We start from the raw sequence: 72,089 nt of genomic DNA on the forward strand, positions 1-72,089 counted from the left end.
CTATCCCACTAACAGTTTAAGACAAACTTAACTGGAACAACAATGCATCTTCTAGCAGATTTTGCCAACACTAGCCTTAGAATTTCTGCTAAGCAAACATAACTTCACTACTGCTCGGCTTCAATTTTGCAATTCCAATATGTGTCCTAAAGTGAATAAAAAGTAAGTGAAATCTGTAACCTTTTTAATTAGATTGTTAGAATTAATTAGAATTAATTTTAATTAAATTTGTCATGTAATTAATGCCTGCCTATTCAAGTAATCTGCCTAAGCATGACGAATGGCACTATATACTCACGTTTTTAAGAAGCTTGAACTAAAAAAAAAAATAAAGCACTATAGTACTAAACAGTGGGAACAACCACATGCTGACTGTCAGAATGTACTGATCCCGCATTAAAAAGTAATACTTTATATAAAAATTAATTGCTTTTTCTATGAATAAACAGAGACATCAAGAGTTTTGCCCCTGGCAATAAATTACACACTTGAAATACATTGTTTGCTATGATCGTTATAATGATAACAAAGTAAATAGAGATGGAATATAAGCCAGTGCCAATACAATGTGGCTCTGCAATTTATAGATACTGTCACGTAGTAGTGAGGCTGAAGTAAACAGTTGTAAAACTGTGTATGACGAAACTGATTCTTTATTGGGCGAACCTGTGCCCACAAAAGCAAGCTACACTCGAAGCAGAACGATAGCGGCGAACACAGTCGGTGATCGTCGAAAATCTGATCAGCGGCGAAACGCGTCGGCTTTTATACATGAGTCATCGAATGTTCCAGATTATTCCCTGGTGCCCGCGTCTTCAAGAAAGTTCTAGACTATTCGCGTTGGTCATACAATCAGATTACGTACGCGTCGGTGACAACAGACAACGGATAGAAGCAGCGATAACGTTTAACATTTGCTAGTCCGTGAAAAGCGGTCACCGGTGAAAGATAAACATGTACACGTGTCAACATAGGAGAAAAAAAAATTGCTGGCTCTCCCATAATAGAGAGTAGATGTAAGCATGAAATGGCTACCAGCAAAGCAGATTGATTGGAGATGATACTAACCACAATCTTAAAATGGGTGTAGTGCACGTTTGCAACAGCACACCCCACCAAACCATGCCATACTGTGCACAGGTCCATATGGACATGGCCCAGCTAGAAGAAAATCAGCTGAAGGCAGTACGACAGGCAGCGAAAGATGCCAGGGAGACAGAGCACACTGCCCAGCTAGAAGAAGAAAAGCACCTGAAGGAGACGCCATCACTTGAGGCGACGCAAAACCAGCGCAGCGGAACTCGCGGACCATTGGCGTTCAAGAGAGCAGAGGCAACCCTGTCTCGCCGCCAAGAGATGACAATCAAGTGTATGGTTCCCTGTATCTGCCTTTTGAACGTCGCTATTGGAAATGACAAATAAAACGTCAGCGTACTAGAAGTTACAGCTTGAGTGACATTGTGAACAAACATTAGGAGGAACTCGGAAGCAATATTTTTTGTTACCTGTCTGGGCAGTAACTAGTGTATTTAATGCAGTCCTGTACAAATGGGTGGGGGCCAGAGACCGTATTTTTTTTACTTTTTACTGGTTGCCCAGATGATCTCGTTTTGTTCTCACAACAATACGCGGATTTTCTCATTTCAGAGCTCGGATAATGGCTCTGGCTTTGGGCTCAAGGCCACTTGAAGGTCACCGACAACGGGAGCTAAAAGCATTTCATGCTTAAAAAGACAGATGCTCCCATATGATAAGGAATGCCCATCCCTAGGAAGAGCTCTGCAGCCCCAGTGAAGTGACATATACGTAAAAGCACTAAGACGCACCTTGGAAGAGTCAAAGTTTGCAAATCCCATCAATTTAATCATCTCTTTCTCCTCTTCAGTTTTTCCTTCCAGGTCTTTCGCTGCAAAACAATGAAAATAAAATGGATTCAAGAATGTGCCTCCATGCTGAAAGCAGTTAACAGCCTGAAATAAAGCTGTGTTACCTGTGATGGGTGGCCGTTCCAACAGGAATTTCGGAATTGCTCCAGGAGTTTCCTTTTCTTTGCGCTCCCTAAATGGATAAAAGACAAGAACCTACAATTATTCACTATCCATTCGGGGCAACAAATGACACAACAGTAAACCATAAGCACACCTTCTGCACATTGTCCACAGTTCACCAGTTCTTCCTGGATTGTAAACTCTTTCCTTGCCGCTAGAAATGTGCTCATTTTCGGTGCCTTTATGTTCAAACGTTTTATTTCAAGACATATTAGTTGCAACATATACTGCGATACATTAAATTGTATCCTGATCATTGGTGTTTCAAATGGAAGCAAAAATAATTGCTAAGAGAGCTATTAAGAATTATTATGTGAGGAAATATACGGAATATGCACCTTGCTTAGTTCCCAACATCTGAAAGTTGTACCACAGAAAAAGAAATATACACATTTGGTGGCTTGAATATGAGCCATCAAATATGCTATGCAACAAAGCCATGGCTTCACTAATGTGAGAACAGGTAAGCGCCTATGGTGCAGGGAACATTTGATTTTACTGATTGCAGCAAGGACCTGCTTCCTTTTTTACTGCATCTTTTAGGCTCTTGGAGCAATGGTTGTCAGATTGGGGAGCATGCACAAGCCTCCTCATACATACTTGATTAGTGTGCTCGATGAGCTATTCTGTGTAAGCAAGCTGGTCTACTCGTGTGCCTTGAACTTGCGCTGGAGCTTTCATGTGCTTTGTACAGCACTTGTACAGTCATCATCATCATCAGCCTATATTTCTGTCCACTGCAGGACGAAGGTCTACCCTGCGAACTCCAATTACCCCTGTCTTGTGCTAGCCGATTCCAACTTGCACCTGCAAATTTCCTAACTTCATCACCCCACCTAGTTTTCTGCCATCCTCTACTGCACTTCCCTTCTCTTGGTATCCATTCTGTAACTCTAATGGTCCACGGGTTATCCACCCTACGCATTACATGGCCTGCCCAGCTCCATTTTGTTTCTCTTAATGTCAACTAGAATATCAGCTATCTCCATTTGCTCTCTCATCCACACTGCTCTCTTCCCGTCTCTTAACGTTAGGCCTAAGATGTTTCGTTCCATAGCTCTTTGTACAGTCCTTAACTTGTTCTCTAGCTTCTTTGTTAACCTCCAAGTTTCTGCCCCATATGTTAGCACCGGTAGAATGTGATGATTGTAGACTTTTCTTTTCAACGACAGTGGTAAGCTCCCAGTCTGGATTTGGCGATGCCTGCCGTATGCACTCCAACCCAATTTTATTCTTCTGTAAATTCCCTTCTCATGATCAGAGCGCCCTGTGAGTAATTGAACAAAATAAACGTACTCCTTTACAGACTCTAGAGGCTGACTGACGATCCTGAATTCTTGTTCCCTTGCCAGGCTATTGAACATTACCTTTGTCTTCTGCATATTAGTCCTTCAACCCCACTCTTGCACTTCCTCGGTTAAGGTCCTCAATCATTTGTTGCAATTCATCCCCATTGTTGCTGAATAGGACAATGTCATCTGCAAACCGAAGGTTGCCGAGACATTCGTTGTTGATCCTCACTCCTATGCCTTCCCAGTCTAAGAGCTTGAATACTTCTAAGCATGCAGTGAATAGCATTGGAGAGATTGTCTCCTTGCCTGACCCCGTTCTTCATTGGTAACTTTCCACTTTTCTTGTGGAGAACCAAGGTAGCTGTCGATCTTTGTAGATATTTGCCAAGATATTCACATGTGCCTCCTGTACTCCTTAATTACGCAATGCCTCTATGACTGCTAGTATCCCTACTGAATCAAATGCCTTTTCATAATCTATAAAAGCGATATAGAGAGGTTGATTGTACTCCGCAGATTTCTTGATTACCTGATTGATGACATGGATATGATCCATCGTGGAATATCCCTTCCTGAAGCCAGCTTGTTTTCTTGGTTGACTGAATTCAAGTGGTGCCCTCATTCTATTGGAAATTGTGTTGGTGAATATTTTATATAATACTGAAAGCAAGCTAATGGGCCAACACTTTTCCATTCTCTAACGTCTCCCTTCTTATGGGTTAGTATAATGCTGGCATTCTTTCAGTTCTCTGGTAGAAGTCGTGAGGCATTGCGTATAAAGGGCCGCAAGCTTTTCAAGCATGATATCGCCTCCGTCTTTTATTAAATTGACTGTTATTCCATCTTCTCCAGCAGCTTTACCCTGGGTCATGTCTTGCAAGGACCTTCTAACTTCATCACTAGTTATAGAAGGAGCTTCTGTATCCTGGTCATCACTACTTCAAATGAAAGTAGCTTGGTAGCTCCGGGGACTGTACAGGTAAGTATAGAATTCGTCTGCTGCTTTTACTATGTCATCGAAATTGATGATATTACCCTGCTTATCTTTCAGTGCATACATCTTGCCTTGTCCTATACCAAGTTTTCTTCTTACTGATTTCATATGCATCCATATCTTACGGCTTCCTCAATCTTTCCCATATTATAATCTCGAATATTCCTCACTTTCTTCTTGATCAGTTTTGACAGTTCAGCGAATTCTATCTGATCTCTTGAGTTGGACACTTTCATGCTTTGTCGTTTCTTTATTAGTTCCTTTGTTTCTTGGGAGAGCTTACCTACTGGTTGCCTTGGTGCCCTACCTCCCACTTCAATTGCTGCTTCTGAAATCAGCATTAGTTACAGTTTCATTCATTACCTCTATGTTTTCTTCATCTTTCTGTTCTAAAGCTGCATATTTTGTTTGCAAGCACCAGCCTGAATTGATCTGTTTTTGCCCTTACTGTGTCTAGGTTGGCCTGTTTCTTCTTGACTAATTTTACTCTTTCTCTCTTCAAATTGAGACAAATCCTAGACTTCACTAACCTATGGTCACTGCACTTTACCCTACCTAACACTTCTACATCTTCTACATCCTGCATTATGCTGGGATCGGCAGAGACTATGAAACCTATTTCATTTCTTGTTTCTCCATTAGAGCCAGGTCATTAGAGTCAGGTCCCCATTAGTGCCACACCAGGTCCACTTTCTGTTGCTACACTTCCTGAAGAAGGCATTCATTATTCCGAGCCGATTCCTTTCCACGAATTCTACCAACATCTCTCCTCTAGTGTTCCTAGAACCGATGACGTAGTTGCCAATTGCTTGCTCACCGGCCTGCTTTTTCCCCACTTTTGTAATGAAGTATCCCATAACTACAGTATACTGAGTTTGCACCTTTCTTGTACAGTACTGTACCCTAATCCACAGTACTACAGAATATTATACAGTAATAAATAAAGCATTTGCACAGGCGGTATTCAAAAAAGTAAGATTAGAGCGCTAGTCGAGCTTCTGCCGAAGGCTGGTCTCAAATCAACTGCGTGCTCTTGTGCGAGTGAAAACTCCACATGACAAGAATTGGTCATAATAAATTGTACATACACTGTTAAAACATTGATGTTAGCAACCCACGGCGGGAAAAAATTAAGTTGCATTTGATATGAGCTGAATACAATCGTCAGTACAACACACACTCCTGAGCATGTACCAATGTATGAGGCATTGTTAAAACAGCGTAGTTGTTGGATAAGAAAATTAGACACCTAGATAAAGGCTGTTGCGTTGTCACTGCTGCCGTCATTTAAAATTCGTGGCCGAGTTGACCAAAGCGCAAATTTTGCACAGCTTGATTAGGGAAGTGCTAGGAGCACTGAAGGCTAGTTCTGATAACACCGCCCGTCATTTTTATTTTTCCAGACTCCTCAATGTGCCAAAAATTGCCAAACCTGACTAACAGTTAAAGTGCAGCCATCATCTTATACGGTGCGGGGCATTGCTCGTGGAATAATTCCAAGGGCAATGCTTAAAAACGCCTGGAAAAACTGTAAATCAAATTTATAGATTTCTTTGGGCCCAGTAAGGAAGGAGTTAAATATGCACTAGAGCACACATACAGATTCACTAGAAAATAAGTGTGTTCCACAAGTGGCGAATAAAGCTGGTCAATGTGCTGCTGCACATACGTTTGTATGTGGCCTGTTCACAGTTACTTCCACCACTGTCATGCTGTAACTACAAATACAAGACAAAAGTATGGTCAATGCGTGCAGCAAATCTCTATACCCAGGTCGACCATGCGCCGACAGCTGAATGATTGTGGCTTTCTATGCAACAATGACTGTCTGGCACTTCCTCAACTTTATCACCACCGTCGTTGGCGCGGACATTGTCGGTGGAGATAGCGGCATTTGAAGCTACTTCACGATTCCAAGCAACAAAAATTTGTAACAGCAAACAAGGTATTCCCCCCAGGCCATGTTGCTATTTTACAATAAAGTAACTAATTCTGAATGCACGGGACACACATGACAAACATGTAAATGCAGCCTTGACAAGTATTGTGGTTGAGAGTTTCAGAATGCATGTCGGAATGTAAATAAAGAAATTAACTGTTGGATAACAACATAAAAAAATACAGAGTGCACATTTAAAGTAGCAGTAACTATGGTTTTCATCACAAAAGCAACATCCCAATCTTTTTTTCTCAGCATCTGCAACCAGCGCCTTTTTGCACACCAGTGCTTATTCCGATGCTTGTTGAGTGTCTAAAAATGTCATGCAGTCAGTCAATACTCTCAAGTCATTGTGGTAACTACATTACTTATTACCTCATGATCAATCAAAGCCCAAAGAATGGGCTTAGAGAAAAGTGACGAATTACTGAAGCTCACAGTTTGGTTCCGGAAGAGGTAAAAAACAATGATGTCTCACCTGCTCCTAGACCTCCGCCTTGGGGAGCGAGAACGCCTTCTGGGAGATCTACCGTAAAGGTAACAACAGACACGATTAATGTCTGCCACAGACAATATTACAGACTGCCTATTGCCGTGGCAGAGAGCACACAACAATGCAGTCAAGCGCACTGCCATAACTCCCCATGCAGAAATATCCCAACAATACTATTTTTACATAAACTCCTTATCAAAATGGGGCCAGTTGTTTCCAAAGCACATGTGAACATGAAATGGGCAAAATACTGTGGCAATTTTATGTATGAAAACTAAAACTGCCATTCCAAAAGCTGAATACTATAACTTGTCACTATGGCCAATGAAATGTGCCGATAGATGGGAAAAGCACTGCACAAACAATGGCATGGGGTGACTGCAGTCTCACTGTAGAACTATCATCCCTGAGAATATATTGCTCTCAAAGAGTGCCTATAGCTCAAGGAGCACAAGCAATTATGGTGCTGGGCAGGCACACTCCACCAGTATTGACTCCCCATCAGTTTGATGGAGCACAGCAGCAGAAACTTGCTGACACCGACAACTACCCTTCTTAAAGGGCAACTCCGGCGATTTTTCGATGTCAACGGATGTCGATGAAATTCGCTGGGTCTGTTCCTCTGAATACCTCTGTCATGTCCTAAAAAAAGCAGGCTTGAGAGTTGCACAGTTTTTTTGCAAATGAATTTAATCTATTGCCTCGAGCACCCTACCTTACCCCCTCCTCAGTTATAGGCCACATTGTGTATGACGTCAGGAATGGACCACGCAGAGCATGCCGGGATCATGCAGACGACAGCGACGAGAGCGTGCAGGAGTCGACGATCGTGAGCGAGCGCTTGGCGTGAGATGTTGCTGTCGCAAGAAGTTGCATTCCCTGTGGACGGGCAAGTGATGCGGGGTGGCAAGCGGTGTTGCGTTGTTCGCTGCACTAACTTCAGCCCTCGCCTTCCGCAAACACAGTTTGAGCCAATGCCGATCGTGTTCAGCCGAGGTTAAGCCTATCACAGTAGCCGAGTTCGTGCGTCTGCTGCTGGCGGACCAGACCCACTGATATGAAGCTAATTAAGCTATTAGGATGAGGAAAGCTGCTTCTGTAGTTCAGTTTTGACCCATACGGATTTGAAATAAACCATTCCTCTCAAAAAGCTAAAGCGACAACACGTCGCGCAATCAACATCCGTATACGTTGCCGTTCTCGAATGCGGCCAGTCACACTCGCCGGCGCTTCCCTAAATGAAATGTGACTACGCAAATCCATGGGTGTATTATTACCTATTGTTATGCTGACTCATTATTTAGCTTACGAAGTGCACTATTTGCCCTGTATCCCAAATGGGCAGCAAGCGGAGGCCCCTTCGATACAGCATGCGTAAACAACCGTCTCGTTCAGCTGTCAACGATGTCATACTTCATAACATCGGCGTTTCCGCGAGAAAACTATACATTCTCTAAATAAACGATCATACGCGCAATGTCCCAATCTATGTCTACTTTACGGAACACTAATTGTGTGCATGAAGAGAATACGATCGAAGAATGATAAGTAGGCTGCACAACGCTTCCCTACTACGGTCTCCCGCTCGCTGTTTCCGAAGGTGTGTGGTCGCACGTATCAGCTCAACCCAGAGTGATGTAACGGTGCCTAGATGCACAAAATCTACGTGTTTTGATATGTTCTGACATTAACTGATGTCACCGATGAGCGGCTATCTCAAGCGAACGACGTACGAGTGGTCGCTGTACCTGCCGATGTAAACAAATGCACCGGTCGGTGCTTTGGACTGTTAGCGGCGTTCTTGTGGGATACAAATGCGGAAAGTCGTGCTCCACATCTTACAGTGAGCATGCGAAGCGGTTCCATGAGAGGGGTAAAACACCTAAAATACCAAGCAGCACGTATATCAGTGGTTAGGGCTACCCTTGGTCTTCATGTCGCAGCACGATATGTTGCGCATGGGTGCTGGCTCTAGTGATGGAGAACGGCGATTCGTGGCTATTGAATTCTTCTGAATCATAACTGTCACTGTTTGACAGATACGAATAGGTGGTGCAGCTTACATGCAATGTCACCCGAAGGTCCGGCACGGTCTCGAATAAGCTGAGCGTCTGCTCTTCGCCGGTTTCGTTCACCCCGCAGGCGTGACCGGCATGCGTTGCTGCGCGCCTTCCCCGCCGGTGATACATTCGTGACGTCACACGCAGAGGTTCGCTCGGCTGCTTGCTCAGGTTTCGGTTTCGTTTTTGCGCTTTTTTGGTTATTTAAAATTATTTTCGAATTTGCGGAACAATTCTCCTATCAGGTGAGTCACAGGAGGGTCTCGGGAACATAAATATTTTATTAGCTCGACATGGTCAAAAAATCGCCGGAGTTGCCCTTTAAGCTGACATCGAAAACTACCCTTCACTGAAGTGAGGCACCATTGTAGATTTTGCATCACATGAGAATGAGAAAGACATTGTTGCAGGTGATCTTTACAGAACATGGCATCTGGTCAGCATTGTCACCTGGCCTGTTTTCTCCTAACTTTCCACCATAGAGTGCTATGCCTGTTCTTACACAGCATCTAGTGGCAGTTTTAGCAATAGGTAAGTGCTCTTTCACCACAACAAATGCCATGCTTGACCTCACAACAATCAAATGCAAGTCGTGCAATTGTGCACATGCCCTGCAACTTGGGAAACAGGCAATATAGAGGGAAAGAAAGCCATGTATGGTTTCAACGAGGAGGGAAAAATTTGATTTTCTTGCAACTTGTTTCTCCTTGATGATTCTCCTTTTTATTACTTGCAATTGGAAGACATTTCTTACAAAAGTTAATTTAGAATAGTTGGAAAATGCATCTACATTAAGACTCATTTGTTTTTAATTTATAAACACACGTCAAGGACACCTGAGAGTGTGTGTGCATTTAAATATTGTTTTCATGCCTTTGTCACTATTAAAGGCCCTGGAAGAATTCTTGCATTTGCATCAAGGTGAAACTGCAGATGACAAATTTGCAAGTTTGCTCAACGCAGGTTTAACTATATCAACAGTCTTGATATATTTAATGAATCCTCATAAGTTTACAGTACTTTTGCAAATGAATTTGGCTTCAGTGAAAAGCAAAACACATTACCGGCTTCGTCGGCGCCTCGGTGAACGATTGCGGAGTCTAGGAGACAAAGAGCGGGACCGGCTCCTATGCCGTTCTAAAAAGTAAAAAAACATTTTACACTTGACACAAGCACATAATTATGTTGCCAAGGCCAGCCAAATATGGGGAGGTTTCTACTTACAAGTACACGTTCACTTAAAATATGATCTAGCAAGAAAAACACACAATGAACCTACCCTAGCTTCCACTAACTGCTCATTCGGTCTACTCCAACACAATGTCAAACATGTCGCCTCTCACCTGCACAAGCTAGCTTACGTAACACTAATTTGGCCATGGTCAAATATGCATCTGCCATTTGTCGCTGACCACGTGCATTTAACTAACAACATTTGAAGCACCGCAGAAGTATGCTGCTTGATTAATCTTTTCCGATTACTCCAGCACAACAGCACTGAAAGGACGTCCCAAAATCGAGGACCTGTCGCCTTGCCACCACATAGCCTACCACTATTTCAAACATTTTATTATAACTCTTCACGTCATGACGATTTCTTTAAAACCCTGACAGTACAGTGGAATCTCAGTAAACAGAAATCGCTTAAACAGAACTGCTGCTTAAACGGAACACCAGTGTCATGGTTGGTTGGTTTTGCATTCATGTAATGCTCAAGCTGTGTCTCTCAGTAAACTGAACTCCTGATAAAGGAATTCCCCTGGTCGCTTACGGTTCCGCTTAAGGAGAGTCCACTGTAATTTTTTCTTAAGGCAATCACACATGCAAACTCAGGCTTTTCATGTGTCACTCACGCCATTTCGCCTGGTCTTTCATTCCATGAACAACATAAAGATTGGAATAACCTGACATAAGACATGGTCACTGAAACTGCTACTGCTCTGGATAAATTCCATACCCTTTTGCACAGCATCTGCAAACCACAACACATTTTTCTTCTTCTTTTACGTGTTTTTTTTTATTTTTTTCAAGAGAGCTGCCATTTGAATTGTTTGTCAATGCTGCAGCTGTTTTTGCGATTACTGAATTTGTTTTTTGTGGAAATGTGCTTTATTACGATTTTCTTCACTGACGTGTTATGTATATTTGTTTGTATTTATTCTGACTGTCTGCACTTTGCTTGTGTTGTTTTAACTATTTGTTGCTTTAATTGTAATTTATTTACTATTTCTGCCCCCCCCTTCCCACGTGATACACTCTGTACTTTTAAATAGATAAATAAATAAATAAATATTGCACACACCAGCAAGCAATAAAAATCTGTATGCACAGTGACTCAGCAGACAAATATAATATACCCACAAATACAAAGAGTGATAAACACACAACACAGAGCATGCTTATTCCTGCTCTATGTTCCACGTTGTGACACCTATACATTGCTCCAAAAATGCAGCTAACCTAGCATAGATGGAAAGTACCATGTTATACCCCTGTCACACGGCACATGTAATGCCATTTGTAGTAAATGACATTCATACCGAATGTCATTGCAGTCTTGGGTTCCCGGTCTACACGAGTAAACAAAATGGCATTCGCAATTGATGGCAATGTTAATCGGCAGGCTGCTATGATAACGAAACCCTACAAATCGTGCTTCTTGTTTACATCCTTTTCACTATATTGTTAACAATACAATGGTAAACATTGGATGGTTATCTGAAAATATATTACATTTCGTTTTAACTTATCTATTTTGTAATTTTTTGCCAAGCCCCTGTCGTCGAGAGTACACAAGTCGCGCGTGAATGAGTTCGGAAAACTCATTCAACGGGCGAATGCCATTAGCAGTGAATGTCATTCACTATGCCCGTGTAGAAGCAACAAAAATGGCATTAACACGTAATCTCATTCGCTGCGAATGCCATTACACGTGCCGTGTGACAGGGGTATTACTAGTGTGTCTACAGCCCTGTACAACTTACAGGAATTACCTTGAGACATGGAAGTTGTGAATAGTGTACACATAGTATGGGACCAAATTTCTATGGGGCCCCATCACATGACTGCAGACATGAAGCTATCAAGCAAAGCATTGACGATTTTAAACATGCACTGATCTGTCTTGATAAGAACTGATAAAGCAAGCTGAAAAGCAAGACAGAAAATGTGGAGTGACACATCACATTTATCAAGTAGAAATTCAACAGCTTCAAATATCAGCAGGTGACTAATTGTGCAGCATTTCACATGCCATAAAATGATAATGACATAAAAATCAGATGTAAAAGCTTGTAATGGGTACATGCATGTGGCAGAAAAAAGAATCACTTAAATGAATGCAGTTAGCTGCTGCCAAAATCAAGTTAACAGCAACTTCTACTTAAAAATGTGCTATGCACCTGGCTTCATCAAAGCCTAAAAGTGAATAAGTATGAGAATCTTTCCTTTCCTTGTGTGCATGCAGAATACAGAAATAAATCACTGAAACAACTCATTAGCACATGTCCTAGCATAGGAGTATTTACTGAGCTAGTTGGTGAAAAATAGCCATTAGAAGAGCACAAAATGACACAGATGCATAGAGGAGTGCTTGTCTTGCCTGGCCTCCTCTGTGTATTTGTGTTAATTTATGCCCCTCTTCTGATAGTTGTCTTAGAATGTTTGCCCTCTTGTTTGAACAGCCTGCTATGAAACAAGACAAGCAAAAAGAAGAAATCAATCAACACTTCCAGACGCAAATTGTACCAGAATATGAGAAGGAATGCTTGTGGTGAAGGCAATGCAACACATACCTCTTGGTAGCCTGCGCTCTCGATCAAGATCTCGCTCGCGCGGCGGGTCCCGAAGGCCATCCCTCTCACGGGATCGAGATCTACCCCTATCTCGCTCTGTTGAACAGAGAAATGGATCATAGAAAGAGACAGATGTGAAAAAGTATGTCAAGCACTGATGAGGTGTTTGTAGACTGAAAATGCAACCACAATGATTTAATCTCGTAACATAATACCAATGCTTTATGAAAGCATAAAGCCACCCCCTGAATTCCACAACCTTAGCTCTGTACACGTGAATGCATGTTCATTTAGCGGATTTAGAGCAAGGTAACACATTTTATTTGCTGGCTCTAATAGATATTTTCAGGTTGTCTTAACAGCTAAACATGTGATCACACAGTGAAGCATTGAAATGAACATGTTTCCCTATTCAGAGCAATAGAAAAGCCCCAAATGGATCAGCGTTATTCAACACATTTAACAGTAGCCGAAACGGTCATAGCTGGTACCTGCAACCAGTCGGACAACATTCGTCACACGGACGTTCAATTAACAACTGGTTGGTCACAACACTTAAGAGAGTATCAGCACAGAGGCGAGGTCTGGTATGGACGTGAACCCCAATATTGTTTTGTGCTAAAACTGTGGTAAATAGTGCGTTTTCTCTGATGCCCGCAGCCATGTAAATAACAAGAGGCCCTTGTGAAAATGCCTGCGTGCTTTGACAAGTGTCACGGTTAATCTACCGCAACCCTCCACCCCAACACACAATTCGACAGTGCTGGCTTTTTATAGTACAAAAGAGCTAGAAAGGTTCAATGGCATTTAAACGAGGTATGTTAGGTTGCTTACCTCTTCTCTGCGGCGAACGAGAACGGCTTCGGCCCATGGAGAAGCACAAATAATGCTATGCTGAAAAACTTCCGCAATTCACGCTTCGACGTCTTCACGCAAATGATACCAATTCACGCCATAAATGGACGACGCAAAAAGACCAAGCAGCCACAAGCTGTACACTTACACCTCAAGTAGAAACATGTAAAACGTGTAAGATGAATTACTGCAGGTAAACAATATTTTTATATATTTTTTTTCGTTAAACTAAATAGTTTAGGTGCCCTGTCCAGCCTTGTACAGCGGTGAGCACTGTTAGGGTGAACACGCGAGCGCGTGGCCGACGGCACTATCAGCGCCGCGTAACAGCCATCGTTGGAAACATTGCACATGCGCAGCATGTGCTTTGCGAAACACTCTTTCCACCGCGCGCATCACGTCATCGATACGCTTGTTCGTCGTCTGCTAGCCGCATTTTTTGTTCGCTGAGCTGATATCTTCTGCATTTCAAGGTCCATCTGGATTGAAGATTGGCGCGTGAAGGAAAAAAGTGAGTGTAAGAGGGATAATTATTAAACTTTTTATTCAAGAAAATTGCACTTTTGCAATTCAAGTTAAACAAGACCATGAGAACAAATATAAAAACATGAGCAAATCTAATAGCGAGTTATGTGACCACTTACAGCAACGACTGCAGCTATTCTGGACGGTAACGAGTCGTAAAGTGATCGAACATATTCCCGATCGGCTTTCAGCCTTTCCCACTCGTTGCTGACTTGCGCCCACAACTGGTCCGAAGTCGCGGAATAAAGGGGCTTCCTTGCCAAAGAAGCTTTCAGACGGCCCCACACGTTTTCTATCACATTCAGGTCCGCTTTTTTCGGAGGCCATTCCAGTAGCTGCATGTGCTGCTCCGCCTGGAACTCCTTGACAGCCCGCGCCGTGTGTATCGGTGACCGGTCCTGTTGGAACAGGTAATCACCGTCTGGGAATAAACTGCTCGCATATGGCAACAGCACATTGTTCAAAATGTTGCAGTATTGTTCCGACGATAAGTGTCCACGTATACGTTGCAGGGGCCCTAAACCATATCTTGAAACAGCACCCCACACGTTCACACTCGATCTCCCACTGGCAGAAACACCTTGCACGTTGTCCGGGTCGTTCCTGCGTGGCATTGTGACGTTAACTAAAACAATTGCTTTTCAAAGCAGGAAGTTTGCCTCACCGTGTGCCTGGTAGTCTCCAAACACGCAATCTTTGGTCTTGTCGCGTCGAAAACGTCAACTCATCCGAAAAGATGACGCGACCCCACTCTTCTGATGTCCATGCTTCGTGCAGCTCAGCGAACTGCCATCGTGCGGCCTTGTTTGCCGCCGTTAGTAGTGGCTTCTGCGCTGCGACGCGACTGCGAAGGCCCGCAGTACGCAGGCGACGTCGAACAGCGGTGTCCGAAACGTCCAAATCCAAGTCCTCGCGTATTGCTGGGGCTGGCAAGAAAGGGTTACGAACAGCAGCTGCAACTATGAGGGCGTCTTCATCGTCTGTGGTAGCTTTAGGGCGGGGCGCGCGGGGTGCATCCTGAATGCGACCTTCATACTTGTAGGCTTGAATTATCCTGTTCACAGTCTTCAGGGACCTATTAACTAAAGCGCCAATATACCGCTGGGAATAACCTTTCAGGGAAAGATCGACAATTGAGCGCCGTTCATCATCGGGAACCCTAGCCATAATACGATCTGGCGACAGAATGAACGGCTGCGAAAGATGTTTCCTTGTTTTATATACGGCGTTGCATGCACAACAACTTTGAAGGGAACGAATAGACACGCCCCCATAGATATACAAGTTTTTTTGTCTTGTTCTGTTCAAGCACAGATGTTTAAAGAAATCTTAAAATGCAGGATGCATGGGCTTAGAAAACAAAAATGCGGCTAGCAGACGACGAACAAGTGCATTCATGACGTCATGCGCGCGGTGGAACAATTATTTCGCGGAAGGCGTGATGCGCATGCGCAATGTTTCCAGTGATGACCGTAACGGGGCGCTGACAGTGCCGTCGGCCACGCGCTCGCGTGTTCACCCTAACAGTGCTCACCGCTGTACGTACACAAGACCGACAAGACGAATGACAACAAACGCATTCAATCCGTTTTCCAGTGTTGGCCGTTCGCGAACACTAATTCCGCTGTGATTCCATACTATTCAAATACACAAAATGCTGCAGGCCGCATGTTAGTGCACCTGAAATACTACTAGAAATAGTTTTAGGCGAAAAAAATAAGACACGGACTGGCCCACACTCGCAACTGATTTTTATTTTTCTAACAACAATGAGTTCACATAAAATAGTAACAAGCCTAATCACCGATGTTGTTTAATCTGGCTCTGATTGGATTACCAACAAAACTACAGGAAATCGATGGCCTCAATCATACCATTTACGCTGACGTACAGTGTACTAGTACAATCGTTGCCATCGCTCACCCAGAGGGTGATGTCGTCAGCGTACAGTACACTGTACGTTGACGACATCACCCTCTACACTGTACTTACTGCTTCTATTGCACGTTGTAATGTGTTTTCAACCTGTCCATCGTTGCCATCGCTCACCCAGAGGGTGATGTCGTCAGCGTACAGTACACTGTACGTTGACGACATCACCCTCTACACTGTACGTTGACGACATCACCCTCTGGGTGAGCGATGGCAACGATGGACAGGTTGAAAACACATTACAACGTGCAATAGAAGCAGTTGAACAATACCTAGCAGGAACCGGACTGGCGTGTTCGGCTGAGAAATCTGAGCTCCTCATTTATATACCATCGCGACGTGGCCGAAAACCACGCAACTACGAGGAACGAGACAATCCGGAAATTCGCCTAACTAACGCCCATACCCAAGGTTGACAAGACCATACGTAAATTAGACAATATAACATCTCAAATCATGCGACTACTGAAGCGAATAGTCAACAAACACAGTGGAATGAAAGAAGGCAATCTGCTTAGGCTAGTCCAAGCGTTTGTAATATGCAGAATAGTATACGTCGCATCGTACCAACGATGGTACTATGACTGCTTAATCAGAAAAATCTACAAGCAAGCAATCGGACTCTCCATCACTACCAGCAACGATAAACTACTGCAGCTAAGTCTACACAATACACTGGATGAGCTAATCGAGACACAACTCATGAACGCCTGTCCAAAACTAAAACAGGTAGGCAAATATTGGATCGAACTAACATATGGTATCAAAGTAGATATGGCCAGACACATCAGAGGCATGATAACCGTCCCTCTAATACCCAAGAATATGCATCCCACCCACCATCAGGGTAGGCGGGAAAGCTGAGCACGCGATATACAAAAAAAAAAATCGGTAACAGCAAGGACACCATATTTGTAGACGCAGCTATAGATACAGACATGCACAAGCGCGCCTACACAGCAGTGGGGATAAATTACGAGGGAAAATGCACGAGCGCTACAGTCAACACGCTACACGTAGAAACCGCAGAGGAAATAGCTGTCGCGTTAGCCATAGCACAAACACAAGCAGATATAATCATCAGTGATTCCCAGACGGCAATACGAAACTTCGATCGCCAATGGTCGAATCTCCCCAGAGGCACTACGACTCCTAAAATTAGGTAAGAACCACGACAGAAGTGTCCATCTCATCTGGACACCCGCTCACACACTACCAGACGGTAGCAATTTAATGAGGTGGCGCACCGCATGGCTCGAGAGCTTACGCATAGAGAAAGAAATTCAACTGAATTTCTTTCTCTATGGCTTACGGACCGAGCCTCGGTTAGTCCCGCTTCAGCGACTACCGACGGGTGGGAGTGGGAAGATCGAATGACCAGATTTCATGAAATTACACAACACCATAGATTGCAGAGGCGCACATTCCGCCGCCTCACCCCCCCCCCCCCCCCCCAAAAAAAAAAAAAAAAAAAATCTGTCGATCGGCGGCAGTTACAAACCAGATCCTATCCGAGTCCAGCGATCATGCACATAATACATCCAGATTTATACACGACTGACAAGTGCAGACGTTGCGACTCTAGAGCCACCCTAGAGCATATCCTATGGGAAATGTGCGGTATAACACACGATAAAGGGATGCAGCCACAGAACACCCATACAAACTTATGCAGCCTCAAACAGCGACAGCCTCCGCGCGCGCTGGGAGTCTGCGTTGCTCAGCTCGGACCTGCAGCACCAACTCTGGGCCGTCCAGCGAGCCGAGGAAGCCGCCAAGGGCCAACAACCCTTGGCCGAAGCCTAGGCGGGGTCTAGGCCCACCACACCAAATCGCAGGACACTCAATAAAGTTATTTGAATGAATGATACCTAATCCCATCTATATATATCAGCAAGGAAACTAAACTCTTTCTCGTAAAGAGACGCGACGACAACTCTGCTAGTTCCCGTATTTTCCGTAATATGCATGCGTTTTCCAGCAAAGGTTCACACGTGCACACTCTTTGGCACACTTTGCAGTGATAAGGCCAAATGCGAACCTGTCCCATTCTTGATCGATTGATAGCGCACACACTCGGCAACATTTTCCTTGCCAACATTGACCACCACTTGGGAACCGCTTTGTTAAAGGACAATGTTTGCAGGTGTTCAGGTATGCAGATGACTTTTTGGTTGTTTTGAACAAACAACAGGACAGTGCATTGCCTACATAGTGTGTTATGGACGTATTTGACATTTTTAAAGTGGCTGGACAAGAGCTCAAGTTTACCCATGAGCTTCCTAGTTTAGACGAGCTGCAATTTTTAGACCTTGTTTGTTGGCTGTACCGCCCCCGTGCAGAGAAAGAATGTTTGCCGTTTCATTCCGCCCATTCGAAAACAGTCAAACGAGCTATTGCCAATTCTAGCTTACAGTTATTGGCACAAACTATATGTATTGTCCCGGCCCATATTCAGGAAACTTAAGCTTTAATTTGCAGATTTCTAGGCTTGGCTCGGCGGGCTTACCTACTTCTTTGTTCGCTTCGGTGAGCGAAGCTTTGTTGAAGAAATTTCGGCGTGAGCCTACAATGCTTCGGAAGAATGCGAAAAGAAACGGAAAGCGCGTCCTGTTGTCATTCCGTGTTTACACAGGGTGGCTCATTCCTTAAAGAATGTGGTTTCTAGTAGAGTGTACTAGAATATGGTCTACTACACTCTAGTTTCTAGGTACGATGTACCGATACCGATATATAGTGTTTTCGGCTCCCCGATACTTTCTCGTATTTGTGCTCGGCTGACTTCTGTAAAAAATGCCGTGTGTAAAGAACCACACATACTGTTTTTTGAATAAATGTTCCGTCGGTGTTGTGTATATAAGATTCCTTTAAATCACCACCATAGGATAAAGTGTGCACGTGTGAACTTTTGTTGGAAAACACATCCATATTACGGAAAAGTAAAGATACAGTGGCACGGGAACTAGCAGAGGCGATGTACATATTTGGTGACTAGTGTGTAAGCGTTCCGTCGTTACTTCTCTCCGAGTCCAGTTTCATAAGATGTGATTAGGCTTGGTTTCTATATCAGGTTAACTCATGTTCTTGTATGCAAGCCTGAGGGTATATAAGTGAAGCATCGGGAAAAATAAAAAGAAAAATCAGTTGCGAATGTGCGCCTGTCCGTGTCTTTTATTCTGTTGTCCGTGATCATTTTTTTTTGTTACATTTATCAGACATTTTGATACTGATTTGTGGTTTTCTCGCGCTGTTGCGTTTTCCCACCCGCGCCCATCTCTATGCCAATGTCTATGCCAATCTCTCCATCTTTCAGCTATTTCTTTCTCCTGCAGAATTTCCCGCTAGGGAATCACGTTGACGTCAAGATGGCGCTCTTCTTCGAGCAAGCTGTCAAAACTGCTCTTCAAAATTACCCAAAGTCCGTTGCAAAACCTCTTCACTATGGGACTGCCGGAATTCGAGACAAGTAAGTTAAAGCTCGGGGCGTGATAATTTGGCAGCTTGCCGGAAGGAGCGTTTCATGTTCTAGAGGTTGCTGTGGATCTCGAGAACCGGTCCCTCAAATAGACGTGGCAGAGCGTTGTCGTCGATGGGCGAATTCGCTGTAATAAATGTGCCAAACGACTACAGCACATGTCGAATGACGTTTTGTTATACAGTAGCGCCATAAGTTTTTGGAACCATTTCGAGAATATATGTCGTTTCTAGCTCGTCGTATGTGCGTGTTGGTATCCCCAGGATGACTGTGCCTAGGGAAGTGATTTGCTCTCATTAGTATTCTCGCATCTCTCAGCTTTTTATACCTTATTTGAGCCACACCTCTAAAGGTTTGGTTGTCATCCCACAGAGGCCGAGATCGTTACGCCGTTTTTAGCTGGCTAAAGGGGAGAGCGGGCTGATTTGTGGGCGACTCTGCATTTTTTTTCTCCTTCCACGCTGGGTTTACGCAAACTAATGCCGGAGTTTCGCCCAGTTTATAGTCAGAGTAGATCAGCGTTTTGTAATCTGCTGCTTGACTCAGCGGTGATCAGCTTGCATTGCACGACCTATCTTGACCACTCGGGCCGATGCCCCAGGCCGCATATTATCTGTTCGCTCTCCTGCATTTTTTCCCTGTGTTTGGGCCCAGCTAAACCATATGACATATCCGCAAACCTCGCTTTGTCGCCGGTTACATAGTGTTCTTGTAATTTTACTGCTCTCTTGATTTTTTTTTTTTTTTTTGTGTGGGTCGAGTGCAAACCTCACCTTGTGAGTGTACTTTGATGAGTGGCAATGTTATTGAAATGTAACGCTGGAATGTAAAATTGGGGTCAGGCGTAGTGCTTTCATTTTAACACCGGCAGGGAATGTTAACTTGACTATGATCATATTTTTTCTACTTCCTTCATTGAATGTTTTTTTACTTTGAAGCAAATGGGTACTCTGCTACTAAACGCCTCATTATTTTTACAGAGGAGAAATCTTGGGCTCATGCATGTTTCGCATGGGTATTCTTGCTGCATTGCGCTCGAAATACAAAAAAGGTACGAAGCCATTCTTCACCATTCTGTACCCACAGAACGTCTCATTGTTGGTACAGTGCAACCCTGTGGCAGCAACTTCACATAGAAATGTGCTTATAGCAAACCTAAACATCAGTCTTGACTAAATTGTGACGAAAAGTTAAAAAAAATTAACATGGAAGAATAAAGAGCTGTTGCAAACAGCTGAGCACAACACGTACAGTAGTACATTATTGTAAGCATCAGCGATCTGGTTTTACAACCAGAAGCACTCTCTAGGGTGGTTAATTTTTCATTATCGAGCTCTTGGCAGTAGTAGAAAATGCAGTGTTATGTGGCAGTGCTTTCACTTCAGCTACTTTCAACATATGAAGTATATAATGTACTATTCAATCAATAAGTAAATTTTTGATTTGCATGCTTCCATTGTGCCCTATTGCATAAATCTAGTGTCATTGCATCAAAGTTGCCATATTCAGGTCATTTGTTAATGCAGTAGCAGACCTTTCATTTGGTGCTGATGACAGAATCACAGTTTTGCTGTGATAGCACTCTCGTGGTAAACCTTCCTACAGAGCTAACATTTAGCCTATTACTGACAGATTCACTATGATGGAGTTCTGCTGTATCAGCATTCCTTAACCCTTTGTTTCCCACGGGCATTGAACATAGTGCACGTAACCAAAACTCATATTTTTTGGCTGTTTTTGTTCCAAGTATCAACCAGAAAAAACGCACAAAAATACATATACATGTTATAGAAGTTTTATTACTGCCACATATGTGGCAGCCAGGAATGAGCAGATGAAAATATGACAACAGCTCTTGATACCTAGCAACTCTTAGGAGGTGTAGAAAACTTCAAAACAGTTGCTCTTTTCATTATGTACGCACAACTAAACTGAACATTTTTTTGCTGAAAAATCAGGTGTGTCTTGTGCATGAGCACCCTTGCACATGTTTTTTTTTTTTTTTGAGCCACTTTCACATGCCAGTGGCCAACTTGTCATACTTCACAGACAGCTCTATCTGGTTTTATAGCATTGGCATCTCTTTGACATTATACGGCGTTACCCGAGACTGGCACCTCTGGTGAATATTCCGCTGAAGGAACCATGGGGGTGAAAGATCAATACATTCTGTGTTCGATTCTGGCATGCCGTCTTGCGAACGCGTGAAATCAAGCGCAACTGTATGACTCAAAAATGAGGATCCCAATCATATGTCAGGATCAACAAGCTTCACAAACATCTTCAAAGGGCTTCTCAGTTTCTCCAAGCCATCTGTTGGCCTTAGAATTCTGTTCTTTACCGCAGTTGATGTTGATGTCCTTTCTTACCAAGTGCTATATTTTTTGCATGGTCATGGTCTGTAGAGCTTTGCTGTCACTGCGCGACTGTCTTTGCGGCAGAGTGTACTCTTCGTCGCAATCAGTTCCCTCCAAATTTTCGTTGTCACTTCCAACTTGGATATTCAGACTCAAAGAGAATTGCTTGGATTTGCTCCTCTTTTAGGCGCTACCTGCATAATCAAAAAGTTTTTTTCAGACGTCAATGTAAACTAAAATGGCAGCTAACAACAAGCGCGAAAGTTACTTTGCGGCAGACGAATGAAAAAACATAATTACACAGCACTAGAAACAGCGTTACACTTATCATTGTTTATCTACAAAACGGAACCTCATGGTCCTGAGTGCCACAAACGTGTATGCACGCCTATACTTTACGAAAAGTAAGCAACGACCAATGTTACAATAATAAAGCTACCTAAGCGTGTTCCGCAGGCTTCATAGAAGATGTCGGTGTTTTCTACTTTATATTAGAAGAAATAAACACACAGAAGCAAGAAAAAGCTGCACACTCAGCATATCAGCCTGCTGCAAGTGGAATCCATGTTTGCAAGACAAGAAACGCCCTTGTGTTGTACCCGTAGCGACATTTAGAAATTGCAAGTGGAAGCATCGACTTCCACTGCAAGTGGAAGCATCGACTTCCACGTTTGTGGCAACTAGGAACTAGGGGTTATGCGATTTAATTTTCGAGATAAGAAAACAATTAACAAAACTACCACAAACGTGGCACCTGGGATACAAAGGGTTAAAGTGATTTTAGTATCTTGACCAATTTAGCAAGGTTGTTATAAAGCCCGTTATGGTGCGATGTTGTAGTGCGTTTTTCGCAGCTACGATTTCCGCAAATGCGAAATTCGCAATTACGTTTCACATGAATCCATGGCAGCTGTGTTTTTTGCGTACTTGTAGCACAGGGTTTGCCAACTCCTATATTGTTCGGTGTATGTTTTACCAACTTTTTTTGCTGAAATAACGACTCTGCAATGTTTCTAAACTGTATATATAAACCTGAAAGTTGTATTAACGTAGTTAATGAAAAAAAAAAACCAAAACGAGCTGCCTCCTATTGGTCGTCTGTTTCCACTGCATCTGCGTCTTTGCAGAGAATTTCAGAACGCCAAAAATCCCAAAATTGCATGCACGAAGGGTCCGGCGGCCTATTTCCCACAGCTGCGAATTCGCAAGTGCGAATTCGCAGACAAAATCGCACCGTGTGAAACGGGCTTAATAGCAGCTATGCTATGAAAAGCCAACAGAATAAGCATGTAAAATCCCATACAGTGACCTATTCCACAGCGTATCTTTAATCTAGTGTTTCTCCACAAATTTGCATTTGGAAAAATAATGCTGCTGTCATCTAATTGCCAAGTACTTGAATGTGCTTCATTCAAGTTGATATAAGCCAGATGCTTGTGTGATATGCTTAAAAATTAGTGTTGTGCATGTTTAACTGCCATAGTGTCTGTATTTTGTTGGCTTTACGTGCTTTATAATGCAGTATACTGCTTTATACAATTTCTAAATCCTTGTGTAGTTCTGTATTTTTCTTATATCTCTTGCACAGAGCCTGCTTTTGCATCTGACTGCTTGACTTCATTTTCTCCTCTTTGAAGTCCAACTTTTCTAGCTAGTCTAAATGAATAGAAGAGTGCAAGTTTCTGACAAGTTGATGTTGATTGATATCTGGCTACCATAGGAACAAACTGTGCAAAGAAGAAAAACAGGGACGGAGCGTGGCTAGCAACTGTTTATTGCACTTAGTCGCAAATTTATACTGGGTGTTCTCGTGAAGACTGCCATCTTTTTTTCTTTTTTTTAGATCTGGGACAGATAGCACAATTTTAGCACTTGAGCTGGATTGTTCGATTAATTAAATTCGGGGTCCTGCGTGCCAAAATCATGATCTGATTATGAGGCATGCATTGTTGAATAATTTTGACCACCTGGTGTTCTTTATTGTGCACCCAATGCATGGTACATGAGTGTTTTTGATTCCGGTCCTATTGGAATACAGCCGCGGTGGCTGGCATTGAACCTGCAGCTTCATGCTCAGCAGCACATCACTATAGCCATGGAGCTACTGCAGTGGATTATGAATTATTCAGAGGTGAACATTACGTGCAGGAGAAATCAAAATGCATAATTGAGTAATCAACAAAATTTCACCAATTAGAATTTTATTAATTCTTGGCACATATTGCTGTTTGCAAATCGTAGCCATGAGTTCGCAGGTGTAGCCATTTAGAACGAATCTGAGGGATGACCCGAGCTTCAAGATATTTATCCCCAATGTGTGCAACAATATACATCAGAATTCGAGTAACTTTTGTGCTTCAATGCGTAGAATGGTGTTTCATCGAAATAGTAAGTGGAACAACAGTGCATTTTGCTACAAGTTTGACAGAGCATATCGAAATTGGTGTCATCCTCGGAATTTGTTTCATGCGCATACACCTTGCAAACTCGCCTGCTACAATTGGCAAATTTCATTACCTGCCGTAAAATATTAGGTCAAACTTAATTAGTACAATTCTGTTAATTAGTTTACTATGCATTTTGATTTCTTACACAAGTAATGTTGGCCTCTGAGTAATCCAGCTCAAGGACTTGAATTGTGCTAACTGCCACAAGGGATTTCAAGTACCTTTGGCAGTCTTTGCAAAAATACCCGGAATATATGTACTGATACCAGCATCAAGAAACGGAAAGCAGCTAAAGCATGAGAAAAAGCACAGCAGCAAGTAAAGCCTGCACTTCATTGTCACTCGCCTTTGGTTAATGTGCTAAGAAACATCACATTCCATTGCAACTGATACACCTGTTTTGCATCATAGTTCATTTGAAAGGTAAAACAAAAGGAAATCACTAATGTAATCATCATTATGGAAATTGGTATGAATGTGTGTTTAGACATTGTGCTTTTTATGCTTGTTTTTTTTTCCCCCTTCCCTGCTTCCTTTCATTCGATCAGAAATATAGTTTAGACTTGGACATTTGTTTCATTTTGTGATGCACAGCACCTTGCTTGTGTTGTACACGACTTAATATGTTTACTTACTAGTGATCTTTGAAAAGCAAAGTGATAGGTGTAACAGTAAGAGAACAGTAATATGGACTATTGATCATACAGAAGTACATGACATTAAAATGGATTTGAGTTGGGCAGATCTAGCAATATTTAGGGCAGATAATTAGGGGATCCAACAGTGAAAGGAAACCCAATTGAGGGCAACAGAGAAATATGTATAGTAATGAGATAAAAAGTTTGTGAGTTCAGGCTTGTTTTTGCTGATGCAAGACAAGAGTAATTGGAGACATGAAAGAAGCTTTTGACTTAACCCTTTTCTTTTCGTGCCAACTTTTTTTAGAAAACCATCAAAATTTAAAATTTTTTAAATGACCGATTCATTCAGAACAGCTTTCAGTATTGCAATATCCACAGTTCATTTGCTATTTTCTGGTGCCTTTTACTGGCCACTATATTTTCACGGTTTTGAGTTGGAGATAGGCAAGGCCAAGAAAACAGTCTATATGAAGCGTTATATTTCATAAAACAGAATTCAAGTGTGCTTTTCTTATCCTCCATGTGACATATTCTTGCTGCCACGGCGTGGAAAGGAAATCGCAGAGTAGCCGTTGGGCAAAGCGTTTTTTGTCAAGCTGAAGCCACGTGAGAGTGGTCGGCAGAGGCTCTAAAATGTTGGCAATTGTTAGTACTAAGTTCAGGCGATAAATACAACTCTGGTGAGCTTTCCAGGTGAAATTAGGGGAATAAATGCCTGAAAACACCGATGCCAGCAATGAAAAAGTTTTTTTTTTTTTATTGGGTTTGCCTTACGGCATCAAAAGGAAGTGTTACAAATGATTGTGAAGCTTTGTGTGTTGCACTTTCATTTCTAAAATTCGGGGGGAAGCATACTTCCACTTCGTTTGTGCCAACTGCTCCCTAAAAAAATTTTTCTAAAAATTGGTGCCATTTAATAGTGCAGCATTCGCACCAAAATGAAGTGGTTACCACTCGTCTGTGGCACTCAGTAGACGAACAGATATCCCTGGACAAGTGAGGCTCGTCCTTGGCGTGTGAAGGGTTAATCAGGCTGGTCATGATGATGGTGAACTTTGCAAATGTAATACATAAAAGAAAAGGAGCCAGCTGTTTGAGATGAAGTTTTCAGTTGTATGACAATCTGCCCTTTGTTATCTTGCACTTAAGTACTCGGATGTGTATACTGAATTTCAGCCATTATTGGTGTCATGATCACTGCATCCCACAATCCGGAAGATGACAATGGCATCAAGCTTATTGACCCTATGGGTGAAATGATGGAAACGGACTGGGAAATTTTGGCAACTGAGCTGGCCAATGCCCAGTAAGCTGCCCTTTTTTTCTACATTTTTTGGTTCATTTTTTTGTTGTTGTTCAGCAGTGTAGTATTTAAAAATTGTCAGTGCACAAACATGGTCATTGATGCAGCTGCAGTTTACCTCATTCAGAATTGCTGCATTCATTGTTTATATTCAAATTTGTAGATGAAAACTGAAGTGCAGTAGACATATTTTGAAAGTCAGTCTTGAACATCAAAGAATAGATTATTGGACTTCGCCAGTTTTACTTTAGGTGCCTATAGGGATATCTTGACATTAATGCATTGGCTACACACCATTGTATTCACATATCTTGTGTATATTGCCTGCTATACCATGCTGAAATGAGAGATCTCTACAGCCTTGAGAGCGGATCACGGATGATATGTGCAAAGCTGTGTTAATCAAACTTGGAGGACTGCATGGATGTTATGAGTTCAGAAAATGAGAGTTATGTGCAACTCCCTCTGTATTTTCTGCAGTTCCTCGGCAGTTAATAATAAAGTCGGTGTGCTTGTTGCATTGCTAAAGTGCAATCACTTTCTGCCTAATGATCAAGTTCAAAAGAGCAACAACAGTTGAAGTGTGGCTGGCAGATTATTCATTGCTAAGTGGCTCTGAAGCAAAGCTGTGTACAGCACATGCATTAATTTTTTTAATCAATTCTCCAGGATGCTTTGAATGAAGTACTGTATCCGTATATATTGTCTTGCTCTGCACTTACTTTAACCATGCCTGCCAACTCTCCCGAATATTCCATAAAGGCTACGATTTTGGACTAATTTTAAGAGTTTATGAATGGTGTGTCAACTTTTACAAAAAATAAATTCTGTTCACGAAGAAGTTCTGCTCATTCGTCTCTAAGCTTTCTGTTATTAATCTTCTGATGGTGAAAGGACGCAACAGGGGTTCTTGCTTCAAGGAAGTTATCAGCAACACCAGAGTTGTTGAAAAAGTCACTGTAATGTAAAAACAGTGTGTTGGTTGTCACTATTCACTGTGCCAGGTATGTTGCTGCTCTTGTGCTGCTTCTAAAGGTAAATCGTAAGTCTGTATGTATCCCTGAGGGGACTTGTTTCAGGGCAAGCTTTAAAAAATTTGTGCCGACATGGTGTCATGTCCACGTCATTTTATGAATTTTAATAGTTCACAGGTTGCCAGGTATGCAGGATGAATTAAAGTGTAATTCTGACAGCCCCTCAGAGTGCACTGAAGTTCTGGGATTGTCTGGCGTTTTAGTTGGAAGAGTCAATTCTGGCAGGTTCTTTATTTTTGCTATGAAGGCTCAGGATCATTTTCCTATTGTGGGAGGCTTCTTGGAAACATTTTTACATGTAGGAGATATTTTAGGGTATTGTTCTGCCTGCCGAAATAAAAAGAAAGAAAGAAGAGTAAATGGGGAAAAATAGCTCTTAGTGGACATAATTTCAATAGCAAAGCATATCTTGCTATGAAGGAGCTAAGCATAAAATATAGGCACTTACTGCTGTTTACATTCAAATTATTGAAGCTACTTTTTTCACTGACAGCCTCATCAACAACTACATCAGTATCTTTAAAGCATGCCTGCTGCATGAGAACTAAAAGCCCTGCATCTGGCTTGGGTTGGCTGTTTTTGCTACGCTATCAGAAGACTGAGATCTTAGGATGGGGGGTCTTCATATTGTTGTAACATGTTGTTTAGATGTTTTTGACCCAATTGTATTTGAAATTTTTGTGCCAGATTTATCGCAATTGCTGTTATTCATCATGTGCTTAGCCAGAGAATTGACGTGTGAGGTTCCTTGCCACAAGATATCACATTTGATAGTCCTTGATATGTAAGCTTCTTGCTACAGCTTCATATGTTTCATCCTGTACTAGCCAGCGACATAGGAATTGTTTCAACCTATGATTCATTTTATGATTCACTCGTACTAAAAAAAACCTTGCAAAGGAGGAAGAAATTTGCTGAAATATTTTCGCTGTTAATGACAAGCCTTCTTTGAAACCTCGAAGCAAAGGATGCTTTTTGTTGCAGTAATGATATTTGTTCATGTTTTGTGCAATTTTGCTCATATAACTGGTTGTGTTTGTACTCCCCTGAACTGAAATGCACAAAACCAAATAAATGTAAGCCTTGAGGGCTGTTTCAGGCCAAAATGTTTTCACGATGCGGTGATCATTGTTCGGCAGACTAATTTTCCAACAGGTGGCATTTAAGTGAGCCCTAGGGGAGCTGGAAGGTTCTGTAAACCTACCCTCAAGAATAAAAAAGAAAAATGGCATAAAAAACCAAACCAACAAAAGACTTATCAGTTGTCTGCAGTATAGTAAGGATAAACATGACTGCACCTTCTTGTAGCAAAGTTTTGAAGTAACAGTGGTCACAAACTGGAAATGGTGTCTGTGCAGAGTGGTTTCTTGTGTAATAAAAACTGTAGAACAGGACACAATGCATGCTGCAGGCAGTAAGAATGAATTGTCCCAACTAGAATGGTTAGTTTTCAGCATGCCCCCCTTTTTTTTGTGAAGTTGAAGCAACTATTTCTATTTCTTTTTTTTTAAGGGTATTGATGAGAAGCATTTTAAACATACATTGTAACACTGCAGATGCATTAAAGGGTAACTCCGGCGATTTTTTGACCATGACAAGGTAATGGAATATTTAGGTTCACGAGACCATGCGTCACGCGTCTGATAGTAGTTCTGCAAATTCGAAAATAATTTAAATAAGCAAAAAAGCGCGAAAACGATACTGAAACCTGACCAAGCAGCTGAGCGAACCACTTCGTGTGACGTCATGAGTGTTCCGCCGGCGAGGAAGGCGTGCAAAGCATGCCGGTATTGTCCGCAGGGGCGAACGAAACCGGCGAAGAGCAGACGCACAGCTGATTCGTGACCGCGCTGGATCTTCGGGTGACATTGTAAGCTGCACCACCTCTTCGGACCTGTCAGACAGTGACAGCTATGATTCTGACAAATTCAATAGCCACGAATCGCCGTTCGCATTTGACCCGCCACCACAAGAGCCAGCGCCCATACGCAACATATTGCGCTGCAACATGAATACCAAGCATAGCCCTAACCACTGATTTTATTCATGCTGCTTGCTATTTTAGGTGTTCTACCCCTTCTCAGGGGAGCGCTTTGCATACTCACTGTAAGATGTTGAGCACAACTTTCCGCATTTGTATCCCGCAAGAACGCAGCTGACAGTCCAAAGCACCGATATGGTGCATTGTTTACATCAGCAGGTACAGCCAGCTCGTCGTTTGCTTTAGATATAATGCTAGCCACTCATCGGTGACATCAATTAATGTCAGAACATAGCAAAACATACAGATTTTGTGCATGTAAGCACCGTTGCATCACTCTGAGTCGCACTGATATGAGCGACCACACACTTTCGAAAACAGCGAGCGGGAGCCTGTATATACGGGAGTGTTGTTATGCTGCCTACTTATCATTCTTCGTATTCTCTTCATGCACACAATGTGTCCCGTAAGTAGACACAGTTGAGGACATTGTGCATATGATCGTTTATTTAGAGAACACATGGTTTTCGCGCAGGAATGCCGATGTGACACCGTTGGCAGCCGAACGAGGTGGTTGTTTATGCTGCGGTATCGAAGAGTCTCCGCTTGCTGCCCATTTGGGATACGAGGCAAACAGTGCACTTCAGAAGCTAAATAATGAGTCAGCACAACAATTATTATGTAAAAATACACCCATGTATGCAGTCACATTTAATTTAGGAAAGCGCCGGCGAGTGCATCTGGCTGCCTTCGAGAACAGCAACGTACGGATGTTGATAGCGCGTCGTGTCGTCGCTTAGCTTTTTGCGTGTGCACTGTACAATATGAGGAATGGTTTATTCTAAATCTGTACGGTCAAAACTGAACTACAGAAGCATTTTCTTCATCCTAATGGCTTAATTAGCTTCAGGTCAGCTGCTCAGGTCCGCCAGCAGAAGGCCCACAAACTCGGAGACTGTGTTACGCTTAACCTCAGCTGAACGCGATCGGCATCGGCTCAAACTGTGTGTGCGGGTGACGAGGGCTGATGTTTATGCAGCCAACAGCACAACACCACTTACCACCCTCCATCACTTGCCCGCATCCACAGGGAACGCAACTTCTCGCGACAGCAACTTCTCATGCCAAGCACTAGCTCACGATCGTCGACTCCTCCACGCTCTCGGCGCTGTCGTCTGCATGATCCCGGCATGCTCTGTGTAGGACACTCCTGACGTCGTACACAATTTCGCCTGTAACTGAGGAGTAGGTAAGGTAGGGTGTTCGAGGCAGTTAGTTAAATTCATTTGTAAGAAGTCTGTGCAACTCTCAAGCCTGCTTTTTTGAGGACATGACGGACGTGTGCAGAGGAACGTATCTACTGAATTTCATCGACATCTGTTGACATCGAAAAATCGCCGGAGTTGCCCTTTAATCCTAAATTGTTTTTACAATGTCATAGTGCCTCAAAACCGGCCACCATTTCTCGTTCTTCCCCTTACTTAGTCTTTATAATTTTAATTGCTGCATGCTGGTTAGAGCTGAATGTTTAAACCACACTGTGCATGAAGCTGATTGCGTTTGTGTCACCAGGGATAGCTCGTTGGAGTCAGTGCTGGATCGAATAGTGGCAGCGACCAACATCAATCTTCAGGAGCCATCCACTGTGTACCTAGCTCACGACACGCGAGTGAGCAGTCCTAGACTGGCACAGGCTGTCAGTGATGGTGTCAAGTCTGTTGATGGTGTCATCAAAGCATTTGGTAAGCATTGACAGGCCTTTTATTGGTTGTGCGTGCACATTTATCAGAAAAGTGAACATACTGTCACCTTCCATCAGTAAAATCAAATATTTGTAAATTGAGAACAGCATTTTCAGATCTTCATCTACTGCCTTGTCACTGTCAAATGTACTGGTGCATTTTCACACATCCCAAAACATGTGGCATCACTTCACTAAATTTAACAGAAAGTGGTCTGATGTTAAAGCTCTGAAACTCAAGCTGCAGTCCTATTTTATTAGATGCTCCCAATATGTAAGAGTTTTAGGAACTTTCTTAATTCTTACTGAAAGGTTTACTGAAATCTTACATCTGTATTTGCAAGTTCAACGTTTGTTAAAGGGTCCCTGAAACGGTTTTTGTTCCTACACCTAGACATAGAGGGTATCTCTCCAGGAATGATTTCTCATATGAGCTTTGTGTATTGCACTATAATAAAACAGGTACGAGTGGTTAAACATTACCTTCCTTTCAAGCTGCGGCGTGCCCCCTCAACATTTACACTGTATGGCCATCACTAGGTCCCGCCTCCTTGGCCATAACGTCATCCAGTGATGCAAGTGTTGTCTGCTTCCTTTTGATTTGAACAAAGTGTATTCCTGTGTCTCTTTTCTACGCACTTTTTCTCGTTAACCGCATGCTACAAGGAGCGAGCCTTCATGACGAACTTCAAGCAGTGAATGGAGACGCGATGGCACGACATGCAATGTTCACTGGCTTGCGCTTCGTAGAGCAAAAAAGAGGCGGATTACGCTGGGCGTTCACCATGTTGCTTCGAGCGTATATCCAATGTACAAACTGCAAAGTAGCTGTTTGCAGTGCTATTTTGGCTATATACTAGCCTGACAACATGTAAATATTTGACACATGCGTTTACAATTGTCTCTGTCACACTCATAAGATTTATTTGTAGCCGTCGGCAGTAAAAACAAGTGCTGCCGCAGTTTGGCTATACCTGCTGCTAACTTGTGAATATGGTGAAATGGGCTATTTATGATGTTTCCGCTACTCTAGAACAAACAGAGAGGGAAAAAGAGAATTAGAAAAAAGTATGTGGACATTGGGCATCGAACCCACACTTTTTTTGTGCTAAAGTCAAACTCAAGATGGCGGCTTTCTGGTGGACATTTTGACACATTGTAAGGCACGTTCAATGGCCTTTGCAACTCTTTTTTTCCAGATATTGGCTTGTTAAGATATTTTTTGGTACCATTCCTGGCAAATTATAGACGAAACTCTAGCAAATATAGAACCTGCGGTTGCCGCTAAAGGTGCCTTTCTTTTTTTAAAACTGTGGGTGATCGATCGCTGTGCCGAACCCTGCAGTGCTAGACAAGTTTTGTACAGCACTGGTACTATTCATTTTCCTGCCGCCAAAGATGACATCGCTGCACGTATTTTCATTCAGAACCACTCTGCGCCCCCATTGGCTCCTGTCGCCCTAACTGTAGCAGATGATCCACATTGTCAGGTGGAAGTGGGCTATTTGTTTGAAGGAAGGTATACATATATTACATTTGCGTATTTATTTTTAAGGGCATGCAAATTTCTAAGCACACGTATGCTATTAAAAATAAGCTTTATGAAGCGAAATGTTTCTAGCATTCCTGATGATGATGCGGGGGTAGCCAATCGGATTGCATGCCTGAGTGACATCACTCACCCACTCTACATAGCATGGAAAAAGGCGGCTGAAAGGAGGGGCATGCGATCGGTAGTGATGTACATTTTTAAAACATTGTAATTGCACGCTTTATGCTGAGCGATTAAATCTGTTTCAATGATCAGAAGGATCTACCCTACTGACTCTATGTTTGTACCCAATTGTCAGAATCGTTTCAGGGTCTCTTTAATAAATATGCAGAAAGCTTCAATCTTGGTATGCAAATCTGTAGATTATATGTTTGCTCCTACTGTCCATATTATGGTGCATTTAAAATGCCAACTTTGCTAGACAAGTCTCCTAGGCGTGCATTGACACCTGCGCATCTAACAGTGAATTTGTAGCACCTATTGGTGTTAATATATCTTACTATAGTAGAACTTTATTAGGTATTAGTAACACCAGATATAATAAACATTTCCATTACAATGAACAACACCAGTCCTTATTAAAATCTATGATCCCTATCGTAAATCATAAGATTCCTGTGGGGGGAAAAATTATGTATGTATAATAAATGATAAACTTCAAGGCCGTAGAAATTTATTATATTACATGCTAACGACCTGAGTGACCCAGTTCACTGCAAAAACACATCCTCTCTGTGTGATCACTTGGATAATATTCTGGTTTTACTCGTAATCTGATCATGGGCCACTTGTGGCGGTGGAATTTTGTTTAATCTTTGCGTCACTATTACAACCACTGCAGCACTCGTGTGGTGTGACAGACCTTTAACTGCTTTCCTTACTGCAACATAATTGATGTTTATGCATTTTTACCATCTGTGGATGGGTTAATAAACAGTTTTGTGATAAAGCAATTTGGTAGCTCTTCCAAGTGTTTGTAGTGATTCCCTTAGTAGTAAAACTCGCTCTAGTAAATATCTTGCCCGGTCTTAACTGGCTTCCTGTAAAGGAAATTTTACTGAGTGATGGGAAGCTATTGTGCATGCAGGCATTTGATTTCATTGTGAAAGTGTGGAATTCTTTCTCCCTGCTACCAGATGTGCATCTGCAGTAGGAAGAATGTTTAATAGTTGGTGTAATTTCTGGACTTTGAAGTGACTCAGTGCATATCATTGAATGCTTTGTGCTGGTAGCTTGATTTCTAAGGATGTAGAAGTTAACCTCTTGTTGTGAGTTGTAAAAAGGGCTCACCGACTCGCTTGTTTTGTGTAGAAGCTCAAGAAGCCTTATTTCTGATTTGGTAATCGCAGCAAAAACCTGTCAAGCAACATTTCATGGAGAGACAATTGTTTTCTGTCTAAATTAATATTATGCCTTAATTTGCTTTGCATGAGGACAGCATGCGCTCACCATAATTTTAAATTCTCCCAATTAATCTTCTTCAAGTGCGCCATCATTCGCTGTGCATAAAACTTGAGAGAAATAAGTGTGCAACTATAGAAAATGTTTTCGAAGACCCATTGCTTCATTTTCTCTTCATAGATCATACCACCGGGCTTGCTTGCTTACTTTACATTGGTAGAATTTTTCTAAAGTAACCCCCGAGAGACTGCACCTCATATTCCAGTCATTACTTCAATTTTTTTACAAGAGTCAAAAATGATGAATAATATTTGAACCTCCTCCTTTACCCCTCCCCCCGCCCTGTTGGATTCACTTCCTGGAGGCGGAAACTTTTTATGATTATTTTAATAAACGTCCTAACAACAACTCTATAATAGGCAGTTGCTTTATTATTATTATTATTATTATTATTATTATTATTATGGAGTATCGTTGACAATCTTGAAGTGATTAGCTGTGGTCGAACAAGGAATGTTGCTGGAGCCAACATTTGGACAAAGGGGCTTGTCATCTTCCTGATAGCTTACTTTACAGTGTTTGCTTCCCCATGTCTTGCCTCTCTGCTTTATATGCCTTTTTTTTAATCCTGTTTTATCCCTTAGTGCTGAGTATGTAGTTAAATTTGATGGTTCATGTGGAGTGCTTGTTCATATTAAACTTTCTTTTGTGACTGCTTCTAAAACACTTAGTTTGAATGTTTGTTGGTTCTACTTCACAGGCCATTTGACCACACCCCAACTGCACTATATTGTACGCTGCAGCAATGACCCAAGCTATGGGGAGCCCACAGAAGAAGGTTACTTTAACAAGATAACAAAGGCCTTTATGCAGATTAGAGCCAATGTAAGTCTGAGACGTTATCACTTAGCATAAAGTTCATGCATCTTTTTGGTTATAGTATTGAGCACTACAAAAAAAGGTTTCATATGGTTTTCTTATTTCCTTGTTTCATTGGACCACATGATTCCCAAAATTGAAGTTTCCTACTTTCATTGACAAGTTGAAATATCCACATAAAGCAACATTACCAAATTTGCCTGTTAGTTGCCAAATTAGGCTACCTTTATCTCGGCTGACACTGAAATATTTTAACTGGGAATGTGGCTGTTCCTGCACAACACTTCCCACAAGTTATTGAATTTCTCAACCATTCCATTGTGTTTAGGTGAGTGTGCACATGCCAATAGTAATACTATATATTGTTCGTGTTTTTGGAATATTGTATGTAAGTACTGAATAATTTTTGTTTCTTACTTGTGTGTATGTGCTGGCTTAGCTCCACCTCATGATGCTTGGTTCTTGAGGTTCACCATCATTCTTTTAGAGTACTGTTTCTTTATCCTTGTGCCATACCTGCATTGGCAGCATTTTTGAAGGTTAAAGGAACACTGATGTCACACTAAATCTGGCTGGACTGGTGAACATTTTTATTAGTTAAGTTAAAAAGAATGAAAAACTGAAAGGTGTGCTCCTATGTAAAGATCAGATGAACTGTAATGTTGCAACATTCTTTGGGTGGTCGTACTACTTCTTAAAATTGTGGAGACCTAGCTCTTGAAAGCCGATAATGGCACCAAATAGCTGGATCCACTATTAAGAGCTCTTAAGAATTTGCAGAAATAAAAGTCTTTCACTCTCAAAACAGCCTGATTCTTGCGACTTCCAGCTACTATTTGTTTGCTCTAGTGTTCAATAAAGACGGCTTGGCTTATTCAAATCTCATGCATTTCATTACTTCACTTTATTGCAGATCCCTCTAGGGGCTGTTACATAAGGGGTGGACAACAGAAATAACATAGTTAACCACATGTTTTCAATGCGGCAGGCAATTTGCTACTTTTCGCAAAAGGGGTGACGGGCGGGGGATAGCGGCAGTACTGTGGGAAAGGTTGTTCCATTTTGAAGCTGCACATGGAAAGAAAGAGGCGGAGAAAGTAGCATTGTGGCTATATAGCCGGGAGACTTGAAGGGCACGGCTGGTGCAATGAGATATGTGCTCTCATGGGGTGAAAAAATCTGGACAGTCATGGGCGCTGTAAGAAACTTTTGGAACAGCGCTAGAGGTGCAATTTGATGATGATGGCAAGAGTAGATAGAGCAGATTCTGCTTTTAAGAATGACGTTTATGGTACAAGCTCGACGAATCAATAAAGTGCGAGGAACAGTTCTGTGCCGCTTCAAGGGTGATGATGACGATAACATGGCATTGCGATCAATACGCAGTTATGTCACTGTGAGATTAATATGTCTTGTAGCCTGGACAAATAACTTTTTCTTCTCTAATGTTGTACTCTTAATTCAGAACTCGTTCGTTTGGTACCTATGTTGGTGGGGTTCAAAATGACAGCAAAATTTACGTAAGGAACTTGTGACATGGCTCGTAACCTGATGGCATGGCTATTTCGGGCTTGCAGCATTATTCCTGATTGAAAGCCCTTTAGTTTGATATCTGTGTCTCTACAATCTGTAAAGGCCCGGTCACACCAGGCCGACCTGGTCACTGATGATTGGCCGACTAGTTGGCAGACTGTGTTGCTGAGACACATTCTGTCACATAAGGCTGACAGTGCCGTCGACACGACGGACAGCTAGTCGTCACAGTGTAACAGGATTTCGTGACACCGACACCGACAAAACCAGTCTGCAGACTGTTGTTCGGCCAGTCTTTGTGAAATCGGCCGCAGCGGGAAAACATCTCACCGACAATGCAATTGCCACAGCAGCTGCCCTTTAATATACCATATTTACTTGTATAATGAACGCACTTTTTTTTCTCGAAAAATATGCGCAAAGTTAAGGGTGTGCTCATTATGCGGGGTAAAATTTTTAGCAATTTTTTTTTCTGTAGCCACCTGTAAAAAAAAAAAGTTGCAGTTTCGCCCGAAAAGCGAACCACTGATTGCGATAGCAAATGTGTAGACAGCTACACAAAGTAAGGGTAATATATTTATCGGCCGTGTAAACTTGCAAACATTTGCTAACTATGTAAATTAACAAGCATGGTGTCAGTGTGCACAGGCAAACATGAATGCATCATACTCGATGACAGCAGACACTCACTGTCAAAATGTTGCTGTGAGGTAGTGCGGCAGCAACAGCGAGCGAAGTGGCCTTTGTGCTGTGTATCGCTTCAACGCAAACTCAGCGGCGGAATGGAGCACGCACAAAGGTATAAGCCGCCGTCACACCTAGACTCAGCCCCCGACGCAGATCGCTTTCAAGATAGGGTGCGCGCAGCTGCGCAATGCTCAGTTGCTGCGCCCCCTCCCTCCCTTCCCTCCCCTCCGGCGCCATGGGCGCGATTGCGGCATCGACGGCAAAAATGCACCTGGAGTGTCCATCGCAATAAAAGTAGGAGACACATGGTATGATTCGGCATCCATTACGGCGTCCGATACAGTCGTACCCGCTGGACGCCACATCAGATGCTGAATCGTACCATGTCTCTCCTACTTCACGCAGCAAGTTCAGGGTGCGTTCATTATGCGAGGAAAAGAAAAAAACACACTTCTTGATTGGAAAAGTGGGGGAGTCCGTTCATTACGCGAGTGTGTTCATTATTCGAGTAAATACGCTATACTTAATCGCTCTCAAAAAGAATGGAAACGTACTTTCGAAGTTGAAATGCATGATCACCAACTCTTGCCAGCAGCCTGTTTCAATGTAGAGCTGGTGCCAGTTTTGTTCAGCGGAGAGCCTACCTGCAGCTGAGGCGTTTGTGCACATATACTCGCTACTTGGGGGCCTGAACTAATGGCCCCATCATGCTAGGCCGATGTGACACTGGTTTTGGTCTCTCGAGCTCAGTGTAGTTCACTTCTGCCCATACCGACATGAAATTGACTGCTCTTGCTTTCATGCAGTCCACACACAAGAAGCAGCGACACGGCACAGAAAGGGAGAACCTGCTACCAAAATCAGCAATGAGAGGTGTTTGCGAAGCCTGGCCAGTCATATCAGCTTCTCTGTGTGATGTGACGCTAATTGTATGCTTAAATCTGTATGTTTTGCAGCATTTCGTCGGTATTTTAGGTTAGCGCTGCATCATTTCCACTGTATTTGAATCAAACGACGAGTTATGGCAAATATAAACAAATCTGCCCCGTGCACGGTGGCCCTGTGTGCCATAGCAGTGCGTTGCTGTGAAAAAGTTGTGGGTCCATCTATCGAGCAAGGAAACAAGCAAACATTCATAATGTATGGCCTGTGTGATCTGACAGCACATAATCTCGGAGGCCATTTCAGAAACAGCGCCCAGTTGTCGCTAATAGTTTCTTGTCGACGCATCATTACTCAAATCGAAAGCAAATACAGGTACCTGTTGGGAGCGATAGTATGAAACCGTGCAGGATGACTTGATTGATCTGAAGTGGTTGGCTGTCACCTTTGAAGGCGCTGCCATGTTCAGTCGTGTATGGTCATGTCATTGCAGTGTGACAAGAAAAATGCCTGGCTCTGTGCCCACTGATGCTCCGCCGACATGGTTGTCAGCGATCCGTCTGCAGACTGTTGGCGTCGGTGTAGCGTGACAGGGGTGCTGACGGGATGGAAAACGCTGTCACTGACAGTTGGCAGACCAAAATCTGTGTCGTATCGGCCTAGTGTGAAGGGGCCTTAATGGATCATATGGCAGCTGAATATACATTACTCTTAGCTTGGTCGCACAACTGCTTTGTGTGTACAGCCTATTCTTCATTCTGAGCCTATTCATCTGATACCCGTGTCAATAGATTCAGAAGTGAGTCCTGTAAAAGTGAAATATATGCTAGGTCACGTGACACAGCTCATAATTTGTTCATATAACTGTTTTGTGCATACTGCCTTGTTCTTTGTTCAGAGCTCGTTCTTCTGATACCGATGTTGCAATGGGAAGCGAGTTCTGCAAATGTCAATTTACGGGAGATCATGTGACACGCCCTATTTACCAGGTCACTTGAGGCTTTTGTGGCTCAGGCTTGCTCCTCATTCAAAGTCCATTTATTTGATATCCATGTCAGTGGGGCTAGGAATGTGTCATTCACTGTAAAATGTAAAGGAAGTTGTGTGTACTGAAGTAACACTGGGCTCCATGGTAACAGTAAATTTATGAAAGTACTTGATGGTACATTATTTTGTGCACTCTCTTGACATAACTTTCTTTAGATAGAGTGGCTGCTATATTTTAGCTGACTGTTGTTGTGTCTTACAGACCTTCTTGTTTTGGATACACATGTGAGGCCGAAAAATGATGTTATGGCTTTAGTTCTATAACAGAATGCAGGTGACTGCACCTGGGTTTCGTTGTCATGTGACATCAGTGTTGTTGCTATTGCATGATTTTTGATTTTACATTCCATTAAGCTGTCTCATTAATTATAAATCCTGAGGGGAAGATCTCTTAATATTGTATGCATTGCACTCTTATGCATTCAGATTAATTTCCCTGACATTTCGATTAAAATACCTGGTGCAAAGATAAATTTTCATGGCACCATGGATAATTGTATGGCGCTTGGATAAAATTCAGTGGTACTTAGGCGCGCTATTAAGCTGGCATTTGGATTAAATTGAGCAATAAAATTTGTATTTGTCAGGTTGAATTCTCCTTTATTTGTTAGTGCTGTAAAATTCATTTTTATGATATCAACATATTACTGCAGCACTTAGATAACATATTTTCCGGACTACAAGTCTGTTTTTCCCAAAATTTTTGTCGGTACGTCTTGTACAATGGTGCAGCTTATGTATGCATAAAACCCGTGCATGCTGGCACAACAATCTGAGATTTTTTTTTTTTTTTTTAAGCACACCACACCGCAGAGGCAATGCCAGTAACATGTCTACAACCTCTTGTAAAACTTATTCAGAGGCCGACGATGGTGACCCAGTGATGCTGCTGGATCCCGGGAAGCGGTTAAACTTTCTGACTAATATAATTGCGTAGGAGAACGAGGCCTTCAATGGCTTCGAGTGAAGTGCAATAAATGTTGGTGTTCTGTGCCTAAGAGGAGTGCTGAAGTTTTTATCTGCCATGATTTGCGGCTAGTATAAGTGATGTTTATGAAAATTTGCTGCCATGAAATTCGTAAGCGTGGAATTTTGCAATGAGTGTACAAGCATGAAAAACCGGATTTCATCATGCTGACCGAGTTAAAATATATGCGTCCTGTATACCGGTGCGACTTATATACCAATTTTTCCTTCGAAAGTCGTGGGAAGTAGTGTGGGTGTGACTTATATAATTGACTTGTATGAAGGTGCGACTTATAGTCTGGAAAATACAGTATATGTGTTGCATAAAACCTGCACCGCTTCTCTCCACAATGCCTCGGGCCTGAAGCTATGAATAAATTAAATTTATAAATGCGCATTCTCAGCCAGGCAATGCCATAACCTGTGGTGTTGCAAGTAATTGCTGAAAGTACATGTGCAACCATTAGAATGTGTTCTGTTGGGCTTTCTTAATGGTAGAAGATACTCATGAACCTTATTGTTTTGTGCGTATTTGGATGGAGGTGTTAGTGACCTTTGTGAAAGATGTTTGCTTTCATTGCATGACTTTCGGTAGAGGAAGTGATTTTGGGTCTGGGTTGAGCAGCAGTAAAATGAGCAGATTGTTTGGTCTGCTTGTCTATAGATGGGGCACACAACTATAATATAAATAATTTGCAGTGTATAAGGGTCATTGGACCACATTTTCTCATAGTTATTTTGTCTGCCATTGGAGTTGCCACTCTTATAGCTTGTGTTCCCTGCCTCATAATTTGCATTATTTTTCCAACTTTTGTCAGTCGCATTGCTTGCGTGTCGTGTAATGCATGTTGTTTTGATGCACATTTGTTACCTCAGGGTTCAGCTGTACGAAACTATGTGCCCTTCATTCGTCTTGATGGTGCCAATGGAGTGGGAGCTGTGAAGATGAAAACATTGCTACCGCACTTGGGAGGTCTTCTGAAGATAGAAACATACAATGACGGCTCAGAAGGCCGCTTAAACCACATGGTACATTGCGATTTTTTAATCAAAATATATTGACAAGCAGCTCAATAGGTTTACTGATGTCGTTGATTTCTCCTGTAGTGTGGTGCAGATTTCGTGAAAGTCTACCAGAAAGCTCCCGAAGGTGAGTGACAGTTCTGATGTTTGTCCCTTTCCTGAATTGACTGAGTTTGCCTTTTCTGTGTGGTCTAGGAATTCCACTTGATGTTGGAGTGAGGTGCGTTTCATTTGACGGTGATGCTGACCGAGTAATTTATTTTTATCACGATGAAAACCTCGTCTTCCATCTTCTCGATGGCGACAAGATTGCCACTCTGGTATGGCATCTTACTCTGCACTCCATTAGCCATGAGTATAAAGATCTAAATTATTTGTGCTTTTCTCCAGGTGGCCAGCTACCTGAAAGAGCTGCTTGATGCAGCAATGCTTTCTTTGAATATGGTCATTGTTCAGACAGCTTATGCCAATGGAAGCTCAACAAACTACATTACCAATGTGCTGGTAAGCCACCTTGCCTGGTAGTTTCTTCAATATTTTTATGTGTTAAACCTCGGGTTTTGAATGTGAGTTTACTGAATAAGTTTGAATATGACTGACTTACAACTATAGGAGACAGAGGTGGGTCCGAAATATCTGTATTACACTTTAACCCAGATACATATAATGAACCTCGATTAATGAAATCAGTGATGTAATAAGCATTTATTTAAAAAGCTGTTATACATGATGTTTAATGGAACTAAGATAGGCAAGTTTATTTCTTACTTAGTTCCATTGAATACCATTTATTTTTATTTTCCTGTGATTTAGCAAAGCAGTTTTGTTCCACAGTCTCAACTGCTCGTGATGTGCGTGTACTGTTGGCATGAAACGTTTACAGGCTGCTGAATCTGAGAAAAAGTTGAATTTCTGAGCAGTTTGTGACTGTAGCCAGCAAAACCGTACAACACTATGTTGTTCGCATATATGTATTGAGAACTTGACGTTATTGGAAGCCTATCTTAATAGTACTATTATTTATTTTGACAAACAACACTTCTTGCAAAAACTAGGCATTGGCATTGGTTCATGTATTGTGCTGCTGCTGTGCAATATATTCTTATCTAGTGTTGATCGCCTGCTCGATGAAGCTTTTAAACGGGACAGCACATTAAATATTGTGAAGGCTTTTAGATATATGGACGACTTTTTGATTATTTTTAACAAACACGACGCTTTGAAGCGCTGCGATGATATTTTAAATGTTTATAAGAACCATGGCATAGGGCTTTCGTTTCCATATGAACTGCCACAGCGTAACACCCTGCAATTTTTTAAAGATTAACTTTTCATGACGCGCAAGCTTTTTGGCAATATTTTCTATGTGCCAAGAAAGGGGTGCTGTAGTATGATTCATCCCATTCTAAAATTGTCAAGTGTGGAATTGCTATGCTCTGCCTGGAGTCTGCCCTTAGGAAATCGTGTACACATATAATGCAGGCCTCGTTCAATAATCAGCTCCACCGACTTAAGGCAGCATGGTTCCCTGACTCGCTGGTGACATCAGTCGTCGCAACCCTTTTATGAAAGGTAAAAGGTAGAAGTGCCACAAGGGAGGAAGGAAGCATTAGAACCGTAAGACTTGCAGTGATCCCTTATGTTCATAAAGTCACCCATAACCTGACAGGCCGGTATGGGTACACATTGCCTTTTCTGCCCCCGTCAAGCTGGTTCAACTCTGCTCCAGAACCGCTCGAGAAGCAACTGGTCGGCAAGGCTGCGGCAAGCAACATGGCATGACTTACAGGAAATGTGCCATGGGGATGGTCTATGAAATTCCCCTTATGTGCGGCAAGTCCTACATTGGACAGACAGAGCACTGTATAAATGAACGAGCCAGGGAACACAACCTAAATCTAATGAAAGATGGCGTGACGCATTTCCCGCATACTGCAAAGCCTGCATGTGTCAACCATGTTTCCAAGATATTAAGATTTTTGGTAGAAGTAAGCATCAGACAGCACATGAGCTAATGGAAGCTTACTATTAAAAAAGAAAAACTCGAGCTGTATAAGTGATACGTCGGTTATGCTTAATGAATCGGTGACAAGATTGTTCGACTGCTGGATATCCAAAGTTTGATTAGCCTGCGCATGCATGTATTTATTCCTGGGTATGCACCTGAAATAAACCAGTTGGAAGTGCTGCCTATGGGTCGTCTAGGTTTCTTCCTTTTATGTGTGTCTTAATTCGCGGCAAAGTATGTCCTTCATACTAAGTACATGCTGAAGGTCACCAGGCTGCAGAAATATTCAACCTCATCTCAAATCCCATGGATAATAAACTTTTCATACTGACTGTCCCTGTAGCTTTCATGGCTAGCAAAACAAAAGAAAAGCATTGCATATTACCTTGTGACGGTGGTCGCTTGCTGTAGGCACCACTGATGTCGCATGCATGCACCTCCAAATATCCAACACGTGTCAATGCTTACGATCCTGGAATCATTGGCCAACTTTCTTGTTGTACTGTTCGCAAATGCTTCTGGCAAGATGCCATCTACCAGGAATTTTCTAAGAAACTGTAACAAAGTTTCTTGCTGCAGTTAATGTTTGACTGTCCAACCACATTTTTCTGATATGTAACCTGCAATAAAAGGGAACTGGATTCGGCATTTGGTTTCGTTCAATGCACATCTATTTAAACATGTTGCAACTCTGTTTGCACCGCTGTATGTATTGGTGACTTCCTTAGTGGCTTTTTAGAGTGGTCTAAGGAGCTCTCGTTGATGTTCACAACAGTCTCACAAAAAATGTACTCTTGTGTGCTGTGCATGTCTGAAACTTCAGGGAACAGACTTTACCTCAGCCACAGCGTCCTTAGTGCAGCTGCATTTTTGGTGTTTTGCATCTCACTTCCATCTTCTATATATTTGGTGTATCACTTGGGTTGCGTTTTGGATTGCTTGGGTTTTTCCACCTACTCCGGGGATAGAACATGTTGTAGTTTCTCCATGGTAGCACTGAATGGGCCTCTACTTGGATCAGTGCACTGGCAAGGGAGAGTGTGCTGATCCCCAACCAACACACTCCACTGATTTATGCTACACACTACCAGCTTGCCTGCTCCTGAGTTGTCCCAATAAAGGTAGATTCGCATGACACGCTGAACCACCTGTCCATTCTGTGGACAAATCATAAAGTGGCTCATCTGCACTGAATCGTATCACACATAAGGCATCCTTAGCCTAGCTACTCACACAATGATTTATGTCCATTAATTATCTATGTCATGCTCCATCCGCATGCTGAATCGGTGATTTGATCTGTTATGTGAATCCACAGCTGGGTATAAGTGCAAAGGAATCCCAGTGTTTGAGTGAAAATTCACACTTAGTCACTCAAAAAGGTTACTATACAGTTGAACCTCGATATAACGAAGCAAATATAAAATCTAGTTGGGCATGCTTTATTTCAGTGGACTAGTCTACGGCTATAGCGCAATCGCGAATGAGGTAACCAATACGGTATCGGTTATAGCAAAGCAAATTTTTGTTTGCACGTGCCTCATAATAGATATTCTCGTAGCAAAAATGTCAAATACTACACTGGCTGAGCGATTTTTCACACGCCTGATTTTTCGACCTGCACGATTCCTTTGGCACAGCCACTTACCCTAGCATCAATGTATAACGACAATAACCGAAATTTTGGACGGCGGACGGTGTTTCGAGTATGAATTATGAATTGCAGATGCAATGCTGCAAACATGGCAGCACATGACCAAAGTTGCCGCCAAAGTTACCGCAACTTCGGTTGTTGACTCTATACTAGAGTGTACTAGACAATGGCGCTGTTTCGCTGAGGCACCGTGTGTGCAAAAATTGTGCGAGGGCGCTGCGAGCGAACTGGATTGGGGCGGAGACGCGCTCCGCGGCATATTCAACGTACTTTCGCTGTGGGCGCCGAGGCCAATTGTGCATAGTACACTCTTAAAATAGTGCTTTATTTCAACTGCGAATTTATGTTTACACCATTTTGCCAAACATATATATTTGAGGCATGGATTATACAACACAACGTCTTCAATTTTACTGTCGTTGTCAAGCGCGTCGTCTGCAAGCGAGCGTGCAGACGCTGACGGACGCCCAGTTTTTCTCGCAGAACGTCTGTGCAGTACATTTTTTTAATGTTTCAGTTGCTTTGGTTCGCCAATGACTCTTGACGGCCGGTACCAAATGTAGCTTTAGCCAGGTGAACTGCTGTTTTTACCACTGTCTTCTAAAAGTAACTGGTATCTCTGCAACATGAAGCTACATAAGAAAATTTTATGATTGATATTGTGTCATTTTACGTGCACTTCTTGTTGGTGGATATTTATCAGGGACAATGATCGAAGAAAACAATATTAGATTGGAATAAAGCAGGTTTATTAACTGCGTGGCACAAAGATTGACCAATGTGTTTCTAGGTAATTAAATGACAGGGTATATAGACTTATATTCACAATGTATATGTAAGGGAAAAAACAACAAATATTCTAAATGCACTAATTGAAAAAGGGAGAACTCCCTACCGGGGGGGGGGGGGGATAAACGCACATGTTTGCAGTAACAAACACACTTATTAGTGAATACTGCACATAAAACTCATTCACAGAAATAATATTCATAGCTGATAAAACCATCTTGCATATATATATATATATATATATACCGTAAAAACCAGACTATAGGTCGAACCGGGATATAGGTCGACCCCCCAACTAACCAATTTTAAAAATGAAAAAAATCTTTTCAATGGCAAAAGTACCGAAAGACACCTTTACCTTTAAACAAATGCGACTCAGCCGGTTGCACAACGGTGACAGTATTTATTTAAATGCTGCTGCGTGCCGTGATGATAAGGTGCTGACAAACACGCGGGTCAATAGTCGCACGATACGAAGCCCACGGCAACCTGGCGGGTTGCCGTGGGCTTCTGCGTACTCAATCGCCTTTTTCTTGAAGGCGACGGTGAATTGTCGTTGGCTTCCGCTCATTTTGAAACAAAATGTGAAAAAGCAGCCTGAATGCGATGGCGAAGGCGGCTGTTTACTTCATCTGCCCATTGTTACAAGACTTCCGTAGTTTTTTCCGCCAATGTCTGGTATATAAGACGAGGGTCGACTTTTCGCAATGGTATTTTGAAAAAAAGTTCGACCTATATTCAGGTTTTTACGGTATGTGTGCAAGTGCTATTGATATACTGTACGACGCCGAATAGTCGTTTCCGTTCTAATGTAACGCATAACAGCACTATTGAAGTCTTAAAGGTAAGTGACCCATGCAAGTGAGAACTGTTATTCCGAATGATTGTGCTGCTGGAGAGTCGTGGCTGTTCCGCAGAGGTGCAGTTATGGAGAGAATTAACGGACAGGTGTTAATAAGTCCTGCTTAACAAGTTCCTATCTCTCGATTGAACGCCCTGTTTTGGGGCAGCCTGTAAATCTGCTAACTTGATTCATACAAGGAAAACTTTTTTGGACAGTCTCACCATGTTTGCAACCCATTAAAACTGGGCGCCCCATGTGGTACCACACTTATCTTCAACGAACGCAACAGATCGGCACGTGTATGTGAGACATGCCGTTCTTTAATTGTTTCATTATGGTCGTTATGATAGTGCACCGGATAACTGAAAGCAGCCATTTGTAATATACAAGCTGCTGAGTTGAGTGGTCATACATTTGGAAATGGCATTACATTTATGTATGAAATATAGGATAAACGTAACATGTTTTTCTTGGAAATCAGACTCGAGAATAATTTATTTGTTTACACTCCTAGAAAAAAGCCGAAGAACACAGCCACCTGCTTTTTCTTTCTTTTTTTTGTAATTTAAACAGATTCTTCAGTTTTACGTGGCAAAACCACGATATGATTATGAGGCACACGGTTTAGTTTTCACCACCTGAGGTTCTTTAACGTGCACCTAAATAGAAGTACACGAGTCTTTTTCCATTTCGTTCCCATCGAATTCCACGACCTGAATTGAACCCGCGAGCTCCAGTATATCAGCACAACGCCGTATCCACTATATAGCCACTAATTAGGCTACCGCGCAGGCTTTCTTTTTTTTTTTCGACTGGAAAAAAATTCTATGTACTGCTTACGGCCAAAGATTAGCATATAGAATGACTAAAACCGTTTTCGGCACTCAAGGTCTGACCACAATTACTGTACATGTACCAATTACTCCACATTCTGTTACGCGAGGAAGGTGGCAACTTGAATGGAATGTGCGCTGCAGTTTACTCTTTTTTTATCTATAACGATGCTTCCCGTAAATTTGAGTACAAGGCGCCGGATGGGGCAGATATGCATTACTTGTTTGAAGTGGCAAGCAGGAAGGATACATATGTTTCTTCGTCTGCGTTTCGCAAGACCTACTGATAGAAAACTATATGCACAACAATACACACGAGAGGTACATGCTGCTTGAAGAACGAGAAAAATATTTGTTCCCCAAAGGGAGCCGTACAGTAACACAGTAGAAGGAAAGGCGACACTGCGGCCGCAATGCACGCGCAATTACGAGCGGCTATAAAAAAATAAAATAAAATGAAGAGAAAGAAAGGAATTTATCCTTAAGGCATAAATACATGTCATATGCAATTATGAACACCATTTGAGTGGTCTGAACCCAAATACCAGCGCGCAAAGTAGTAAGAATGACCCTGCCGATTAGTATCGCCAGCAGTTTCCAACGGCGCGACCTTGATGCGGCCCAATCCACTTCGATCGCAGCGCCGCCACAGTATTGTTCCATGTCGAATGCCTCACTGCAAAGCACGTGCTGCCCCAGCCGCTCGTCCCACTCAACCGTATTCTAGTACACACTACTCTAGACGAAGCAGCCATAAGTGGGCTTGTGTGGCTAGGCCTAGTTGCCTAAGCATTGCAGCAAAATCAGACGCACGGGCTAGACTGATGGCTGTAGTAGCGCAGTACGGTCCACGTGCAGCCCCCTCCGTGTCTGAAAAGTGTTCTGACGGCGTTGGCATTTTGGCCATTCCGCATGGTAACACCAATCGCACACTTGTGCGATTGATGTTTCTTTCGTTTCTTTCTTGCGTTTATTTCGCATAAACCTGATCATGATTTTTTGTTGCTTATATCTCTGTGCGTGCTTATAACGAATATCAGATATAATTAAGGTATTCTTGTGTCCGATGCAACTTTGTTATAAGTAGGTTGAACTGTACAAGGTTTATTCAAGAGTGCTTAAAACGAAGAATACTTTCATATTAGTGTAAAGGGTTTATTTGTCTTTAAAAAGTCATCATGTGGCTCCACTGAAGCTAGAGTCAACTATTATCCTAGGTATAATAAAATAATTCTCAGACCGGGCAAGATTTCAAGGCAGCTGCTGTACCAAAGTTTGACCATTTTCTCCCTCAAGATTTTCCCTGTGTATAGCAATGTACTTCTCCTAGCACCATTTCCTTTTTGAAAGCTCCCTGGAAGCCCTCTTCTAGAAACGAGCAAAACACATTTTGTGATACATGCTGGAACTTATCAACGGATTCAAATTGGCAGCATACTTAGTTTGGAGCCTGCACCATCTTGGCAACTGGCTACATAGCAATGTGACACTCTTAAACTATTTCTTTAAACAGATGTTCTGCCTTGTTCTTTCTCATTCATGTTTCATTTGCTGATGATCGTACATGCCATTGACTTTAAGTTATGCAAGTTGTACAATACATAGTACATATCTGCAACTTGTTTCAGCTTCATTTTTGGCTAGACAGCTCTTTCTGTCTTTTGCAGAAGGTACCTGTGAAGTGTGTACCCACAGGAATTAAGCATTTGCACCGGGAGGCCCAGAAGGCAGATATCGGAATCTACTTTGAAGCCAATGGTCATGGCACTGTAAGTACAATGTGCTTTTCTTTTATGTGCTTTTTCTTTCCAGATGATGTTGATCTCATTGTGCTGTGCTTTTCTGTACAAACAGGTACTCTTTAGTGAGAAGGCACAGCAGGCCATTCAAGACTTGGCCAATGATAGCAAGTATGTTAGATTTCTTGCATTGTTGCCATGCTTCATGGTCATATGGGATTTTTCTCTCTCTCTTAATTTGTGATTCAGCCAATATGCTGAGAGGCAACAGGCTGCCAAGAAGCTTCTGCACACGATGGACCTCATAAACCAGGTAGGTTTTCTTTCATTGTGCCTACATGAGCTGCTAAACACAAGTTCAGTGGTTACTGAGAGTGGATACTGTGCATTTTGCAGTGTCTTCCTTTTCCTGATTTAGAACGCTATTATGGCTGCATCAATGTGGTTACAGCATATTAATCACAAATTTGAGCATGACAATAGGCGCTGTTGTGCAGGCATGTCGAGTGAGTGGTTTTCGAAATCTCATGGTGGATCACAGCGCCTCACGCCCGGGAAAGGCTTTGCCATGTTTGATTTTGTCGCGGGCATTCCTGAAGTGCTATTTGTGAGTAGCCTTGGGGGAGGGGGGGGGTGTCACAAAGGATGACTGTGTTTACGCCAATACTGACAAAGACGTCAGCACTCTTCCTTTCACTTCATTTTGCGAGGGCAGTTCACAGTAATGATGAAAAAAGCCCTTCGAGTATCCATTTCTTGCGTTGTTTCTTGTTTTCTTGCGTAGTATTTGTAATGTTTGTTTTTATTTTTCTGACAGACCAAAAGTCCCCTCTCGCATTAACTATATTCGTGGTTGCATTATTTACATGCAAATGCAGTAAATTGAATGCAATAATTTTTTACTATGCATTCAAGGTTGTGGTGAAGGATGTGATTTTTTATGCAGACTGTAGGAGATGCCATCTCAGACATGCTACTAGTGGAGACCGTTCTTCATGCCAAGGGCATCTGTGCCCCTGAGTGGAACTCCTTTTACACTGAACTTCCAAACAGGCAACTCAAAATTCATGTAAGTTAATGTGCTAACACACAGTGACCTTACTTTGCCTCCTGTGAAGTCATGCTTTGTATTAACAGAGATATGGTCATCTTTATCCAGGTAGCAAATCGGAACATAATTACAACCACCAATGCAGAGCGCCGGTGCCTGTCCCCAAGCGACTTGCAGCCTGCAATAGATCAATTAGTTCAGGGCTACCACAGTGGAAGAGCTTTTGTCAGGTGAGGTTATAATATGTCTTATAGGAAGCGCTGTGCTTTTTCTCCTTAGTTTCATTTTTCCCCCCATGTTAGACTTTTAAAATTTCTCTGTTACTCTCCAAAAGAGCCTTAAAAGGTTCCCATTATGGGCACTTTATTAGGGTTTGCATTACGAGAACCCATTATGGGCACCTACCTGGTTTCGACTTTGCAACAGACAATTGTGGCCCGTAGATCACTTATTGACAGTGGTGTCTGCAAGGTATTACACTGATGTATGCTGCGAAAACAGCTGAAAATTCAAACGGCAGCCCCTGTGCCCTTACTATCTAGCAAAGTTCACTCCCCAGTAGGGCGATGTCACACCTAATGGATACTTGTAATGTTGCTGATTATGGCATGTGACTTCGGTCATTGTAAAATGCTCAGAACTAAGTGTGCCATGCATCAAAAAAAAAAAAAAAAAAGAAAAGGACGAGAAAGGAAGGCAAGGAAGTGGAGCTTGTGATGTTAATGTGAAATAGTTTTGATTGCTCCAAGTTTGGGAGAAGGCAGGGAAGGAATGTCACTTGCAGACTTTAGTCGAGGCAAAGGGAGAGAGTGTCTGTGTTGGCAGTGAAGCTCTCCTCCTTGTAGCTCTTGAAAATGGCTCAATATTTGGTAGATAGTATTGGTTAAAATTTATCTAAACCTGTTGGGGTAGCTAGAAAACAACAAATTTGGGTTGCACTAATGTGCCTGCACTCTCCTTTCAACATTATGGGCACCACCTGCTATTCCTTTGGTTTTAGGATGAGGAGAAGCCCTATTCTCGTAGTTGGAGCGCAAGAAAAGACCATGGCCTTCCAAGTTTTTGGAGCGTTCTTGCTGAACATGAATTGTGTTTTTCTCTGAAGTTTTGGGGATCTTCTTATATAGTTTGGGCACAAAATTTGTTTTACTGAGTATTGTTCAGTTTGAACCAATTTTGCAGAGGGTGTGTAGAGTGCAGTTATCTAAGCTTTCTCGTAATTTGCAGCTTCTTTCATACTGTGCATTTTATAAAAACATTAATCGATATACCTGAAAGACATAGTTTGGGTATCAAGATATGAGAGAACCCATTTTTATGCTTTTGCCCCTGTGGTCTCTAAGAAGCAATTAAAGAAAATTTTTTTTAGTAATCTTTTAAAGCTTTCAAAAGTGAGCATGCTTCTTCTGTTATAAAATAAACCAAATGAGATATAGTGAATCTAAAAGACATTTTAAATAGTTGGGGTTGAACTGTACAAAATGTGCAAGCTTAACTCTTTCTGGTTCAATGATTTCTGAAGGAGTCACACTACCTCACGAGGTATGTCTTATTAAGAGAAAATCAAAGTGCGAACTGATGTGAAAAATCAGTTCGAGCAACTCTAGTTATTTATCTAGACTTTAGTGGCATGGACTACTGGCATTTCCTGAAATTTCAAAAATGTCCACATATTGCAGCATACTGTGATTAGGCCTCTGTGCCGCACCCCTGGAACCTGTCACATAAGGCTGGCTACTTGAAACATCCTTCAAATAATTTGTGACCATAATTCACACACTAAGTACTGCAAATTAAGGAATTTGAGATGCCACAAGTTACCTACATTATGTGAAGGCTTCTACATTTTACAAAAAAACTTCACTGTGAAATTATTTTAACTCGAAAGTATTATGTGCCCCACTACGGGAAAATTGGGCGTCAGCGGCAGCGGCGTGACCAAGCGATGGTACCAAAAATGGCTGACGGCGCAAAGAGTAAAAACACGTCAAACATGCTCATATTAACGTCAAATTTCTCAGGCAGGTTCCTGTAAACAAATTAAATTAATGGCTTTGAACAGAAATTTGGGACGTTTCGGTCGGGGTGGGAATCGAACATGGACCTCTGGGGTGCGAGATGTGCACGCTCCCCCGAAGCCACGGCGGCTTCACAGTTCTGACTGATAAAGGTTTGCCTAGAGCGTGCGTCATTGGGAATGTGACAACGCAGCCAATGGGCAGGAGGTGGCGCCATGTCATAAGTGTATAAAGTGAGTGCGCTGCCTCCCGTGCGTCGCTTGCTCTTTGGATTTTATCACTGCTGTGTCTACTTCGATGAACTCGCGACACCACGTCATGAGTGCATAAAATGAGCGTGCTGCTTCCGGCGTCTCACTTGCTTATCGGAATTCATTGGTGTTGTCTTTACTGCGATGGACTCTGAAATGTCTAGCTCTGTGGCAGCTGTGAAACGAGGTCGCCCATGGAAGTATGCCTCAGAAGAAGAAGCTGGGGAACACAAAAATGCCCACACACACCGAATCAGCAGAAAGAACATTAATGCATGTACGAAAACATCAATCGAAAGCATTTGACCAATGGGACTGTAATGCTGTCGCATTCCCACACTTAAGCAGTCTTAAGTGGCTCTGCCAAATTTTCTTTTTCCTCATTCAGATGCACAAAATGTACACAGTTTTGATGCCAAAAACAAAATTCAGACCTTTAAGGGTTAGGTGTCACATATGCTAAGGAAATTGGGTTTCTGAAGTCCGTCACTCCTTGACATTTGCTATGGTATGCTGAGTGCTTCTGATCTTTCTCTAGGCCATCTGGAACTGAAGATATTGTCCGTGTTTATGCAGAGGCTAGCACTCAGGTGAGTTTAGCCTTTTTACTATTAGAGGTGCGCAGTCAGTTAGCACCCTGAGTACACTCGGAACTATGCGAAGTCATGTGATCACCCATTCAAGTGCTATTGGAGTTAATACAAGAGAGAGTTTTAGCCTGTTTGTATATTTATTACCATTCACTGATTACCAAAGATGTAGACACGAGTACCGAGCACTGGTGGTGCCATCTTCTGAGCCTTCTACCAGTGCTCAAGTATACTACTACAGTCAACGTCCGATTTTCAGACTCCCTGGGGGCCGCGAAAACGTCCAAAATATTGGGCAGTCTGAAAAATTGAATGTGTGCCTTTTACTGCCCCCAACTGGCTGAAACGGAATAATAAACTGAAACTGAAAGGCCTCAAATCGCCACAGGCACGTCTGAAATAGCTCTAAATACCGGCCAGTACATTTATTAGGCGTATTGGTGCTCGTACTCTGATAGGAGATGGCGGGCGCACGCGTGTATAATTAAGGAATACGTACCGTGCCCCGTGACAATTGCCCCTTCCCACTCGCAATGTGCTTCACTGCATAACACTGCTATGTTGAGGCGAAGCTGACTTTCTGGAACCGGCATTTATGCAACGCGCTGTTTTCCGAGCTTCGAAGCCATTGGCGAGGGTTACAATGGCGGAGCAGGCGCCATTGCTAACAACAGCAAATTGTTTCAATGAAAAACACGGCACCATACAGCAAGAAGCTTGGTAGCGAACGTCGAAGTAGCTAGGCCTAGCGTTGCCGTGGTTAGAGTGTACTAGATTGAGGGAGTGGGTCCAATGCAGGCTCCCCTGCTGAGGCTTTTTTTTATTGAAAAGTTGGTGGTGCCACCGTCCTTTTCTCCCGAATGAGTGGCCCCGCGCGTCGGAGACCCTACCACAGTTGTATGGAGTTTTGACAGGCGGATACTCGGTGGCGGTAACACTGATATTATTCCCCACCGATCTATTGTAAATAAAATGGAAAAAGAGCAGTGGAAAGGATGCAAACGACGCAATAACGACGGTGCATCGAGCAGACGACAGCTACGCAGCCCGTGAGCTCGCCTCAGCCAATGAGCGCTGCCGAAACAGCCAGAGCCAACGTTTATTGGCTGTAGATTCAGATTAAGGCGACGGCAGCACCGCCACAATTTCCACGTTTTTTGCTTCACCCTCAGCGCTTGCCCATTCTAATACACTCTACCGTGGTGGTGGCTACGACTGCCAGCGGATTTGCGTACGAGAGTGCCGGTTCGAGGCGGCGAGATAATCGAAATGGCAGCGGTGGTGGCTCCGATTAATGCCATTTTGAGCCTGCGGTCATGGCAAAAAGTCCGGAAAATCGGAAGGCGGAGATTTCTCGCGTCTGAAATGTCGTACGTTCTAATACTTTGACTCTATGGGGTATGTGGTGGTGGTGCGAAGGCGTCTGAATAATCGGGCATGTCCAGAAAATCTGTCGTTGGCTGTATTGTGATAACTGATTATGTTCTGCTTTTACCATTTTTCGTAACTGCTTATTGGTTTCCCTTATTCAAAAATAATTATGTAATGCTCAGACTTTTGCTTAATATAGTTTGTACTACTTGTAAACATTCTTTTACTATAAGCTAATATTTAGTTTTACATGGTTTGCACTATATTTCAGGACGCAGCCAACAAGCTTGCCTACGAAGTTGGCATGAAGGTTTATGAACTCGCTGGTGGTATCGGTGAAAAGCCCAAGCTGCTGGCCTGAAGTGCGAATGCTGGGGCCATTGAACTCAAAGCGACCCACCCTTGATGTGCGAACCCATATTGACAGCAGAACTCCAGCCAAGCTCACCTTTTCTATCAGTGTAAATGTTACACTTCTACCTGAAATTATGGGAGGAGGTAAATTTTTTTAATAAGGGCATGAAAATTGGGCCTTAACGGTACAGTGTGGTCTGTCTCAGACATTTACTACCTTATCTCTACCTGGCACTGTGCTGTTCCTGCAGGGGCTTCAGTAAAATGTGAACAAGATGTCCTCCGGATGCAGGCGGGCTTGCTTTGAGAGAGTTAGTTTTGTGGCTTGGGGGGGTACAAGCTTTTGTCCCCAAGGGACCACGGATCACGTTTCTGTTTCTGTCTGTGTGCCAGAAGCATGTCATGAGGTCAGCCATGTTATTGGAACCATCTCTCATCCTGCTCTAAGCTTCCACTCAGCATTTCAAGTTGATAGCATTTTGCTGGTGGCTTTTGTGATAATCAACTGTTCTTCTGGATGTTTCTGAGCCGGTCTGCTGCCACAGCATAAGTAAGCATGTGTGTGTGCATGTCTGTTATGAAATGGGCTACAGTATTCCTGCAAGTCACCACCTCTTTTAGGTAATAGGAAAAGACTGTGTACTAGCTTGGGAGACTGACCTGAATAGTTGTTGGTGTCACTGATGCAGTTGTTTTAGTGAGGCAATGCACATGCCCCACTTATGTTTTGTGCACTGTGGCAGTGACCTTCCATAAACCTTGTGCCAGCAGCTTGTGCACTCTTGCGTCTTTCTCTGTGGCTTTACTTTTCTGTTCATTCAGTAATAGGTGCTCTTAGCATTGAGTGCTTGGTGCATTGTGGCGCCGAGCAACAAGTGACATTGTGTTGCAGGTAGGCGAGTAGTTTTTACACTATATACTTAATGTAACTGTTGTCTTGCTCTGCAGCCCTGTCGGGCAAATCTATCGCACGTCTCCTCTGGAAGCGTGCCTTTTGTACTTTTATCATGACATATTACCTGCTTGAATGAAAGGCAGGCCCTCCTACCTTGGCATAGCACAATCTTGTCATTTTTACTCCAAGTGCTCTCTTTGCTGAATGCCAGTCAAGCTTGTTCTTACCTCCAGCTGTATCTCTTCGAAAACATAGATGTGGCATGTATAGGTAGGCAGCTGCAAGCGTTGGGTGTTTCTCATACCCACGTAGCAGCTTGGAAATGTGCTGATACTAAGGTTGTGCATGTCGTCATTCCAACTGCTTGTTACGTAGGGTCTGATCTTGTTTGGTCGTATTTGTTGCTTGGCTGTGCCTCTTCAATTCTGCATTAGCTGCTGCCTTTGGCCAATTGTTGCTTTCCTTGTGCATTACATATCTTTCAAGCTAAATTTACCAAAGCTGTGGAATGCAAATGCACAAGTGTCTGCTGCCTTCAGATTCTCTCTGTCGGGGCAGATCTCTGTGTTTTCTGCTCTTTACTTTCCTAGAGTGTTTTGTCCACAAACTTCTGATGAGCTTTGTTAGCACCTTCACACAAGTTTATCAAGCAACTTGGGCTTCTTGGAAGTCTAAGGCCCTTCTAATCATGTTATTAGTATTCAGAAAGCCTCTTCTTTCTACAACACAATAACTCTAAAGCTGCACATAACAGATTGCAGAGGGTCTGCTGGAGGAGAAGTTTGTCTTGAATATTATGCCATCCCCCCATGCTACTGGCGTTAAGCAACCTCCATGCAGAAGTTCTGATTAGGTCCTATGATATGTTTGTGACGAACACGTATTGAACTAGGTGTGTGTTAAAATCACCTCACTTGCAAGGAAAGTAAAAGGGGGTTTGTCTGTAGTGGTAGTCTGGAAGTCTAGCACTCTTAGTAACACTTCATATAGCTTGGTACAGTTTTTAAATGTATATTTGTTCCTTAATTTATTTTTAGAAAGTTAGATTTTACTTAGCACTAAGCTTTTATCATTAGCAGTTAAGTGTTGAAAGAAGCTGAGGGGAACACCTGCACAAGTGCTTTGACTCTTGTAGTGTGGAATAAATAATTAGTTTTGGGGAGGACGGGCTGAAGAACATAAGGTTAGGGCATATCACTGGTGGCTTGATGGAGTGTGAGCGTGTATTTCAAGGGGGGGGGGGGGGGGGGGACTTAGCTAGACATCAAAAAATTAGCAATAAAATTTGGAAATTGTCACGTATGGTGTGCATGAGGTTGGCTCAAGATAGTGATGGTTGGATACTTAATTCATGTTTTAGTGGTGATTATTTCCCTAGGAGGTGAAGTATTTGGTGGTACTATGAATATTCTTTTTCACCAAGAGATTCCACTGTGCTTATGTAGTTTCTTGTAGTGACATACCAAGCTATTCGCTTTATGCACTTGGATTGATGTCTATTCACACAGATGACATGGCGGTGTCTGCAGCGCAGTCTTCAGCGGCTAGAAAAATTTGCCATTTTTCACTCGTGGCCATGGTAAAGCTAGAAAAACTGCAGGCTTGAGCATATTGTGAGATTTCTTGTTGCTAAACAGAGTGAAACAAGTTTAGGGATGTACGCCTCTTTCTCAGTACTTCATGATGCACGGCAGCATACAGTCCTTCGTCTCGTATGTTGCAAATGTGTGCATATATTTTGTTGTACTGAATACAAGTGCATCTCAATGCATCTTCAGGAGTAGCATTTGAATTGACAATCCACAAGACCTTTAACTGTGTAATAGCACTTTTAATGGATTAAGCAAGATTTCTTTCTTCTTTAACCTGTTTTGTTATGACACTGCCGGCACAGTAGGCATCAAGTAAATGTGAAAACTCTTACTAAATTCTGCTCGACCACTTTTTATCCTAGAGGAAATCTGTTACCCACTGGTTCCATTCACATATATTGCGATTTGAGGCCGTCCTGACGTGCACGCATTTCTTCCAGTATTTCCACATATGGGAATATAGGGCTGAGGTTGGTTTCTTTAGGCTTTGTCAGTCTTTCTTCAGTTGCTTTCAAAGCTTCTTGACCTTTAGTCATCGGTGGCCTAAATGGGACATTTTCTGGACATTCGTGTTGCCTCGGTAATATGCACCAAGTGTTTTTATTTTTCTTTCAAATGAGTAATTTTTTGCAAATAAGAAGAGTTGCATATGTATACATGTATATATATATATAATATAAATATATTTAATGGGGTAGGTTGTTGAAGCAGATACTTAAGAGTTGTATTGGTCTATTTTCGCCTGTATCCCTTCCCTGTGATAATGCTTTGTGGTGGCTTTTGACAGACTTCACTTGTGCCAACTTTGTTTCTTGTGTTTGCTTGTGGAGCTGCTGGAGGCTCTGTTATTCTGCTTGTTTTGTGATGGCATAGTCCACATTTAAGGACTGTATTCAATAGCCATAGAGCTCTTTAATCATACCATTTGTGAAATTCCACCGCCGAAATAGAATGCAAATTAACAAAAATTTTGGCGAGTTAGATTGTTTTATAATTTTCGGGGAGACAGGCTAATGGGCACTTCCAATACTTAGTACCAGAGTGGCGCATGTCAGGATGTTTTTTGTGTTTTCCAGGAACCTATCTGTCTGCTCTCTGAAACTCCGGTATCGCTGGCTGGATTTTTTAAGCTTGGTATCACAACTAGGTATGATCAAAGAACTGTTTAGTGATAATGTTTTAGCAGTAGATTCCATTCTCAGGGCTAGTAGGGAGCAAATCTTTTTGGAGCTTATTTATTAGTTTTATTTTAAATTGTCCATTGCAGTTTGCTTTTGTCAGTGACATGGTGGGGGAGTTGGAACCATTTTTTTCACGCTGCAAGAATGCATGAATATGTAACATGAGCAGGAGAGCAAAACCAACTCCTGCAAGCGACTAAGCTCCTCTACTGAGCTTCCAGCATACTTCCTTTGTGTGTGTGTAACTATAAAAATAATACCAAGACACACTTTTTATTGGCAGAGTTGAAATCCCCGGGGTCTAATCACAATGTGGTGACTGTTTCTATGTGGTTGGCAAAGGTGGTGCACAGTTTTATTTATTTTCCTATGGCGCACATTTTTGCCCGTTGGCTTGCCATTGTGGTCATTCTATTTTGCCACATTTTATTTCAGCTTTGTTATGTCTTCTATATATTTTGATTTATTAATAAACACTTTTATTGCAGTTTTTGAGCTGGTGTATTCAAGTATAATGTGATTGACGCACTGTGATTGATGCACGTGAAGCTGTGTATCAGTGCACTAATAGCTTGAAGTTAACTGTACGGTATGTGTTAGGGCCATTGGGCCAGCTTGCTTTGCTCTTATTAGTTGGCACTGTGTGTCAAATTTAGAGCTCCCTTGCTGGGCGTCTGTGTTCATCAAATCCTTTCTGCCACTTGGTTTGTTGAAATAGACAGACATTAGTGGGACTCGAAGGACGGTACAACATAAATTTTCATCCTTTGCTGCATCATTCTTATAACCCACCTTGCCCACTGGCTTATCAAAAACTTGTGTATCGGTGAAAGATGGCTATGACGGCATCAGTAATACCGACGGTGATCTGCATCGTTTGTTATCCAAGGCCGTAATACCAGTACTAGTATGCAATTCAAGCTGTCCTGAGGTCCGAGTGGCTGGTGAGGGCAATGATTGGTGGAGTTTATAAGGTAGGATGCCGGCATCCTGAGCGTAGTCGGAAAGGCTAGCTGGTTCTCCTTGGGCCGATGTGGTGGTCTGATCCACTCTTCTTGAGAACCCCCACTCAGAGGGTTGAGTTAGCAGCTTCCCATAGCGGCATGCCCAGTTTCTTAATGTATGGTGCCGTCATCAACTCACAGTTGGGGCAGCTGATGGTGCGCTTAAATCGTGCCACTGGTACTGTGGTATCGTTCTCTGCCACCAGATGGCACCAACCCCATTATTTGGCATTGGTGCCAGCTTTCGGCGGCGAGGAGGAAGTAAAGCATCGAGTTGTCTTTGTTGGGCATTCCACCATGTGTAAAGTAGAACCGGCGATAACAGAGAGGGTAGGTGCAGGCGAACGAGTCCAGGTTAGCGCGCTTCCGGGAAAGGTGATAGCGAAAGCCAAGGAACCGCATGTGGGACACATTGGAGGAGAGACACCTAGTGGTGATAATGGGCGGAGTGATTGACGTACTGCACGGACGATGGGCAGGGATCACAAAGCAAATAGCCAAAGGGGTCACCGACCTGCGGAATGTTTCAAAGGAAGTACAAATCGGCGGTGTGCACCGTGCCAGAGGTTGAAAGGCAGGGATATGAAATTGAAAGGGAAGTTCTTGCAGTAACCAGGGAAATTTGGATTCTAGCTAAAGCAATGAATTTTACGGTCATTGACATCAACCGAGAAGTTCACCGAGCAGGCCGCGAAGGTGCTTTTGTGCTTGACGGGATACATTTTAGTGAAAGTGTAGCAACACCGGTTGGACATCGATTCGCGGCGCCAGCTGTAGCATATTTAGGCGGGCCTCGGGCAATCGGGAAGCAGGGTCAAGTATTGAACGTAGCGAAACACCAGTAAAGGGCAGAATTAGTCCATAAGGAGTCAGGAAAAGATGCACAAAGGATAAGGTTGGAGAAGGTAAAATTTGTTACATAAACATGCAGGGTGGTCGCAAGCAGGAAAAATGGCTGGAAATTCAAACGCAGCTGAACGACTGAAGCGATTAGCGTGTATGCCTTGCATAGGCGGAAAGTTTTCATTTTTCTGGGGGAGGGGTGGGGGGGCTGAGGCCTGACCAGCTTTCTGAACGCCACCCATGTATGCATATATACAGGGTGTCCCAGCTATCATGCAGCACGATTTAAAAAAAGAGGAAAGGCGTTACGCTAAGCAAACCTAGTGCGTATTGTTTGTAGTACAGTGGAGTAGCCGCCAGCAATTTTTTTGTTACTGGTATTTAATTAGGTAATTGTAATTAATTATCTAACTCGAGAAGTACTGTCCTGTTTATCAAAGTGTCAATGAGAAGATTGTAGAGCAACATGAAAAACTCCTGATACAGCTTTCTGTTGCGCAATACGTGCTACATAAATGTGTTTTTCCGAGCGTGAAAGAAGCCTGCGAATACACGCAGAATTGCCGTGCGACTGGCCACTCGAAGCATTTTCCATGTATTTTTCGTGTATTGTGGAATCAGTGCATTTGACAGGTTGTTTCCAGGAAGACGATAGCGCGCGGCGATGTTTCCCGCACTTGTGGGAGCCGAGTTTTCGGGAAGACGATAGCGCGCTGCGAGGTTCCCCGTACTTGAGGGATCCGAGTTTTCCAAGAAGATGGTAACCGCCTCCCGTCATGGGAACGCGCGCGGCAATGTATCCCACACAGTTGAGCTGTCGAATTCCTTGCCGCTCATAACATTACCTATGGACAGGTAGTGATAGCAGATTAAAAAATAAGGAATTGGTTGATTGCATTAGAAGCGATATTATTGGGTTCAAGAAATCAGGCCAGGTGATATTAGTGGGAGATATGAATGCGCACATAGACGATTTAGACGGATATACTAATTACAACGGTTCTCTCGTGCTGGATCTGTGTGATGAACAGAACCTTATAGTAGTTAACAAGGAGAATAACTGTCATGGACAGGTAATGTGGCAATGCGGAAACAGGCAGTCATGTATCGACTACGCCTTGGTCTCAGAAATGGTCTACGAACAACTAGACCAAATGATAATAAATGAAAATGGAAAAAATAGCCTGGGTAGTGATCATAGATGTTTAGCATTAATGTTTGGGAGAGATAACACAGAACATGACCCAATAGCCTCAGAATTTTTAAAAATGGATGAAGAGCAAATATCAAATCGAAAAAAAAGGACATTGAGGCTTTTCTTACACCAGTCTGGGAATGTAAGGAACTGGTTGACGTTATGCAGCAGGAAATAAGACAGACACGGCAAAACAATTGTTGGATTGGAAAGAGGAAACCACGTAAGTTGTGAAACAAGGAAATAAAGCAAGCTATAGAAGAGCGTAAAGAGGCGTCTATAGGGGATCATCGAGAAGCCAAAAAGTTGGGATTATACAAAGAGGTGCTCCTTAGATGGGACATATACTGAGAATAGAAAAGGGTGGCGAGTGAGCTCGTGCAAGAGAAAATGAAATGCGCAAGTGAACTTTGGGTGCATAACATTCACAAAAGAGACAAAGGCGCCCCAAAAAGATTCTGGAACCATATAAAAGCACTAGGAACTCCAACTAAAAAACTCACAAACGGCTATAAGGGATGAAGATGGTAACATCTACGAAGGAGATGATGCGCTGCGGTACATCACAGACTTTATTACGGATAACTTCGGCACGAGAGGAAGAGTAGTTCAGGCAACAGATCCAGCAACAACAGAGAAGCCTGAGAGATAAAAATTTAGCATAGAAAGCTTTTATTCGAAAAAGGCAGCAGAAAACTTTAATAACACGGCAGCAGGACCCGATGAAATCCCAATACAGCTAATCAAAAACCTCGGTCCAAAGAGCAAGGCACTGTTGAATAATGCAATAGAGCAAGTGATTAGAACGAAGAAAATTCCCGTTGGATGGCGCGAAAGCAAGATGAACATCTACAAAGGCAAAGGACATAAGGAAAGGACGAGCTCCTACAGGCCAGTTACAGTAACGTCAGTGATATATAGAATGGCAATGCAAGCCATAGAATTAGAACTGTCGAAGTGGGTGGAGAAAAACGATGCATTGGGGGAACTACAGAATGGGTTCAGGCCAGGCAGATGCTTGGAGAATAATACATTTGTACTAACTCAGTGCATAGAGATTTTAGTAGCTCAGAATAGACCTTTATCGATAGCATTTCTAGATATTAAAGGAGCCTATGACAATGTAGATAGGGAATTGCTATGGGATGTTAAGCACAAAGGCATAGATGATGATTTCGTGGAGCTGCTGAGGGTGATATATAGTGACAACTGAGTAAAAGTTGCATGGGAAGGTCGAAAAGGTAATGAAATATAGTGGGAATTCAGCAAGGATTAAAGCAAAGATGTCCTCTCTCCATTGTTCACACTTTACGTGGTATAGAAAGACGACTGGGAAACAGCGAATTAGGGTTTGATTTATCCTACATGCATAATGGACAAATAGTGAAACAGAGAGTCCCTGGACTGGATGTACGCAGACAACATAGTGCTACTAGCAGACAATAAAAAAAGATTTACAGATACTTGCAAATATATGTGGCAATTAACGCAGCGACAAATCTAGGCCTTAAGTTTAGCACAGAGAAATCGGGAATTATGATCTTTAATGAAGAGACGAGTAATTACGTGGTGTTAATTCAACAGCAAGTCGTACCCATAGTCAAGCAATATAAGTACCTCAGCGTGTACATAAACAAAGGAAAGAATTACTGAAGCAACCACCAAGATAACTTGAAAATAAAGGGGAAGCGGAATGCAGCAGTAATGAAACACAGAGCACTGTGGGCCACAATACGTATGAGGTGGTGCATGGAATCTGGAAAGGAGTAATGGTGCCAGCGCTAACGTTCACAAATGCCATTCTATGCTTAAAATCGGATATCTTGTCAGGGTTGGAAGTTAACCAAAGATCAGTAGGCTGGTTGGCTTTGGGAGCCCACGGTAAAACCACAAATGAGGCAGTGCAGGGTGATATGGATTGGGCCTCTTTTGAAGTCAGAAGCACTGAGCAAAAGTAGTTTGGAGAAAGACTCGGGAACAGACAGACAGACAAATAACTTTATTCACTAGGTCCTGAGAAGCCCTGCCCTAGGGCAGGGCTGCGGGCCGCTCAGGAACATGGATGAAAATAAATGGGCCGCTAAAGTGCTCAAGCATCTATACTTGAAAAGCATGGACACAGAATGGAGTAAGAGGTCAAGGAAGTTGGCAACCAAGTACAGGAGAATCGAAACTGTAAATTGACAACCAGGAGTCTTCAGAAAGAAAGTGAGAGAAATAGAGAGTGAATTAGATGCAAATAATGGAAACAAAAAGGACCATGGAGATTTACAAGAATGAGAAGAAAGAAATTAGAAGGGAAAATCTGTACGATAACACAAAGGGCAGTGCCTTGCTATTTGAGGCTCGAGCCGGTTGCCTAAGGACCAAAACAGAGAATGCGAAGAGATTCACTCAGCGAGAACCGTAAGTAACGTACAAGTTTCAGAAGCGCTTGGGTTTAAAGTGGAAGGAAACATCAACCGATCAGCCGTAGAGATAAGCAAGACACGATTAGAGTACTGGTGGAAAAAAAGCAGGGAAGAGATTGATACGACCTGATCTCTTAAAATCATAGGTAGCGGTGCAAGGTAAGGTTCTGAAAAAGAAAAAAAAATATATATTAATGAGAGGTATACGAAAATGCTAGATAAGGAACATGTATAGTATATACCTGATTAAATCAAGCAGGCTAGGTGACTATTTGTCACCGCTCCGTTTCAAAGGGGATGATATTAAATCATCACTGCGTTGATGCCAGTTTGTGGTGGACGGACGTGTTTTTCCAGGGCTCCGTGGCGGCGATGAAAACAAGTTGTTTGTGCATGCTTTGAGCTTACTTGTTTTTTGATTTGCTTTTTTTGCCTTTAAATAGTAATTTGCTAATTTCCTTTGTTTTTTCTTTTTTCGTGGACGCTGGTGCGTTTCGTGTATATTTGGGCTTTGCAAGATGGCCGTCTTGCGCTGGAGTTTGAGGTATAGTAGCGTCGCCTGGTGGCGGCGAGAAAAGTTATCTGAGTAGTATACCAGCTTGGGTAGTATTGAGCTCTGGCTGTGGCGAAGCACGTTTCTAGCCCGAGTTTTGCGTCGATTCGCACTTTTTTTCTGCCCTGTTCGAGCGCGAAAAGGCTCGTCACTTCTCACACACCACGCCGACCACGCTGCGAGCTGGCCGCAGCCTAGTTTAATTAAAACGGACTCTCCGTGTGCCGTGAGACGTAATGCTGGAAGCGGAATGAATCGGCGACGCCGATCTGTAGAGACATATCAGCCTCGAAAAAGCGCCACCGTCGTTATTGCTGCGTCTTGAACTGCCACGAGTAAGAAGGCCTGAATCCCAACATCAGATTCTACCGTTTTCCTTCCAGGCCTCACGAAGCGGAGCGTCGGGCGCGCTGGATAACTTAATTCACTACCACTACGAGCAGCACAGGTTTGAGAATTAAATGTGCTCATCCTTGACCTCAAGACATTGAGGCAGCGCAGCAAGGCAGTATTGACTACAGCACATCGATGTTTGAGCGCTGTCATTGAAAGCTACATCAAGTGAGCAGCGCACGAGCTTCGCACGTATAGTACGTTACTGCGAGCTCATATGCACTGCATCAGTTATTTATCAATTGCTAAAGGGACAGATGGCCGCTACTACAGCGCAGGCATAACTACTTGTCTAGCGGCATGCAGTCAACAAAGATTGCAGGAGGGGCCCGCCGTTTCGCGGCATGTTGAAAGACCGCTGCTGTCGCGGCGCGTATCGTCGTGTGATCGAATAGTTCTGTACACATGATGTCTGCTTATCGCTGCTGTGAATTCATTTATAGCAAGCATTTCTTCGCGTTTGTGCGCCTGAATCTAGAAGCGTGCAAACCTTACCTGAAGTTCAACTTCGTACGTGACTCGCTTCACTTGCGATTGACACTGCGCTAAAACTTCGCCGCTTATTTCTTGAACGGCGTACACGCATTCGGCGAACCGGCGTTGCATAATTTCTTGCCTTTACGCAGCGTGCCACCCCTGAAAAAAATCTTCGGCGCCCGATATTCGCTGCAGGCTGTGGTACAACACAACCGAAAGTGGCGGGTCCATATTGTAAGCGTGCTTTCCGAAGCAGACGACCGAGCTTGGTCATAGAACAAAGAACCAACTGGCTTGGTACTACCCAGTTCAGGACAGAGGGCGCTCTTTAGCACCATTTTCGTACCATTTGCGTCCTTTCGTGCCACGTGCTTCAATGTTTATTGCCACGCTCAATTTTTATAGCATTTAAATAGCAGTTTGGAACTGGCAGACTATTAGCTATTAGTGGTTTTAGTGTGTGTGCATATCAGGAATATTGCTTTGGTAGGCCAGCGAGAGCGTGGCCGTGTGGTTGAACACGTGCGAACGCATGCCTTACCTTAAGGCTGTGCGGCATTTATTGCTATTGCTAGTTTTCTTTTTTGTCTCTCTCTCTCTCTTGTTCTTTCGTGGTTTTGCAGGATAGAGCATTCTTTCGTGCCACGTGTTTCAATACGTGCAACTGTGTGGGACGTTCAGCCTTTAAATAGGAGTTTGGAAGTGGCAAGGCTATTAGCTATTAGTGCTTTTAGTGTGTGTGCAGTGGTATAAGGAATATTGCTTTGGTAGGACAGTGAGAGCGTGGCCGCGTGTTTGAACATGTGCGAACGGGTGTCATACACCTTAAGTCTGTGCGGCATTTATTGCTTTTAGAATATGGGTGATAATTAATTTGCGGCATTTTAAGGATTTGGGTTCTATGCGTGTCGGCCTTTTCTTGTAGGTACGTACTCTGAAAGCTTCGGTGTTTGGATTAGAAAAAGTCGCAGTTTCGCCCGAATAGCGAAGCATCAATTGCGATAACATTAGTAGAGAGCTATTCGGAGTAGGGATAATAGTTTTATCGGCTGCATAAACTTGGACACATCCGCTTACTAACTGAATTAACAAGCGTGGTGTCAGCGCGCACAAGCAAACATGAATAGATCACACTGAATGACCGCAGACAACGACTGTCAAAACGCTGGCAGCAATCGCAGCCGCCGCAGCGGGCAAGGTTCGTGCGGTCTATCGCTTCAAAGAAAACTGAGCGGCGGATGCACAGCGCATACAAAGGTCAGAGCCGTGTGGAGATAAGAGACCGTGCGGGCGACGGCCACAGCCGGGCAAAGTACGAACGGAGTTTTTGGCAGAGTAGAAGCTGCGCCCTCCCTCCCTCCCGCGCTGCCTTCCCGCTTTCTTGCTTTCGCGTGGGAGATTGAGTGGCAAGTTACCCTTACGCCCGATTGCAAGATACGCATTTGGTGGCGGAGCACAGCGTCGCCCCGCCTCCCTCCCTCCCATACCCCCACGGCCTTTCGCGCGACGGTCGCGTTTGCTTTCGGCCTTGCGTTCGCCCTCCGTGATAGCGCGCGCGTCCCCCGCGCGCTTTCGCTCGCGCATACGGCGCGCGGCGACGATTTTATCGCCCTTGGAATCTATACGGAACCTCACGGCGACGGCGACGCCGACGGCAGAAATCTGGTTGAAGTGTCCATATAATTGCTATCGCAATAAAAGCTGTGCAACACATGGCAAGAAAGATGGTAAAGCGTGCAGCGTGCGGGGCGTCCCTCAAGGTAGACGAGGGGAAAGATGAGAATGAAATCGAGTCCATCGGCAGACACTGTGACGTCGATGCTAGAAAAAAAATGGAGTATTTCCAGGATGAGCTTGTAAAACAGGTCGAACAGCTCAAAAATGAGCTAAGTATGGAGCGTGACGCACGGAAGGCACTGGAAGAAAGACTTCAAGCAGCCGAGGAAAAGCTGAATAGGGCCACCATCTCGAACGAAAATAGTCGTGACGACGGAACGCCGTCTCCCAACGTGACAGGACAGGAAGTGTCAACAAAGCACGTGGAATGCGTGTAACGTGGGGGGGGGGGGGGGGTAGCTGGAAACAGCCCCACCTACGCCGAAGCCGCCACAAAGAAAAAGCAGGAACGCAGAGGTCGATCCCCTTTGTCAAATCCGAATCACTCGGAAAAGGATGACAAATGGAAACATGTAGAGGTCTCTGCAGTAGGAGAAAGTGAAAGGGTGGTTATCGCCGGCTAGTGAAACCTGGCTAGGTGCTCAGAGGCAATTGTGGAGAGGGTGACAGGCGACAAAAGAGTGTCAGTAGGAGCATTTCCAGGGCGGACATGGGCTCTGTCATGGAGCGAGCAAAAGAAGAGCTCGCGGAAAATGCCGGCGGACGCAACCTTATAGTAGTAGCGGGCGGCCTAAGTGACGTGCTAAACAGGAAAGGGGCGGGACTAGCCCAGCGTTTGGCGAAGGGTGTAGACGACTTACGCGAGGTGTCTCCTCGGGTGCAGATTGTGGTATGCACTGTGCCGGAGGTACCTGTACGTGACATTAACGTACAAAGAGCAGTTGCGGCCACTAATGAGGCGATTTGGAAAGTGAGCCGCAGAAAGGTTTCGTTGTTGTGGAAGTCAACAGGGAAGTGAGAAGGTATGGTGGTTTTCAAAGAGACGGAATCAACTTCGATCACATGCTTGGACGTGAGGTGGGCGGGCGACTCGCTGGTCGTGCAATTGCTTTTTGGGTGGCCCACGGGTGCTCAGGAGGCCAGGGTAAGTAGTGATGAAGAAGGTCCCTCAGGGGAACCTCTGACTAGCAGCACCGGTAGCAACAGAAAAACGAGAAATAAAAGAGCTCGCTGTGCAATAGGTTACATAAACATGCAGGGTAGTAGAAGAAAGGAAATTGGTTAGAGATAGAGGAGCAGTTAAATAGAGAACAAATAGGTGTGTACGCGGTTACAGAAACGCACCTTAGAGACTTAGAAGAACCACCAATGACTGTTAATTATGTTTGGGAAGGGTGCAACCGAACCAAATTGGAAAGAAATGGAAGGGGAGTCGGAATGCTCATACATCAGGGGGCCAAATTTGAAAGAGTAAATTCAAAATGTCAAGAGCATCTTTGGCTATCAGGCACAGTCAGTGGAAAGAAAACTTGGCTGGGACTGACGTATTTATGGACAGGGAAAAATTGCAAAGAAAAGAATCAAGAGTTAGTGGAATGCCTAAGTGCGGATATTGAGAGTTTCGGGAATGCGGGCGAAATTATCCTGTTGGGTGACATGAATGCACACATACAAGATCTAGACGGTTATACCGACAACAACGGGATGGTAATTCTATATTTCAGTGAGCAAAGTACCCTCGTTATCGTGAATACGGGACCTAAATGTGATGGCCAGATCACATGGGAAGGCGGAAATAGACAATCGATCATCGATTACTGTCTGATGACAGAAGAATTTATGATAAGTTGAAATAAATGGTCATTGACGAGGAAGGGTATAGCAGCATAGTGAGTGACCATAAACGCATCACTTTGAAAGTGGGATATGTAGTTGGGAAAGAGAGCGAGGAGCAAGGAGCAGCCAGTCCAAATTTGAACGCTGAACAAATAACAAATATAATCACAAGAGTCGAAGAAGAAATTGGCAAATGGCCAAGCAAAGAGTGGGATTAGAGTGAGCTTCTAAGTGTAATTACGACAGAAATACGGAAAGAGAAGCAACATGCTCGTTGGAAAGGAAAAAAAAGAAACCGAAAAGCTGGTGGAACAGGGAGATACGAGAAGCGATCGCCGAACGACAGAAAGCATCACGAGAGCACAGGCAGGCAAAAAAAGCGCAGTTGCCGCAGGATGAAGTAGCCAGAAAATGGGAAATATACCATGAGAAAAAATCTGTGGTTCAAATACTGGTTCAAGCAAAGATAAAAGGTGAAAGTGAATGTTGGTTCTCAGAAATACGCGAGAAAAAGAAGGCCGCACCTAGAATATTTTGGAACCACATAAACTTACTAGGCAGGAAGTCTGGAAAAATACAACATATATGCCAGACGAAGATGTAAACAAACTGGAAGGGGACGCGGCATTAAATTACATCCAGAAAACAACAGCCGAATCTTTCCAAGGCAATGAGAGAGAGAGAGAGAGAGAACAACTTTATTTAAAAATAGACCCCAGTCCGGGTCCACCAAAAAGAGTGAGGCCTAATCTTCAGACAGGCCCAGAAGTTTAAGGTGTACGAGCAGTGCTTTCATAATATCTGGGGAGGAGTCAGGTAATGATCGACGAGGTTGTATTTGAGGAAAAAAAGAGCATGAAAGAGAACCAGATGGAAAAGGAGCTGGTGGTGACAAATTTCAACTGGAAGCGAGCCCAAGAAAAAATTCCTAAGCGCACAGCCACAGGTTCCCATTAGGCTGATTGATGAACTAGGACCAAGAAGTAGGGAAGCTCTGTTGAAAGAAGTAGGAAAAAACCTTAAATGATAGACGAATACCAGACAGTTGGCAACAAAGTAGAATGAATTTAATTCATAAAGGTAAGGGGCAAAAAGATAGAATTCACTCATATAGACCGTTAACCATTACATCGGTCATATACAGGTTAGCAATGCAGGCGATTAAATTGAAGCTGCAAGCATGGACAGAGAATAATGGCATATTGGGAGAAGTTCAGAATGGCTTCAGGATCGGTAGGCGTCTGGATGATAATTTATTTGTCCCTACTCAGTGTATTGAAATATCTAGAGAAGAAAGGAGACCGCTATATGTGGCTTTTTTAGACATTACCGAAGCGTACGACAACGTAGACCGCAACATTCTGTTGAATATTCTTCAACGACTGTATACAGCTATTGAGGGAGATTTACCGAGAAAATACTGTTTGCGTTGAATGTTAAGGGATGAGGAGCGAGGATAAAGCTGATATCAACAAGGGACTGAGACAGGGGTGCCCTTTATCCTCGTTGCTGTTTATGATGTACATGGGAAGGATTGAAAATGCGCTAGAAGGAATCAATATCGGGTTTAACCTCTCATACAAACAAGCCGCTACAATACTTGAGCAACAGCTTCCAGGTCTATATTATGCGGACGACATTGTATTGCTTGCTAACAAGGAAAGTGATATGCAACGTCTGGCTGATATCTGTGGAGAAGAATGTGAGAATTTAGGATTAAAATTTAGCGTTAAAAATCGGGTTTTATGGTATTCAATGAAAACAGCGAAAAGTGCATGTTGATACAGGGCCAGGAAATACCTCGGGTAAGAGATTACAAATAACTTGGTGTATGGATAAACGAAGGCGATAGACATCTGGAGGCAAAGGAAAAAAAAAAACATAGCAAAAGAGAAGAGAAATGCGGCCATAATGAAACACAGAGCGCTATGGGGATACAATAGGTACGAGGTGCTCCGGGGTATGTGGCAAGGCGTAATGGTTCCAGGGCTTACAGTTGGAAATGCGGTTGTTTGCTTGAAGTTGGGGGTACATACAATCAGGACTCGATGGAAACCAAAAGTCAGAGGGACGCCTCGCACTGGGCGCTCACGGGAAGATACTAATGAAGCTGTGCAGGGTGATATGGGCTGGACAAATTTTGAAGTAAGGGAGGCTCAGAGTAAAATTGATTTTGAAGAACGTATGACTGAGGAATGTGGAAGAAAGTAAATGGTGTGCGAGAGTGTTCAGATATTTGTACAGGAACAACACTGACTCACAGTGGAAGAAAAGAACTAGGAAGCTTACCAGCAAGTATGCGACCGGTATGGTCAGCAACACGGCAACAAAGCGTCAAACGCAAAGTGACAGAGGCTGAGACAATTTCATGGGTGGCGGCAATGGAAAAAAATTACTCTATCTCCCGCTAAAGGGAACCATGTGTGGATGCGAAGCAGCGGGGAGATGGTTAGCTTGAGCGGGAGATGGTTTCGCGGCCGAGCGCTCACCGCGGCGCTACACAGGAGAGGGAATGAGGCGCGCGCGCTCCGTCATTTTCATACCGCGGAACTACCGTGGCGCCCCCAGCGGAGTATGCAGCTGTCGCACCACCTGTCGAGCGCGCCGCTCCGGATTCCTAGAGGAGAGAAAGGGGGGGAGCGTAGGAGAGGAGAGAGAGGGGGAGGGTACGCGCATGCGCTGTGGGGGTGTGGCACGCGGGCGCCGCTCCGTAGAGGTTTCCTAGAGGAGAGAAAGGGGGGAGCGTAGGAGAGGAGAGAGAGGGGGAGGGGACGCGCATGCGCTGTGGAGGTGTGGCACGCGGGCGCCGCTCCGTACAGGATGAGAAAGGGGGGAGCGTAGGAGAGGAGAGGGGGAGGGGATGCGGGACGGACGGACAGAGCCGCCGGCAAGAAATGCTTCGCATTTAATAAACCTGCTATGACTAACTACCTCAAAGGAAAAGAAAACCTAGGTGCCTGTTCATTGCTCAATGCTCATTTATACTACATATGTGTGATTATTCTTGTGTAAAATTGGCATAATTAAGCAGTTGTATTTTCTGGTTTGATTTTGTAGCGCTCATGTTTGTAGCGATCTTTGAAGCTTATTTTATGAGTTCTCCACCCTGTATCGGCCTTTGGGCTAACAGTATCAATAAATAAACAAAATAAATAAATAAAATGAAATCATGAAAGAAACAATTTATGATAACTCAGAGGGAGGCTTCTTAATTTTCTAAGCGAGATCAGGGTGTTTTGGAACACGTATAAAACGAGGTACACCAAAGACGAAGACGCATGTGCTTGCGGGGTAAAACTAGGGAAACGATGGAACATGTTTTATTGGAATGTGAAGATCGATATCTACCCAGCTGCCAGTTTAGCCTCCTCTGGCCTCCTTGAAGCCCTTGGGGTCAGGGATAGCAGGGGGAAAGTAAACATGTCCGCAATAGAGTTTAGTAAGAGGCGATTGAAGGTTTGGTGGCAGAAAAGTAGGGAGACCACAAAGAACGGAGGCATACAAAAACAGAGTTCCCAGTAATGGTTCAACATTTTTTATGCTGGGAATTCTTTGTATCTGGGTGTTTTCTCAAAAATATAGGTAAGACATTAGGCAAAAATAACAAAAGCTTCGTGTCGCAATCCACCACCCCGTTTCAAAGGGGACGCTCATAGTATCCATCCATCCATGGCGTTTCTCATTTCATAATTTTGGACTCCATGTCCGC

At 43.1% G+C, this 72,089-nt stretch overlaps 2 protein-coding genes across 3 annotated transcripts in view; one reads left to right on the forward strand and one right to left on the reverse strand.

Moving 5' to 3' along the window:
- The window catches only part of LOC119460059 (U4/U6.U5 small nuclear ribonucleoprotein 27 kDa protein-like), a 17,530-nt gene extending 3,798 nt beyond the window's left edge, over nt 1–13,732 (reverse strand). For both annotated transcript variants that reach the window (XR_007466655.1, XM_037721394.2), the window contains exons 1-6: nt 13,455–13,732; nt 12,621–12,716; nt 9,891–9,963; nt 6,752–6,799; nt 1,991–2,058; nt 1,827–1,906 (exon numbers count right to left, since the gene is read on the reverse strand). Coding sequence is in view for 1 of the 2 variants with exons in the window: in XM_037721394.2 (XP_037577322.1) it covers nt 1,827–1,906; nt 1,991–2,058; nt 6,752–6,799; nt 9,891–9,963; nt 12,621–12,716; nt 13,455–13,491 (402 nt within the window). In the remaining variant the exon portion in view is untranslated. The remainder of the gene's footprint in view (nt 1–1,826; nt 1,907–1,990; nt 2,059–6,751; nt 6,800–9,890; nt 9,964–12,620; nt 12,717–13,454) is intronic.
- Nucleotides 13,733–19,263: 5,531 nt separating this feature from the next.
- LOC119460043 (phosphoacetylglucosamine mutase-like) lies at nt 19,264–58,538 on the forward strand. Its single transcript, XM_037721393.2, has 16 exons — nt 19,264–19,398; nt 20,388–20,458; nt 26,029–26,158; nt 30,743–30,912; nt 34,625–34,749; nt 40,735–40,887; nt 40,966–41,008; nt 41,077–41,201; nt 41,272–41,385; nt 48,677–48,778; nt 48,864–48,919; nt 48,998–49,061; nt 49,695–49,817; nt 49,908–50,029; nt 52,607–52,658; nt 54,301–58,538. The coding sequence occupies exons 1-16, from the start codon at nt 19,298–19,300 to the stop codon at nt 54,388–54,390; spliced, it is 1,641 nt and encodes a 546-aa protein (XP_037577321.1). The 5' UTR covers nt 19,264–19,297; the 3' UTR covers nt 54,391–58,538.
- The last annotated feature ends 13,551 nt before the right edge of the window (nt 58,539–72,089 follow it).

The sequence above is a fragment of the Dermacentor silvarum genome, chromosome 1, assembly GCF_013339745.2.
Source record: "Dermacentor silvarum isolate Dsil-2018 chromosome 1, BIME_Dsil_1.4, whole genome shotgun sequence".
NCBI classification, from domain to species: Eukaryota; Metazoa; Arthropoda; class Arachnida; order Ixodida; family Ixodidae; genus Dermacentor; species Dermacentor silvarum.

Bases quoted from the DNA above. Each gene is read 5' to 3' on its own strand.
- LOC119460043 (XM_037721393.2), top strand. From the start codon at position 19,298: ATGGCGCTCTTCTTCGAGCAAGCTGTCAAAACTGCTCTTCAAAATTAC. The intron at 49,062-49,694 runs GTAGGTTTTCTT...TTTTTTATGCAG, and splicing joins CGATGGACCTCATAAACCAG to ACTGTAGGAGATGCCATCTC. The intron at 50,030-52,606 runs GTGAGGTTATAA...ATCTTTCTCTAG, and splicing joins AGTGGAAGAGCTTTTGTCAG to GCCATCTGGAACTGAAGATA.